General features: G+C 44.3%; 2 protein-coding genes across 2 annotated transcripts; both read left to right on the forward strand.

The window, feature by feature from the left end:
* The first annotated feature begins 2,667 nt into the window (after positions 1-2,667).
* Positions 2,668-44,089, forward strand: LOC115471772 (forkhead box protein E4-like). The gene is given in 5 exon segments (XM_030205594.1): positions 2,668-2,695; positions 3,219-3,356; positions 3,916-4,457; positions 4,460-4,588; positions 43,910-44,089. Coding segments are annotated over 5 exon segments (1,017 nt in total).
* Positions 44,090-56,778: 12,689 nt separating this feature from the next.
* On the forward strand, positions 56,779-59,111 carry LOC115472039 (forkhead box protein D2-like). The gene has a single exon (XM_030206079.1). It carries the CDS (start codon positions 57,191-57,193, stop codon positions 58,295-58,297), a length of 1,107 nt encoding a protein of 368 aa, XP_030061939.1. The 5' UTR covers positions 56,779-57,190; the 3' UTR covers positions 58,298-59,111.
* Positions 59,112-72,089: the final 12,978 nt, after the last annotated feature.

The following is a 72,089-nucleotide window of genomic DNA, read 5'->3' on the forward strand; positions in this document are numbered from 1 at the left end:
TCCCCCAACATACACAGTCTGGTCATTGCACTGACATGCCCTAGAGCAGGGGTCCTCAAATCCAGTCTTTGAGGTCCACAACCAGGGGCATAGCTACATGGGGCCACGGGGGCCTGGGCCCCCATAGATTTGGCCCTGGACCCCCCTGCCGACGACCCTCTCGACCCCCCCTCTTGCTGCCAACCCGCCATCAACACACCGTCGCCGTCTGCTACCTTTGCTGGCGGGGGACCCCAACTCCCGCCAGCCGAGGTCCTCTTCTTCCTTCATTCTGTTTCTGAGTCTGCCCCGTTAGCAAAGGTAGGCGACGGCGGGGGAGGGTTGGCGGTGGGAGGGGGGTCGAGAGGGTCGTCGGCGGGGGGGGGGGGGTCAATGTTGCTGGTGGTGTCGGCGGCGGTGGGGGGGGGGGGGGGTCGGCGGCAGCGGGGTGGCTAAAATGTGCCCCTCACCTCAGGCTCTGGACCCCCCTCCCACCGGTCTGGCTACGCCCCCACAACTCAGCCTGGTTTTCAGGATTTCCACAATAAACATGTATGAGATCTGTTTGCATGCAATGGAAGCAATTAACGCAAACAGATCTCATACATATCCATTGTGGAAATCCTGAAAACCAGACCGGGTTGTGGACCTCAAGGACCCACCGTCTCTCTCATCCTCTACCCTCGGTCTATCTTCAAACTCCTACAGAACACTTGCAGCAACAGCAGTTCACACACACTCCATGCACTCGACCTGGAGCCTTCCCTCTGCTGTGTCCTGCTCCTCTGATACTACTTCCTGTGTCCAGCAGGGTGGAATATGGCAGAAGGATGGCAGAAGGATGGCTCCGGGGCCAGATGCAGACAATGTAGAGTTTGAAGATTGACTGGGGGGAGGGGTAGAGAAAGGGGGGGATGCTGCACTATGGGGAGAAGGAGGGGAAGAAAGAGAGAGGGAGAGATGCTGGACCAGAATTTTGGTACCCTTTGTCACTGGTGAGGGGAGAGAGAAGGTGAAATACTGGATCATGGGTGGGGGTACGGAGTGGAAGGAAAGATACAATACTGGATCAGGACAAGGAGGCATAGATACTGGATTGTGTTCGGGGGGAGGGGAGCACCAATGTGGGGGTCGGGAATGCCAATGCAGAGGGGAGGCACTGATGCAAAACTTGACCACAGGACATGGAACGAACTTCTTATCTCCCTCGAGAAATTCTCTTCTTATTCAGTATTTCACATGCGTCTACAAATGTTTCTATTTCAAAAGTTTCTAACTAGGTCCTAATTTGAGGATTTCTTTTTTTGGAGAATGTTACTTTTCCTCTGAATAATTTTTATACGTCACTTTGGGCTCAACTTTTGTTGGGAAAAGGCGGTTTAGAAATAATATTAGATTAGATTAGTCCCTTGAGAGTAGCCAGACCTTGAGGTGGGCCAGAGTCCAAAGTGGGAGGGCACATTTTGGTTCGCCTCCTTGCACCTCCCCCATCGCCGCAGATGCCGGTCCCCACCCACTGCTACTGCACATACCTGGGCAGGGAGTAGGTGTGTTCGCACTAATCGGATAGCACGGGTACATTACTGTGCGCTACACGGTAAGGATTCCCGGTGGTAATTTAGAGATGGGAGTAACTAGTGAGGTGATTAAATTTGCTGAGGACACAAAGTTATTCAAAGTCGTTAACTCACGACAGGATTGTGAAAAATTACAGAAGGACCTTACGAGACTGGGAGACTGGGCGGCTAAATGGCAGATGACGTTTAATGTGAGCAAGTGCAAGGTGATGCATGTGGGAAAAAAGAACCCGAATTATAGCTACGTCATGCAAGGTTCCACGTTAGGAGTTACGGACCAAGAAAGGGATCTGGGTGTCATCGTCGATAATACACTGAAACCTTCTGCTCAGTGTGCTGCTGCGGCTCGGAAAGCGAATAGAATGAGTATTGTGTTCAATTCTGGTCGCCGCATCTCAAGAAAGATATAGTGGAACTGGAAAAGGTGCAGCGATGGGCGACTAAAATGATAGCGGGGATGGGACGACTTCCCTATGAAGAAAGACTAAGGAGGCTAAGGCTATTCAGCTTGGAGAAGAGACGGCTGAGGGGAGACATGATAGAGGTATATAAAATAATGAGTGGAGTGGAACAGGTGGATGTGAAGCGTCTGTTCACACTTTCCAAAAATACTAGGACTAGGGGGCATGCGATTAAACTACAGTGTAGTAAATTTAAAACAAATCGGAGAAAATGTTTCTTCACCCAACGTGTAATTAAACTCTGGAATTCGTTGCCGGAGAACATGGTGAAGGCGGTTAGCTAAAAGGGGTTAGACGGTTTCCTAAAGGGCAAGTCCATAATCCGCTACTAAATGAAATTGAGAAAAATCCACAATTCCAGGAATAACATGTACTGTATAGAATGTTTGTACGTTTGGGAAGCTCGCCAGGTGCCCTTGGCCTGGATTGGCCGCTGTCGGGGACAGGATGCTGGGCTCGATGGACCCTTGGTCTTTTCCCAGTATGGCATTACTTATGTACTTATGTACCCTGTGAGGTATAAGACAGGTTGTATCAGCTCATGCAGCCCCTGATCCATACTGAGCTCTGGTGACAGCTACAGAGGGAATTCTTTCAGACTGACGTTTATGAACCTGGCAAACCCGTCTTTCTTTTCAAGCATGTGTACCATGACTGGGGAGGCTCAGTATTCAACTAGTAAGGCATCAAATCCTTTGAGAAGTTCTCCAGTTGTACCTGTAGACTCTCCCAAAGGAGTTCACGGAAAAGGAGGGTTGTTGGCAGGGGTGTGCTGGTAAATTTTTAACAACAGGCTCTTTCTCCGGAGGTAGCCAGCTCTGCAGTTGAAAGGGCCGGGGGGGGGGGGGGGGAGCAACACTTGCCTCTCTCTCCTCCCTCCCTTCATGTGGGCACGGCTAGGCATACCTTTGCTGGCAGCCAATAAATGGACTGCCACCACTCCCGTCTTGCTCGAGAAGTCCCAGCCTGCTGCCCAGAGCTGGAAACAAGGAGCGGAGAGCAGCAGTAGTCTATTTACTTGGCTGGCAGGGCTCAGCGTCCCCACCAGCAAAGTAAAATATAATTCAGCAGGGGGCCCAAGCCCACATTTTGGGAGCCAGTTGTTAAAGTAGCCATGGAGGGCCCTACTTTAACAACCGGCTCCCAAAATTCTTAAAAACTTAACAACCGGCTCTTGCGAGCCTGTGAGAGCCTACTCCAGCACACCACTGGTTGTTGGTTAAATCAGAACCCAGAGGAAACACTACCCCTGAAGAAAGGGAAGAGAGAAACACTGGACATGCGAGTGAACATCTCCCAACTTCAGGAGGTAGAAGACGAAAACGCCCTGTTCAGCATGGCAAGCCACAACAAAAATAGTCCAAAATTTAAAAAAAGATCAAATTTGTACTTAAAAATACAAATACATAAAAGAATTAAAAAATGAAAAAGACGACACTTGTGTATAAAAAAAATTTAAACACTTTATAAATTAAAGGATAGCAGGGAGAAAGGGACTCGATCCTTGTAACAAAGTGAGGCAAAAAGCATCAGAGCACTTTGTTACAAGGATCATTTAACGCTACAGCTTTAAAAAGAGACACACATATTTTCTTTATAATTGGATAGAATTAAAAATCAACACACGGTGAGAGGACTCTTGACGCAGGCCTGCATGGCCAAAACACAGGTGTGTCGAGTCCCTTTCTCCCTGCTATCCTTTAATTAATAAAGTGTTTACATTTTTTTATAAACAAGTGTCGTCTTTTTCATTTTTTAATTCTTTTATGTATTTGTATTTTTAAATACAAATTTGATCTTTTTTTAAAATTTGGATTATTTTTGTTTTTGTTAGTCATCTTCGCTGTTTTGCTTTTTTGGTGTTTTTTGCGAAGACTGGTTTCTTCTGTTTTTTGTAGTACAGCATGGCAAGCCACCATACAGCTATATTGCTCTAATTGCCATGGCCATCACCAACTCACCCAACAGGAAGCTTACCGTTGGAGGTATCTACAAATTCATCTTGGAGCAATTTCCTTTTTATGGAAATAACTCCAAATGATGGCAGAACTCCATTCGGCACAATCTCACTCTGAATGATTGCTTTGTGAAGATCACCAGAGAACCAGGATACCCAGGAGAGGGCAACTACTGGACCTTGGGCCCAGCAGCTGAAGATATGTTCGACAACGGCAGCTTTCTGAGGCGCAGAAAAAGATTCAAGAGGACTGATATTACTACATATCCAGGGTATGTGCAAAACTCTAGCGTTTTCACACCAACTCCAACTGGATGACCATCCAATTCCTTTCACTCCAACATGGGCTCTGGAAACAACCATCAGATCTTCTCAGGATCGTCCCACCCAGCCGTGATCCAGCACTATCAGACTCCGGAAGGACTAAGTCAAGGACAACAAAGGATGTTCACTATAGGTAGTTTAATAAGTCAACAGTTAGTGTGATATCACCTTCACCAACATCAGAGTTCAACCACAATTCCTTAAATCTGAATGGTGACCTTGGAAGCAGCTGTTCTGTTGGACGTTCTGACCCATCTCGTTTTCAAGCCCAGTCTGCCAGTCCAGCAGGGGTAGGTTCATTATTAAACAGATGTTCTACTACTGTTTCTTTGGGCTTTGCTTCTTCTTACTATTCTTCTCCTCCTCACTTATCTGCACCACAGACAATCTGCTCTCCCAATACTCCCCAACCATACGAGGCTTCCACTAGGTTATATCTCCAGTCCATGAGATCTACCTCCTCAACGGAGCACATCGAAGAACTGCTGACTCTGTCCAGTTCCCAGTTGAGCGGGATTGGACAATTCAGTGCTAATAATTTCTATATAAGAAAACCACATTTTGCTTCCGGACTCGAGAGATACACGTAAATTGGACCACATTGTAATTAAACAGTTGACGTCCTTTTGCTTTCTAAAGTTGACAGCCTTACCCTTTTTATTGCATTTGAATAAAAGTTTTGGTTTTTCAAGGGTGTAAAGCATTCCATCTCAGAACTGTCTCTGAAATCTCTTTTCACTCACCTTCTCTAGAATTTTCCGCCTTTCTTTTGTTATGTAGTGCAGTTAGATGCATTTTCAAACGTCGCATTGATGAAAAATATGAATAGAGTCTCAGTTTAAAATTTGTGTCTGTACCAGTGCTTTTTTTTTTTTGGTTCTCTCTCTCTCTCTCTTTGGCTTATGTTATAAAGAATGATATTGAAAATAAATGTGTGTAGAGATCAAGTCTACAAGTTAATGTGATTTCCATTGCCATATTGTTTCCAGTAAAGTTGCAGAAAGGCACATAAGCCCACTGGCAGCAAATGAACCATGTCTAATAGAATTCCAGGAGACGCACTGTTTAAGCAGCTTAACTCCCCTGTTTTAAGAGTAACCCTTCCCTCACTGAATTCCCCCCCCCCCCCCCCCAATGCATTCATTGTAACACAGGACCTTTCCTGTGCTTTTCTGAAAAGCTTCTACTCACTGTTCTTTGGATCCTCCGACCATACCTCTTAATAATAGGACGTTTTACCCTGAAACGATATTTACTGTGCTCACCATTTGTTGGGAAATAAACTTGTAGAGTTATTCAAGAAGATCTTGAAAGTAAGGAGGACAACCAGGTCAAGAGATGTTCTACAAAGAGATTCCTAATTGCAGTCAATGCTATAAAGGAACGTCGACTGTGACTTTGGGCCCTGTTTACTAAGCTGCGTTATAGGCGCGTTAGCATTTTTCACACGCGTTAACCATGTACGCTCCTACAATATTCGTATAGGCGCCTACACAGTTACCATGTGCGGTAATTGTAGGCGTGTCAAACAAGCTAACACATCTTAGTAAACAGGGCCCTTTAATTTATAGAATACTAGCGCACGACGGGCATATGTATGCGTGCAATTTAGGCTCCAACATGTATACCGGTCATAGAGCTGGTGTAAAAGCTCGAGCCTAGGTTCCAGAAGAACACACGTAAGTTATAGTGTTCTGTAAATTGCACAAGTGTGTGCCTTGACGGCGCTCTGGGCACACAAGTTAGTCCAATGAAAAGGCATCATCTTATGTTCTTTGTGTTTTGTATTATTTCTATGCAAGGCATAGTGAAGCATCCACCAAAATATATTTTAATTTTTTTATTTGTTAGGATTTATTTACCGCCTTTTTGAGGGAATTCAAATCAAGGCAGTGTACAGTAAGAACAAATTAAACATATGTAATAGACAATTACAGCAGTAACAATATTCAACTAACAATACAAAGTATGGCATAGAGGGGCATAATCGAACGGCGCTGGCCATATAGATGGCCGGCCATCTATATGGCCGGCGCCGTAAAGCGGCGGCTGAACCGTATTATCGAAAAAAGATAGCCGGCTATCTTTTCTTTCGATAATACGGTTGGAGCCGGCCAAATGTCAGCATTTGGGCCGGCTTTAGAGATGGCCGGCATCGGTTTCCAGCGATAATGGACACTAATGCCAGCGATCTCAAACCCGGCCGTGGGAGGAGCCAGCATTCGCAGTGCACTGGTCCCCCTGACATGCCAGGACACCAACCGGGCACCCTAGGGCGCACTGCAGTGGACTTCAAAAATTGCTCCCAGGTGCATACCTCCCTTACCTTGGGTGCTGAGCCCCCCAAATCCCCCCCAAAACCCACTCTCCACAACTCTACACCACTACCATAGCCCTAAGGGGTGAAGGGGGGCACCTACATGTGGGTACAGTGGGTTTTGGGGGGGGGGGTTGGAGGGCTCCCATTTACCACCACAAGTGTAAGAGGTGGGGGGGGGGGGGATGGGCCTGGGTCCACCTGCCTGAAGTGCACTGCACCCACAAAAAACTGCTCCAGCGACCTACATACTGCTGTCAGGGAGCTGGGTATGACATTTGAGGCTGGCATAGATGCTGGCAAAAAAAAATGTTTTTTAATGTTTTTTTTTTTTTTTGCGTGGGAGGGGGTTGGTGACCCCTGGGAGAGTAAGGGGAGGGGATCCCCGATTCCCTCCGGTGGTCATCTGGTCAATTGGAGCACTTAAGAGGCTTGGTCCTAAAAATAAATGGACCAAGTAAAGCCGGCCAAATGCTCGCCAGAGCCGGCCATCTTTTTCCCATTATCGGCCGAAGCCGGCCATCTCATAACCACGCCCCCGCCCCGCCTTCCATACCCTTCCGAAACGCCCCCTTTAACTTTGGCCGGCTCTGCGACGGAAAGCAGTTGGAGCCGGCCAAAATCGGCTTTCCATTATACCGATTTGGCCGGGTTCAGGAGATCGCCGGCCATCTCCCGATTTGTGTCGGAAGATGGCCGGCGATCTCTTTTGAAAATAAGCAGGATAGTATACTACTTAACAAAAAACTAGAGGAAACTCACTCAATAAATGTCAAACAACTGAATTCACAAAATAGAGTGAGGAACACCCTCTGTATAGTCAGACACCATAAAAGAACGGTGGGGGAAAAGACCTCAGATGACTGCGGTGTCCTTACAGATGCCAAATAGTATAAAATCACAGCATCCAAGCCACAGTACACAACTTCTATCATCAGTCATAAAACCCCCCAACCACACCAATAGTCTATTTTTATGGAAAAAAATCCTTAATGGTGCAAAACAATTCCATCAAAAATTGTAGAGTGACATTTGTGCAACCCAATCAAGGGGGAACTAAATGTTGAACTTAGCTTATATAGCAGTCACAAAGTTGAACTTCATGTGTATGGCCGCCCTCATTTCCTGTTTGCGGAAGGGCGGGACCACAGGAACAGCGAACCACAGCCTGTCTGAAGCGGTGTCTGTACTTGGTGGACTTGAGTGTTGCCGGCCGAGCAGGAGGTAAAACTTTTTAAACAGCAGCTGCCACGTACGAAGGGCCGGGGCACTCGCCCACGTCCTCCTTGCACTCGGAGGCCACAGAGACAGAGAGTAGTAACATCTCCTGACTTCAGGCGAGCAGGCTTCTACTGCGGGAGAGTGATGTCAGGAGATGGTTACGAACGCAGGAGCAAATTATTATATTAGACTAGGGGGGCCCTTTTACTAAGCCTCATTGGTGTCTACGTGCACACAGCGTGGGTCAATTTGGAACTATCACCCGGCTACCGCAAGGCCTGGGTGCTAATTCCATTTTTTATGCGCATCCGCTACGTGCGTCCAAAAATATTGTTTTATTTTCAGATGTGTGGTGTCAACTGGATGGTAATCAGCAGTGTATGCACGTTGACGATTACCGCTCGGTTAACACGTGAGACCTTGCTGCCAAATGAATGGCTGGCGCTAAGGTCTCAGACCCAACATGGACATGTTGCCAGTTTTTACTTTGCTGCACGTCCATTTTCGACCCCCCAAAAAGGGGCATTTTTTAAAGGTGCACTGAAAAATGGACCTGCACGTGTCAAACACGCGCCTACACTAGCGCAGGCCATTTTCAGTGCCCCTTAGTAAAAAGGACCCCTAGGTGTGAGCCTTTACATTGGTTCTCTAGCCTTGCAATACAAATGCCCACTAGGGGGGCGATGTAATCAGCTGTACTGTCCTTTAGTGCAGCAGGCTATTCCTGATTTCCCCATACCATTTATTTATTTGTTACATTTGTATCCCACATTTTCCCACCTATTTGCAGGCTCAATGTGGCTTACATAGTACCATAGAGGCGATCGCCAATATCGGCATGAACAAATACAAAGTGAGGTTGTGGTAGAGTAAAGTTCATGCGTGACAGACAGATGGAGGAAGAGTTAAGTTTTATCCCGTACGAGCTTTGGTTTTGTTGTGTTGCAGGGTTGAGGCATTTAAGTGGGATCGTTAGGGTATGCCTTATTGAACAGGTAAGTTTTTAGTAGTTTCTGGAAGTTTAGGTGGTCATATGTTGTTTTCACGGCGCTTGGTAATGCGTTCCATAGTTGTGTGCTTATATAGGAGAAGCCGGATGTAGTAAGATTTTTAAGTGCAGAAAAATCAAAGTAAAAGCACCGCACTAAGGGGTAAGGCAGCAGACATGCAAAATGCATTCAGAAGGCCAAATCCTTAAATTGCTCCTGATGTAAAAACCACACCAAACAAATCCTCAAGTGGTGGTGGTGGTGGGAGTCAAGGAGTAGGTTGGGGTTTTTGGAACGTCTGTGGGGTGTAAGTCATTGGGAGGAGGGGGGCCTGGAGTCCAAGGACTTCCTGGGCCAGTAGGAAATGTTTGTAGTATGGGGGTCAGGGGGTCGAGGTGTTGAGGGGTCCAAAGGTTAAGGGCTTACTAGGCCAAGGGGGATTTTTTAATGGGCTTTTTTTGGTTTCCTTTTCTGTCCGTGAGAGAGCCAGTCACCACCCGTGCACTGACAGACACACCCTTACAAGTCTGGCAGGTGACTTTTTATAGTTTACTTTCTTAAAACTTGGCTAAATGGCAGATCTGGGTGGTTGAAGATCAGTATAATATCCAGAAAACTTTATTGAAGATACCGTGTATAAGACAAATGCCCGACACAGGCCGTGTTTCGCCCAACAATAGGGCTGCGTCAGGGGCTATAATGAACAATAAACATATTAAATTATAAAACACGTCAAATTATAAAACATGAAAATTTCATTAAAAATATATATATGTGTATCTAAAATATATGAGAGAAAAACGAGTGGAAATACAATTTCAAGAGATCAAACCAAGAAAAGAGGTGAAATGCTCCGAAAAACTTTATAATCGGTTTACCTTTTGCTTCTTATGATGGTCATCTGATGATATAATAACAATATGTGCATCGAGTCAGTTGACATTTCAGATTCTTGATTACAAAAATTTTTAATTTTTAATTATTACATGTTTGGTATATATGGTGTGTTTTTAGATTTCTATAATTGTTGTAATGTATTTGCTTTTGAATGTATTTGCTGATGAAGGTTTTTTTAAAAACTGAAACACGGACCGTGTTGGGTCCTCAATAAAGTTTTTCGGAGCATTTCACCTCTTTTCTTGGTTTGATCTCTTGAAATTGTATTTCCACTCGTTTTTCTCTTGTGTTGGACTTTTGTGGAAATTTTTGGACCTTTCATTTCTACGGTATCTAAAATATATAAAAACATCAATAGAAATTATAATGTACATGTAAACCATAGACATGAATTATAAACATGGAGAGTCACTTTTAGTTCAAAAATTAAAAAATATATACAGTAGACATAAAATAATATAATATAATAATAGACATAAACTGTTCATCAAAATATAAGGATGCATGTAAATATGCATAAAATGTATAAATATAACAACCAACAGAACAACACATATATTATAAAATACCAGCAAAAGAAGGGCACGATCATAAAAATGAGTTCATAAAATGAGTTATAAAACCAGTGCTTTTTTTGTGCCGGTACGCAACGGTACGGCGTACCGGCACCTTTTTTTTTGCCCCTCCCACCCCCCCGCGACACTCCGGGCGAGTCCTGCACTTACTTTTTTTTTTTTTTAAGACTCAGAACGCGCGAACGATGCAGCCGGCAGCGATTGAAAGAGGCTGTCTGGGCTGGCGTCTGCGTCGGAGCTTCCCTCACCCTCTGTGAGTCCCGCCTTCGTTGTTACAACTTCCTGTTTCCGCATAGGCGGGACTCGCAGAGGGTGAGGGAAGCTCCGACGCAGACGCCAGCCCAGACAGCCTCTTTCAATCGCTGCCGGCTGCATCGTTCACGCGTTCTGAGTCTTTAAAAAAAAAAAAAAGTAAGGTCAGGACTCGCCGGGAACGTCGCCGGGGGGGGGGGGGGGGCAAAAAAAAAGGTCCAAGAATTGCTGGACATGGGAGAGGAGAGGACAGGGAACGGAGAATTGGTGGTGGACATTGCTGGGAGGGGAGGGGAGGGCAGGGAACGAAGAATTGGTAGTGGACATTGCTGGGAGGGGAGGGCAGGGAACGGAGAATTGGTGGTGGACATTGCTGGGAGGGGAGGGGAGGGAACGGAGAATTGGTGGTGGACATTGCTGGGAGGGGAGGGCAGGGAATGGAGAATTGGTGGTGGACATTGCTGGGGGGAGGGGAGGGCAGGGAACGAAGAATTGGTAGTGGACATTGCTGGGAGGGGAGGGGAGGGAACGGAGAATTGGTGGTGGACATTGCTGGGAGGGGAGGGCAGGGAACGAAGAATTGGTAGTGGACATTGCTGGGAGGGGAGGGGAGGGCAGGGAACGAAGAATTGGTAGTGGACATTGCTGGGAGGGGAGGGAACGGAGAATTGGTGGTGGACATTGCTGGGAGGGGAGGGGAGGGCAGGGAACGAAGAATTAGTAGTGGACATTGCTGGGAGGGGAGGGAACGGAGAATTGGTGGTGGACATTGCTGGGAGGGGAGGGGAGGGCAGGGAACGAAGAATTGGTAGTGGACATTGCTGGGAGGGGAGGGGAGGGAACGGAGAATTGGTGGTGGACATTGCTGGGAGGGGAGGGCAGGGAACAAAGAATTGGTAGTGGACATTGCTGGGAGGGGAGGGGAGGGCAGGGAACGAAGAATTGGTAGTGGACATTGCTGGGAGGGGAGGGGAGGGAACAGAGAATTGGTGGTGGACATTGCTGGGAGGGGAGGGGAGGGAACGGAGAATTGGTGGTGGACATTGCTGGGAGGGGAGGGCAGGGAACAAAGAATTGGTAGTGGACATTGCTGGGAGGGGAGGGCAGGGAACGGAGAATTGGTGGTGGACATTGCTGGGAGGGGAGGGGAGGGAACGGAGAATTGGTGGTGGACATTGCTGGGAGGGGAGGGCAGGGAACAAAGAATTGGTAGTGGACATTGCTGGGAGGGGAGGGGAGGGAACAGAGAATTGGTGGTGGACATTGCTGGGAGGGGAGGGCAGGGAACGGAGAATTGGTGGTGGACATTGCTGGGAGGGGAGGGGAGGGAACGGAGAATTGGTGGTGGACATTGCTGGGAGGGGAGGGAACGGAGAATTGGTGGTGGACATTGCTGGGAGGGGAGGGCAGGGAACGAAGAATTGGTAGTGGACATTGCTGGGAGGGGAGGGGAGGGAATGGAGAATTGGTGGTGGACATTGCTGGGAGGGGAGGGCAGGGAACGAAGAATTGGTAGTGGACATTGCTGGGAGGGGAGGGGAGGGCAGGGAATGAAGAATTGGTAGTGGACATTGCTGGGAGGGGAAGGAACGGAGGATTGGTGGTGGACATTGCTGGGAGGGGAGGGCAGGGAACGAAGAATTGGTAGTGGACATTGCTGGGAGGGGAGGGGAGGGCAGGGAACGAAGAATTGGTAGTGGACATTGCTGGGAGGGGAGGGGAGGGAACGGAGAATTGGTGGTGGACATTGCTGGGAGGGGAGGGCAGGGAACGAAGAATTGGTAGTGGACATTGCTGGGAGGGGAGGGGAGGGCAGGGAACGAAGAATTGGTAGTGGACATTGCTGGGAGGGGAGGGAACGGAGAATTGGTGGTGGACATTGCTGGGAGGGGAGGGGAGGGCAGGGAACGAAGAATTAGTAGTGGACATTGCTGGGAGGGGAGGGAACGGAGAATTGGTGGTGGACATTGCTGGGAGGGGAGGGGAGGGCAGGGAACGAAGAATTGGTAGTGGACATTGCTGGGAGGGGAGGGAACGGAGAATTGGTGGTGGACATTGCTGGGAGGGGAGGGCAGGGAACGGAGAATTGCTGGACATGGCTGGGAGGGGAGGGAACAGAGAATTGCTGGACATTGCTGGGAGGGGAGGGAAAGGAGAATTGCTGGACATGGCTAGGAGGGGAGGGCAGGGAATGGAGAATTGCTGGACATGGCTGGGAGTGGAGGGAACAGAGAATTGCTGGACATTGCTGGGAGGGGAGGGGAGAGAATGGAGAATTGGTGGTGGACATTGCTGGGAGGTGAGGGGAGGGAACGGAGAATTGGTGGTGGACATTGCTGGGAGGGGAGGGCAGGGAATGGAGAATTGCTGGACATGGCTAGGAGGGGAGGGCAGGGAACGGAGAATTGCTGGACATGGCTGGGAGGGGAGGGAACGGAGAATTGCTGGAAGGGGAGGGCAGGGAACAGAGAATTGCTGGACATGGCTAGGAGGGGAGGGAACAGAGAATTGCTGGACATTGCTGGGAGGGGAGGGCAGGGAAGAGAGAATGGTTGGACATGGATGGCAGGAGCCAGAGAAGAATCGCTGGACATGGGAGGGCAGGGGAGAGAGGAGACATGCTGGACATGGATGGAGGGGAGGTAAGATAGGAAGGAGATGCACATGGATGAGATGGCAGGGGAGGAAGGAGAAATGCTGGAAATGGATGGAGAGGAGAGCAGGAGATAGAGGAGACTTGCTGGACATGGATGGATGGAGGGGTTGGCGGTGAGAGAGGCGAAATGCTGTACATGGAAGAATAAAGGAGAAAAGTAAAGAAATAAATGGAAAGGAAGCCCTGGAAACGGAGTTAAGAGAACAGATAGAGAGCAGCAGAATCAGACACTTGGACCAGTATGGATAGAAAACAGTCACCAGACAACAAAGGTAGAAAAAATCATTTTATTTTCATTTTAGTGTTTGGAATTTGTCCAATTTGAGAATTTACATCTGCTGTCTTATTTTGCACTGGGTATACTGGAGCTGTAACATCTTACAGAAATGATTTATAATGAAAAATATCACAAGTTATTGTTTTTCTACTATACCAGTATATTTTCAATGATGTCTGTTTATATGCGCCATGGCTGGTATAAGGGGTGTGGCTAATGTGGGTGTGGCTATCATAGGGGTGGGGCCATATGTGTTGACTCCGCCTATAATGAGTACCGGCACCTTTTTTTCTACAAAAAAAGCACTGTATAAAACCATTGGAAGATCAAAAAACAAGTAATAAATGAAAAAATAAATAGAAAATTAATTAAAAAATTAATTAAAATTTTTTTGTTTTAATGCAAGATAAAATTTTTTTTTAATTTAAACAAAAAATTAATTGAACAAAAAATTAATAATTAAACAAAAAATTCAACAAAAAGTTCAGGACACCTACCTAGTCTGTATCTTTCTTGAATAAGAGCGGCTGAAGGAAGAGGAACAAATATATAATTACAAACGTATGAAAATAATGAAATGACAGCTCAAAAGTAATTTAAAAATGATGATAAAAATAAGCAAAGATATAAATAATGTAGATTGCCAAATAGATATGTAATACTTACTATCAAATAATCTATCAGGACAAGGATATAAGAAATTTTCTTTATAAAAAACCAGCTTGAGCAGCTCGAAATAGCAACTCGAAATAGCCACTCCTCCAATAGTGGAGGAGTGGCCTAGTGGTTAGGTCCTGGGGAACTGAAGAACTGAGTTCGATTCCCGGCACAGGCAGCTCCTTGTGACTCTGGGCAAGTCACTTAACCCTCCATTGCCCGCCGCATTGAGCCTGCCATGAGTGGGAAAGTGGGAAAGTGGGAAAGCGCGGGGTACAAATGTAACAAAATAAAATATCCCTGGATAAAAAAAAAGAACAATAAACAATACAATATGAAAAAATAAATAATGAAAAAAATGATGAGAAAATGAATAAATAAAATAAGAAAAAAAAATAAATCAAATTAAAAAGGAAGAAAAATAAAGGATTCATGATGACAAATATCCATAATGAAAAAATGAAAAAACAATACAAAAAAATAAAGTGAATAATAAATCACAGGTGGTGGATTTTGCAGATCGGTTGCCTTGTTGTTTTCTGAGATCTAAGTGGTTTACAACTGTAAATTAAAATCGAAAGTAGCAAAAGAACGACAATATGTCGATGGGAAAGAGCATAGCATTCAAGTCCAAGACTCTGTTTTGTACCAGCGCATTGAAGGCGCCATAGTGGCCTGCCTTCAAAACTTCACGGGAAATGCAAGACAGAAGCTTCGAGAATTAAAGAGAAAAACCTATTCAAAGGGCTGATGTTGCTTTGTTTTTATACCCTGTTGTTCCTAGATGTATTTTTCTTTTTAACCCGGTTTAAGTGACACCGCATACAGCACAAGCTGTGCAGATCACTCACTCTGTGCAGGCATCTATTTTTCATAGCTGCTGTCTTCAAAAATTTAGGGGAACTGCGGGAGAGAAGCTTCAAGAATTAAAGAGAAAAATCTATTTTGTAAAGATTTTAGCAGTGAGGGTGTATTGCGGCCAGTCAAGAAGAAGTGGGGGAGGACAAGGGGGGGGGGGGGGAGGGAAGAGGGTTCTCTTACAGATACTTCATAAGAACATAGACTATTTCCCAGCGTACCCAAATTTTCCCTGATGTCTCTAAAGAAACTCAGAAGAGACGCCAGCAGTTTCTATTGATGAAACCAGGGGTTTTACAATTAGGGGCTACCTTTTTTTTAAGGTACCCCTGTAAGTGTGTGGTTAACTATCATTCTAACAAATTTGTTTTCTTTGAACCGTGCCAACTAACAGCCTTTATAACAGCTAGGAAAATGTAGTGAGGACAATCTCTCGAATAAGTATTAGTTGGCACTGTGATAGGTTACACCAAGTAAATACTTCTAAAAATTGTTGTTATTAAGAATTCCATTTAGTTTATCTTGAATCTCCAATTGTGGACTTGAGTAAAGTTGGTAGAAATGTTTGTCCTTCAGTTTTTTTCTTCGTCCTCCGATTTGAGAGGAATATGTATTAATGTTTGATGTACCAGAACTTTACTTTTCTGTACAAGTTTAATACTTGAATGTATAATGAAAATCTTATAAAAAAAAAAAAAAATAAAAATAAAATAAAATAAAAAGACTATTTCATCCCATGAAGCAGACCTGTGGTGACAGGACTTGAATCTGAAGTAGAACATTACTGCTGCCACCTTGTGTGCTGATGAAATATTGCACAATAGACTAGAAGTAAGCACTTTTTTACAGTATGAATTTTACAAACTATTTAAAAAGTCCAGTAGTTGGGAAGTGGGATCGGTACTGGACTGACTTCTAGAGTCTGTGCCCCAAAATTGGCAGAGAGAGATGGAGATTAAGCATGCATATCAGGTTCAAAGCATAGACTTTGATTGCAGGTGCTGCATATCTGTACGAGGGAGGGATGGGTAGAAAATACATAAGTACATAAGTATTGCCATACTGAGAAAGACCAAAGGTCCATCGAGCCCAGCATCCTGTTTACAACAGCGGCCAATCCAGGTCACAAATACCCGGCAAGATCCCCAAAATGTACAAAACATTTTATACTGCTTATCCCAGAAATAGTGGATTTTCCCCAAGTCCATTTAATAACGGTCTATGGACTTTTCCTTTAGGAAGCCGTCCAAACCTTTTTTAAACTCCGCTAAGCTAACCGCCTTTACCATATTCTCTGGCAACGAATTCCAGAGTTTAATTACACGTTGAATAAAAAAAAATTTTCTCCTATTCATTTTAAATTTACTACATTGTAGCTTCATCGCATGCCCCCTAGTCCTAGTATTTTTGGAAAGCGTGAACAGTAATCAGTGTGTGTGGGGGGGGGGGGGGGGAGAGGCATTCTTAGGGTAGAAAGCAATGGTATCATAGTATTATGTTCCATGATTGCATCATATAGCTGTCCATTTGAGGTTCGCAATGCAAGTACACAGCTATGGAATGCGTTACCCCTAGCCTTAAAAACCATGGACAATCTAAGTAACTTTCGCAAATCTTTGAAGACACATCTCTTCAATAGAGCCTACAAAAAGAACCCTTAAAGACACAAATCACAACACAACCCACCCAAACAGCTAAATACAACTCCTACACCACCCTATCTAACACCCCTTCTCTATCTTCAAATATCTTCGTCTTACCACCGAATGTATTTAGGATCCTCTCATGACTACCCTGTTTCCCCGAAAGTAAGACATTCCCCGAAAATAAGGCCAAGTAGAGGTTTTCCTGAATTGGTAGATATAAGGCCTCCCCCGAAAGTAAGACCTAGAAAATTTTTGTTTGAAAGCAGGGCCGCCCCCCCCCCCACCCGAGGTTGCCGGGCCCCCCCTCCATCCACCCGGAACTAACCTTAAACGCCTCCTTTCACCTTCGCAGCAAGCAGCAGCAGGGTAGACCTCTCCTTCCTTCCGTGCCCCGCCCTCGCGGACGTTATGTCAGGCGAGGGCAGGACACGGAAGGAAGGAGTGGCCTGCCCTGCTGCTGCTTGCTGCGAAGGTGAAAGGAGGCGTTTAAGGTTAGTTCCACGAGCGACGGAGGGTGGGCGGGCCAACCCCGATCCAACCCCGATGTATCCCCGAAAAATAAGACAGCCCCTGAAAATAAGACCTAGTACATTTTTGGGGGCAAAAATTAATATAAGACAGTGTCTTATTGTCGGGGAAACACGGTATGTCTCAAGAACACTCTGTAAGCCACATTGAGCCTGCAAATAGGAGGGAAAATGTGGGGTACAAATGCAATAAATAAATAAATAAATAAAATAATAAAAGTTGCCGCCTGCCCTGTTTATGAGGCCTGTGTTTAATCAGGAAGAAGTGAAACCTGTGAAAAATGTCAGATTCAAATCAGGCCACCTTGTTGGGCAGGTTGCAGGGACTGTGCAGGTCCTTATCTGCGGACATTTACTATGTTACTGTTTGAAATGGATAAATAAAGGTTACATTTTTTTTCACTGAACTATCTTAACATATTTATTTTTTAGAATTTATTTCGTAGGATTTATTTACTGCCTTTTTGAAAGAATTCACTCAAGGCGGTGTACAGTAAGAATAAATCAAAAGTAATAGACAATTACAGCAGTAAAAATATTCAAATAACAATACAAAGTATGGCGTGGAGGGGCATAATGGAACAGAAACGCCTATCTCCATGGGCGTTAATCTCCGAGAACGGGTCCATGAAGGGGCGGACCGAACCGTATTATCGATAAAAAATAGACGCCCATGTTTTATTCGCCAATGTGTGAGCTGGGCGTTTTTGCTTTTCAGCGATAATGGAAAAGGAAAGTGCCCAGCTCAAAAACGAATAAATCCAAGGCATTTGTTCGTGGGAGGGGCCAGGATTCGTAATGCACTGGTCCCCCTCACATGCCAGGACACCAACCGGGCACCCTAGGGGGCACTTTTACAAAAACAAAAAAACAGGTAAAAGAGCTCCCAGGTGCATAGCACCCTTCCATTGTGTGTTGAGCCCCCCAAATCCCCCTCAAAACCCACTGCCCACAAGTCTACACCATTACTATAGCCCTAAGGGGTGAAGAGGGGCACCTACATGTGGGTACAGTGGGTTTGGGGGGGTTGGACGACTAATAAGCATTAAGCAGCACAATTGTAACAGGTAGGGGGGATGGGCCTGGGTCCACCTGCCTGACGTCCACTGCACCCCCTAACAACTGCTCCAGGGACCTGCATACTGCTGCCTGGGAGGAGGGTATGACATTTGAGGGTGAAAATAAAAAGTTGTGAAACATCATTTTTTTGTGGTGGGAGGGGGTTAGTGACCACTGGGGGAGTCAGGGGAGGTCATCCCCGATTCCCTCTGGGGGTAATCTGGTCATTTAGGGCACTTTTTGGGGCCTTATTCGTGAAAAAACAGGGTCCAGGAAAAGTGCCCTAAATTCTAGCTACAAACGCATCCATTATCGGCGAAGGGCGCCCATCTCTGTTCGGGTGATAACCACACCCCAGTTCCGCCTTTGACACGCCTTCGACACGCCCCCGTCCACTTTGTCCGCATCCGCGACGGAGTACAGTTGAAAGCGTCCCAAATTCGGCTTTTGATTATACCGCGTTATTCGTTTTTGTGAGATAAACGCCCATCTCCCGATTTAGGTCGGAACTTGGGCGTTTTTCTCGTTCGATTATAAGCTGGATAGTATACTACTTACAATGTCAACACAGTACGTAATAGAACATTTTAATAGACAGCATAGAATATAAGCACATTTGGAACATATAGATAGGTAGGAAGAGTTAGAAAGTAAGGTGACTGATTTGAAGAAAGTTGCACGTGAGGTCAGAGAGATGGTTAAATATTATCTCAGTTAGGCTAGGAGTGGATAAACATGTCCTGCTGCAGTATGTGCAGCCTGAGTCAATCCTTGTGTGTGTGAGTGAGACTAACAAGTTAGTTATTTCTTCCGTTAAAGGCTTGGTTGAAGAGCCAAGCTTTCACCTGCTTCCTGAAGTACAGATAGTCTTGTGTTAAGCGGAGCCTTTCAAGCAGTGCATTCCAGAGTGTGGGGGCTACTCCAGAGAAGGGTCGCTTGCGGGTATCACATCATGTAATGTTTTTTGGGGAGGGTGTAGTTAGTGAAAGTCCTTGGGAGGACCTTAGTGTCCTTGGCGGTGTGTAGAGGATCATCCTATTCTTCAGGTACTCGGGGCCATTTCCTTTATGGGCCATGAAGATCAGACAGAGTTTTAAATTTAGCCCTGTATTGTACTGGTAGCCAGTGAAGTTTTTGCAAAAGTGGTGTGATGTCACTTCACTTGCAACCTTCTATTAGTCTTGCTGCAGCATTCTGAATCAATTTGAACTGGTGCAGACCCTTTGTAGAGTGCATTACAGTAATCCAGTCTTGATGTTACCATGGCATGCACAACTGGAATAAGATTTTCCTTTTCGATGTAAGGAAAGAGGCAGCGTAGTTGTCGCAAATAGTAGAAGCAGCTGAAGGTTTGTTTGTATTTCTTAGGGTAGCTTCTAGGCAAAAAGGTCTTTTCTGCAGCCCCTTTTCTATGGGTGTATGTGCTCACCCATTCAAAGCCCAACTCAAAGGAGACAGTGATAGCGCTTGGCACCCTGGGCAGTCACCTTCCTTTCCAAGCCCTTGCGACAGTTCGGATAAAAACATTACATGTATTTAGCAGTGACGTAGTCACAGGTGGGCCTGGGTGGGCCAGGGCCCACCCACTTAGGGCTCAGGACCACCCAACAGTAGCACACGTTTGGTGGTAGCTGGTGGGGATCCCAAGCTCAGCCAGCTGAAGACTTCCCCTTGATGGTAACAAAAACAGTACTCTCCACGATACTGGCACCTGCTCATATTCAGTTTTCTGCACATGCCTGCTGCGGACTGCCAAGGTAGAAAGAAGTGTTTTCCCGCCAGCTGGGGTATTCTCTTGGTGGTGGTGTGTGGGGGGGAAGAACACTTGGTGCCCACCCACTTCTTGCCTAGGCCCACCCAAAATCTGTAGTCTGGCTACGCCCCTGGTATTTAGGTAACTTAACAGGCCACCCACCTTGACCTGACTCTACAATCTATTCGCATTGTTATAGAACACACCTGCTCTGCGCCTAATTCGGGTGTCAGCATTCAGATCAAGTTTTACTTGACGTAACTGCCCACAACTAAATTTAGTCACGCGGATGGGTGCTTGCCGTATTCTATAAAGCACGTGGAATCTGCAACGGAATCTATGCAGGATGTAAAGAACAACACACACACACAAAAAAACTCCAGACCACCCAAAACACAGCAGCCAGACTGATATATGGTAAAACACGATTCGAAAGTGCTAAACCCCTTTGAGAAAAGCTGCATTGGCTCCCAATCAAAGAACGGATTATCTTCAAAATCTGCACATTGGTCCACAAAATCATCTACGGCGTAGTCCCAGGATACATGACAGACCTCATAGATCTACCAACTAGAAACAAACTCGGATCAGCACGATCATACCTAAACCTACATTACCCAAACTGCAAAAGGCTAAAATACAAAACAACTTATGCATCTAGCTTCTCCTACATAAGCACACAATTATGGAATGGACTCCCGTATGCAGTGAAAACAAAACATGACCACCTAAACTTCAGGAAATCATTAAAAACCCACCTCTTCAAAAAAGCATATCCCACCGATCCAACATAAACCCCCACACCCGGCAACACAACATAATCAATGATTGCACTGGACAATTTACTATCCTCTGCCCCTCGACCCCATGACGCCTGATTCACTTCTACCTCATTTGACCACAACACAATCTTGTATTTGTTATCAACCTAAATGGCAAATGCCTCTCGGTACTTTGTAAGCCACATTGAGCCTGCAAATAAGTTGGAAAAATGTGGGATATAAATGTAACAAATAAATAAATAAATAAATATTAGGCGTATTCTATAAAATTTAGGCATACTTTATAGAGTAAGCCTAGGAGTATGTTTTTTCCATGTGGATTCTTTCAGGTGCCATATATTTTTATTTTTTATTTTTGTTACATTTGTACCCCGCGCTTTCCCACTCATGGCAGGCTCAATGCGGCTTACATGGGGCAATGGAGGGTTAAGTGACTTGCCCAGAGTCCCACTAGCAACATTCCATGTAGAAGTCAGCCCTTGCAGATCACCAATGTGGCCGCGCAGGCTTCTGCTTCTGCTTCTGTGAGTCTGACGTCCTGCACGTACGTGCAGGACGTCAGACTCACAGAAACAGAAGCCTGCGCAGGCTTCTACATGGAATATTGCTAGTGGAATAGCAACATTCCATGTAGAATCTCCAATGGTAGCAACATTCCATGTAGAATCTCCAATAGTATCTATTTTATTTTTGTTACATTTGTACCCTTCGCTTTCCCACTCATGGCAGGCTCAATGCGGCTTAAATGGGGCAATGGAGGGTCAAGTGACTTGCCCAGAGTCACAAGGAGCTGCCTGTGTCGGGAATTGAACTCAGTTCCTCAGTTCCCCAGGACCAAAGTCCACCACCCTAACCACTAGGCCACTCCTCCTATGTAACATAGCGCTTAATGTTTGTTTTTTACTGGTCCAAACAGCAAAAAGATCCGACACAGGCCGTGTTTCGGTGCACAGCGCCCGCGTCAGGGATCACGATGGTAGCAAGAGGAATGTGCAGATTAACTCAGCAGAAATATTGGAGGCTACGTGTAACAACGATATATATTCCTCCATACATGTAATAAAATAGTAACGCTCTCCTTCGATATTGGAGTCCATAAAGTTAAACGTGACCCCTGACGCAGGTGCTGTGCTCCGAAACATGGCCCGTGTCGGGTCTTTTTCGAAGACTGTTTTAGAAAGGTGTACGATTAAAGAACTGTGTCCCCATTTTAACTACTACTACTACTTATCATTTCTAAAGCGCTACTAGACGTACGCAGCGCTGTGCTGTTTTTTTGCTGTTTGGTCCTTTGTTTGTACTTTGCTCCCTCTCTCTGGGTGCCATTTAACCCTAAGTGTAACATTTCCACTTTATGTAATTGGAACTTATTATATAAACTGTGTAACCAATGTTACTTTAAGATGCGCATTATGGGGGTAACTTGGAAAGCATTTTTACAAGTGAAAAAGTGTCCATTTAAAAGAGGCGGGTGTTGGCGGCGGCAGGGCAGGGTATAGGAATAGCTGCTGCTGCCGGGTTTGGAACGTCACCGTGACGTGGTAAAATGCCACGAAGGTGCTCCCCGAGATGCCGCTCCTGAAGAGTGCCGCCTGAGGCCCCCGCCTCAGGTGGCCTAATGGTCGGGCCACCCCTGCCTTCAGACATTCACGCATTGACATGTATGCACTGTCACTCTTCATACACATGCATGAGTGGTCTCATTCTTCAGACATACACTCACAGATGTCCATACTCTTCCTCTTTGGATACACATGTAATCCCCTATTAGTTTGGGATTACTAAGGAGAGTAGAAGTCTGTTGAGGGTCACTGGGGGAAGTGACTGGGAGGTCCCTGAGTGGCAGGAAGCCCGGCCCATGGGCGTGTTTATGGAATAAAATGTAGAAAGATAGTGACCATGCTGGGGCGAGTGACAGTTCTGGGAGGAGTTGGGAGGAGATAAAAGAGAAGACTGAGCGCGGGGGGGGGGGGGGGGGGGGGAGGGGGGGAGGTCTTTGGTTTTGCCTCAAGCTGGTGGTTGGGTGGCGGGGATAGTGCTGGGGAGACTTATACGGTCTGTGCCAGAGCCAGTGGTGGGAGGCGGGGCTAGTGGTTGGGAAGCGGGGATAGTGCTGGGAAGACTTATACGGTCTGGGCCAGAGCCGGTGGTTGGGAGGCGGGACTAGTGCTGGGCAGACTTATACGGTCTGTGCCGGGGCTGGTGGTTGGGAGGCGGGACTAGTGCTGGGCAGACTTATACGGTCTGTGCTGGGGCTGGTGGTTGGGCGGCGGGGATAGTGCTGGGCAGACTTATACGGTCTGTGCCAGAGCCGGTGGTGGGAGGCAGGGACAGTGCTGGGCAGACTTATACGGTCTGTGCCAGAGCTGGTGGTGGGAGGCGGGACTGGTAGTTGGGAGGCGAGGATAGTGCTGGGCAGACTTATAGGGTCTGTGCCAGAGCTGGTGGTGGGAGGCGGGGTTGGTGGTTGGGAGGTGGGGATAGTGCTGGGCAGACTTATACGGTCTGTGCCAGAGCTGGTGGTGGGAGGCGGGGTTGGTGGTAGGGAGGCGGGGTTGGTGGTTGGGAGGCGGGGATAGTGCTGGGCAGACTTATACGGTCTGTGCCGGGGCTGGTGGTTGGGCGGCGGGGATAGTGCTGGGCAGACTTATACGATCTGTGCCAGAGCCGGTGGTGAGAGGCAGGGACAGTGCTGGGCAGACTTATACGGTCTGTGCCAGAGCTGGTGGTGGGAGGCGGGACTGGTAGTTGGGAGGCGAGGATAGTGCTGGGCAGACTTATAGGGTCTGTGCCAGAGCTGGTGGTGGGAGGCGGGGTTGGTGGTTGGGAGGCGGGGATAGTGCTGGGCAGACTTATACGGTCTGTGCACTGAAGAGGACAGTACAAATAAAAAAGTAGCACATATGAATTTATCTTCTTGGGCAGACTGGATGGACCGTGCAGGTCTTTTTCTGCCGTCATCTACTATGTTACTATGTTACTAGTGGTCTTTGGGTGCCTGCACGCCCCTGCCAAGTGACCTGGAAGAAGAAGGGGGGATCCTGAAGTGCCAAATTAGAGTTGGGCTCAGATTAAGGAGCAGATATTGCCTCAATTACAATAATAAGTGGAGAAGGAGCCAGAGCTTTGGGTGGATTGGGGAGTTCAGCCCATAAGCAGGGTTCAAGGCAGGAAGAACGGTTTAGCCCTGCAAGGTTCACTCATGGAAGGAGGACAACCATAATGATCTTTGCCTGTGGTAGCGGAGCGATTCCGGTGGAGGAGAAGAATAGCCCCTGAGGAGACATCTGGCAAATAGGATAGGCGTGGACAGGAGTTCTTGTCTGTATGTAAATACGCCTGTCTAAAGAAGCTCCCTGTATATAAACCTGGGAAGAAAGTGGCATATGTGTTCCCCACGGAACGACAGAGGTCTAAGACCAAATTATACGAGAGTTATACTATCGACTGTGTTGAAGATCAACTCAAATTGCTATCTGCCTGTTGCGGAAGTTCCAAGAAAAGTTGAGTTTATTATTAAGCCGTTAGAGTGCTGCGCGGTTCCTGGACTGAAGAGCTGAGGGGAACCCAGAACAGGTAATGTGTCTCCCAAACCCTCAGATCATTATTCCGACCATTGACTGTAAGATTTGGAGTGAGAGAGACAGTAAATTTCTTTTGTGGCCTGGGTCCTAATGTACACACACACCATTCAGTCAGTGCTACCCTCCCCCTCACCAGGAAAGTTCAGGGCTGCCATACGTTCATCCCCCTCCCCCCCCCCCCCCCCCCCCCCCCCCAGATACTCACTGGATTCCACTGGCTCTCTTCACGGCCCCTTTAGTCAAAGTCACAGCACCTGTAGCTCACTCCCGCCTTCCTGTGACTAGAGCAGGCTTCCCATTGGTTGTATCCTACCACAGTTTCTGCATAAAAAGGGGTGAAGGTTGGAGATCCCTAGAGGGCTAAACTCTGAAAAATATCCAGATAACTTAGCAATCCTTCTTGCTTTGATATAGTTAATGTACAAATTCATAGAATCCTGAAAAAAATCCAGGGGGTTGGAAACTCTAGCCTCTTTGGTCTTAAACACAGTTGACAGGCCTCCCCTACACTTTTAGCCCTGTCCAGGGTTGGCTTAACCACTGCACCAAGTGAGGTACTGGCTCAGGGAACTCTGTGACAAAGGGTGCCAAAATCCTCAGCCACTGATGTCACCGCCAGTGAATCCAAAGTATAGAACAGGAAAAGTTCTCTACGATGACAAATCACAGAAGGCAAAAGTAGAGACTAATAGACGATTCACCACTGGAGACGTGAGTCCAACAGTCTTTATTATATCAAAGATAACGACCCGACACAGGCCGTGTTTCGACGCTAAAAAGCGTCTGCATCAGGGGTCAATAAATATACCAAGTAGTGAATGCAAAACGAAGAGTCCTACTTGTATGTGTGTTGTCAGCTCACTGATCACGTAGCACCAAACAGAATATGCTGGATACAAACTATCAGAGCAGATTTATTGACCGCCAGTGAATCACCTGGTCTAAGGTTAAGCCTTCTCCCCCTTCCTTTTTCATTATGGTCTTGTACACTTTACCTTGGTTGTGGCAGTGGTAGCAGCAGGCTTTCGGCCTACCCCTGCGTCTTCTCTTTGTTGCATCTCACGCACAGGAAATTGCATCAGAGGAGGCGGGACACAGTGGAGGGAAGAGCTGCCTGTCATTCATACTGTTGCTGCCAGTAACTAAGGTAAGGTGTATAGGACTGTGTTGAAAGAGGGAGGGAGAGAGAAACTGGACCAGAGGGGTGGGGAGAGATGCTGGACCAAGCGAGCGAGGGGGTGCCAGGGACAGAAGCAATGCGGGGGCGGGAGAGCGCTGAAGCAGTTGGCTTTTTAGGGTGCCATAATTTTAATCAAGCCCTGGCACCAACATTTTGAAGCAGGTAAAGCTAAGTGAGTATGTTTAACCTTGAAACAATTCAAAGACAATTTATGTTGGTGCATTGGATTTGAAAACTGGTCTGTGCCATGTGTTTTTAAAAGTGTGTGTGTCACTTTGCAGTTAGGCTCACATGGCAAATTTTTAATTCACTAATTTTCTGACAGGAAACGATGATCTAGTTGACACTGATAAATCCATAGGCGTAGACTGGGGGGGGGGCGAGGGGGGGCAATGCCCCCCCAAACGATGCGAGGCGCCGCCGCGCCATTAGTTTAAAAAAAAAAAAACACATGCAGGCACGCGCTCCTCTCCGTCTGCTTGGCTTCCCTGCCCTCTCTGTCTGCGTCCCGCCTTCCTCTGACGTCATTTCCTTTCGGGCGGGACGCGTCGCAGACAGAGAGGGCAGGGAAGCCAAGCGGACGGAGAGGAGCGTGTCCGTCTACCCCTCTCTCTTCCTCCCTCCCTCCGGCGCAGGCAGCAGTTTTTTCCAGCATTCCTGGCAGCGGTAGCGATGTACACGCTGCCTCTGGCTCTGCCCCGAAGCCTTCTCTTCAAGTTCCTGTTCCCGCATAGGTGGGAACAGGAACTTGAAGAGAAGGCTTCCGGGGCAGACCGAAGGCAGCGTGTACATTGCTACCGCTGCCAGGAACGCTGAAAAAGCTGAAGACTGTTGCCTGCGCCAGAGGGAGGGAGGAAGAGAGGGGGTAAACGGAGTCACGATCTTGGACCTCGCGGGGGGAGGGGGCAGTAGAAGGAAGATGGATGGTACTGGGAGGGGTGGGGAGCAGAGGGAAGCCTACTGGAAAGAAGACACTGCATAAAACAGAAGACACTGGGATCAAAGCGAATAGAAAAACTAAATGATCAGACAACAAAGGTAAATAAAAGTATTTTATTCATAATTTATTAATTGAAATGTGTCAGCTTTTTGAAATGTGCATCTGTGATATTTTGCCTGTAAATTTAATTTCCTTCCTCCATATTAGCATATTCATTTGCATATGTATATATGCAAATGGTATGCTAATATGCTCCGCCCATTCTTTGCCCCCCCAAATGAAACAGTCAAACTACGCCTATGGATAAATCTAACCAATTACAGTTTCCCCTTCTAGCTAGAGTTATACTGGAAGCCTCTGAAATGTTTCCCATCATTATTATTCTTTCTTTCCACATAAAACTGAACGTTTTAATCAAAACACATACAAAACATGTATTACTTCTTTTCTTAGTTCTTATCCCAAGATTATCAGGACAAAAGTCTTAACATACCCTGAAAATACAAAAGCTCATGAGACTAGAAAAAATGGTTGAAATACAGAACTGGAGAATATGAGGGCAGATAAGAAGGATAAGACCCATCTACTTGCATCAATTGATTTGCTTCTGCAAATGCATTAGACCAGTGGTTCTCTTCTCCTCTCCTCTCCCTCCACTCTCTATCTCGGTTGATAACACCCTCATCGTCCCCGTCTCATCTGCCCGTAACCTCAGAGTCATCTTCGACTCCTCCCTCTCCTTCTCTGCGCATATCCAGCAGATAGCTAAGACCTGTCGCTTCTTCCTCTATAACATTAGCAAAATTCGCCCCTTCCTCTCTGAGCACATCACCCGAACCCTCATCCATTCTCTCATTACCTCTCGCCTTGACTCCTGCAACCTACTCCTCACTGGCCTCCCACTTAGCCATCTATCCCCCCTTCAGTCCGTTCAGAACTCGGCTGCACGTCTTATCTTCCGCCTCGATCGATATACTCATATCACCCCTCTCCTCAAGTCACTTCACTGGCTTCCGATCAGATACCGCATACAGTTCAAGCTTCTCCTACTAACCTACAAATGCACTCGATCTGCAGCCCCTCCTTACCTCTCTACCCTCATCTCCCCTTACGTTCCTACCCGTAACCTCCGCTCTCAAGACAAATCCCTCCTCTCAGTACCCTTCTCCACCACCGCCAACTCCAGGCTCCGCCCTTTCTGCCTCGCCTCACCCCATGCTTGGAATAAACTCCCTGAGCCCATACGCCAAGCCCCCTCCCTGCCCATCTTCAAATCCTTGCTCAAAGCCCACCTCTTCAATGTCGCCTTCGGCACCTAACCATTATACCTCCATTCATGAAATCTAGACTGCCCCAACTTGACATTTCGTCCTTTAGATTGTAAGCTCCTTCGAGCAGGGACTGTCCTTCTTTGTTAATTTGTACAGCGCTGCGTAACCCTAGTAGCGCTCTAGAAATGTTAAGTAGTAGTAGTAGTAGTGGTTCTCAAACCAATCTTTGGTACACCAAGCCAGCCTGGATTTCAGGATATTGAGGATGAACATATAAGAAATAGACACTGACCATCTCTGCACCTTGAATATTGCGTTCAATTCTGGTCGCTGCATCTCAAAAAAGATATAGTGGAATTAGAAAAGGTGCAGAAAAGGGCGATGAAAATGATAAAAGGGGATGGGACGACTTCCCTATCAGTGGCGTAGCCAGAAGGCAATTTTTGGGTGGGCCAACAGGTTGGATGGGTGGGCTCTAGAGTTGCCAACTTTTTTGAAAGAGAATAAACTGCAACCTGATGCACCCATGCTCTGCCCCTACCCCACTCCCCATAACTTCAATGAAGGTTGCAGTGCAGGCTTCAGTGGCTGCAGGCAACTTTGGCAAGATGTACATTCCAAATCCAACATATTATATTCACAACATTGAAAATAAAATATTTTTTTATACCTTTTTGTTGTCTGGTCATTTTTTCTCAAATCATATTGGTCCCAGTTTCTGGTTTCTGCTTCCCTCTGTCTTCTCTTAACTCTCTTGCCAGTGTCTCCTATTTGACATTTCTTCTTTCTTCATGTCCATCATCCATCTCCCATTTCTGTTTTTCTATATTTCCTTGTCCAGTATCTCCCCTGTGTTCATATCCCCTCATCCATCATCATTCCTCTGTGCACCTATGCACCCCATGCCCAGCATAACCCTTCTGTGTTCCTATTCTCCCCCTTGTCTGGTATCTCTCCCCCCCCACCCCGTGTCCATATACCCGCCTCTCCAGCATTTTATCTCTATTCCATATCCTCGTTCCCCCCCCCCCCCCTTGTCAGGCATTACCCCTCTGTGCCCATGTGCCATCTCCATACAGCATCTCACATTTGTGTCCCTGTCCCCATGCTCCCACCTAATGCCCATCATCTCCCGTCTGTATCTGTATACTTCCCTATGTCCCCTTTCTCCCTCCTCCACACCAATGTGTCCCTCTCCTCTCTGATCCCACCCCCCAACCAGCTTCTCTTCCTCTTTCCTTCCCCTTATGCATCTGGCTCTTTCTCCTGCAACCTCTCCCCTTCCTTCCAACCTCCCCTCTGCAAATCCCAAACCTCTCCCCTTCCCTCCAACCTCCCCTCTGCAAATCCCAAACCTCTCCCCTTCCTTCCAACCTCCCCTCTGCAAATCCCAAACCTTTCCCCTTCCTTCCAACCTCCCCTCTGCAAATCCCAAACCTCTCCCCTTCCCTCCAACTTCCCCTCTGCAAATCCAAATCCTCTCCCCTTCCTTCCAACCTCCCCTCTGCAAATCCCAAACCTCTCCCCTTCCTTCCAACCTCCCTTCTGCAAATCCAAAACCTCTCCCCTTCCCTCCAACCTCCCTTCTGCAAATCCAAAACCTCTCTCCCTTCCCTCCAACCCTCCCCCCCCTGGCAAGTCCAGCACCCTTCTGTTCCCTTCAGGCCCCTCCCCTCCCAGCCTCCCCTTACTGGGCCAGTACCCCACTGACTTCCTCCTCACCCTCTCCCACCCCTGCCGCAGCGCTTCATTTAATGCTGTCGGCGCTGCTGTTGCACAGTCTCCCACCCCCGCAGCGGCGCTTATACTTCGCTATGGCGCTGCCTGACATCAACGCTACAGATATGGCACTGACATCTGACGTCCTGCTCCGGGGCCTTCCGCGTCCCGCCTCCGTAAACAGGAAGTTACATCAGCATGGCAGAGGTCCCCCACCAACAAAGGTAGGTGATGGCGGCAGGGGGGGGGGTCCAGGGCGAAATCTGCGGGGGTCCAGGCCCCCGTGGCCCCACACAGATATGCCCCTGCTTCTATCTATTATCAGAAAGCTGTCCAGAGATCTATACCAATGCGAGCTTTCAGATCAGAGGGACATGAATTGATTTGCACTCTTCTGACCACTGACAGGTCAGTTATGACCCATGAACTACATAGCTAAAGGCTCAAACTTAAAATGCCTGAGTGCTGCATCTTTCTGTACTTTCTGCTGAAAGCTGTGAATTCGAGGTCATGCTGCTCTTCCCCTCCTTGACAGAGTTGGTGCCACTGACTCTACAATCCAAGGACACTAAGAATGTATACACAGTTTGAAAGCGAAGATGTGTTGAGGTTACTAGACAAAACAATGATAAGACCTGGGTCTTGGAGAAATTCCTGTGGCAAAATGACAGCTACAATCTCCTGTAAAAGAAACCTTGGACTTGTTATAAGATGCTGTGTTCCATAACATCCAGATAGTGTGTTCCATTCTATGTAAACAATGCAGTAAGATAGAAGTTAGCTGAAGTTGCAAGCCGCATGATTTGGGAGGGAATTGATGCCCAATCCATTGTACAAAAAGGTATATAAGTCATTGTTGTATTGTATTTAGGCAGAGGCTGAGATGATCAACAGTGAGCAGATCTTTACAGTGGTGGTCTCTCTCTCCCTCTCATAACAAATTGCTATTTGTTATTGCCTGTTTGCATTGTTATCTGGATTGGTAAGGAATAAAGAAAGACTTTCCCCTTGGAAGGAACATAGCCTCTGTCTTCTCTGCCACCCCATATCTTGGGGTGGGTGTAAGCAGAAACCCTATTGCCCCACTTGTCCAAATGGTATGTTTCATGTGCTAAGTAGACGGATCAGAGAAAGAATTCCCACATATTACAGCCTTCTCTGAGAGTAGGTGGTTATCAGAGGGGACCATATAACCACAGACTCCACAGGAAATCTACATTTGGTAGCAGAGGATGGTTTGATTAAAGTAAGTGGAAGAGTTTATTATGCTTTACTAATTCCTCTGGAACTGAATTTTGAAGTGTGTTTTTGGCAAATTTAATCTACAGACAGGTGTTACTTACTCTTCCCTCCATATAGCTAATCAATAGAAATAAAAAGAAAACATAGAAAATAAAATAAGATGATACCTTTTTTATTGGACTAACAATACATTTTTGATTAGTTTTCAAAGGTAACCCTTCTTCTTCAGATCAGAAATAAGCAGATGCTTATAAACAACAGTATATATAAGTGAAACACAGAGGCATCCCAGTGACACTGACAGGAAGAGGGTGGGGTGGGTAAGGTGAGAAACATGGGAGCTGGGTGGATGAGAAACAGGGAGAGATGGATGGTAGATAAGAGGGTGAAAAAGCAGTAGAATTTTATGATTTATAATGTGCTATACACGGCTACCATATCACTCTCCATAAAGCTGACAACTCATTCATGTGCTTTTGTCTATATGGCCCCCTACCCTTTGGGATACTTTGTTGCAACATTTGAGGATTGATAAGGACTACTTGACATTTAAAAAATTAGTTAAGGTCTTTTTGTTTATACATGCCTATAGATCTACAGAATGCAACAATGTTTTATTATTATTTCTTATGTTTTATGTATGCTGCATAGGAATGTCGATATGCAGCTTATATATTTTTGTTTAATACATACATAAATAAACTTCTTAGTTCTCTGAAATTCTGTCAGTATGGTTACCAGAGTGTTTCTCTGAAACCCAATGTTATGGTACTTACACAGTTTCCAGTAGACAAGTCCTGCCAATATAAGAGAGTCAAAAGCACACTTATTAGTGATTATCTTAGGGGGTAATAAGCAGCTTGTGAGTCGCTTCCAGCTGCAGGCTGACCTAACTCCAGATAGATATCTGAGCACACCACACGAACTCTCGTCCAAGCTCTCATTACCTCTCGCCTTGACTACTGCAACTTGCTCCTCACCGGCCTCCCACTTAGCCATCTATCCCCCCTTCAATCCGTCCAGAACGCTGCTGCACGTCTTATGTTCCGCCAGAACCGATATACTCACATCACCCCTCTCCTCAAGTCACTTCACTGGCTTCCGATCAGATACGGAATTCAATTCAAGATTCTCCTCCTTACCTACAAATGCACCCGGTCTACTGCTCCTCATTACCTCTCTACCCTCATCTCCCCCTATGTTCCCGCCCATAACCTCCGCTCCCAGGACAAATCCCTCCTGTCAGTTCCCTTCTCCACCACTGCCAACTCCAGGCTCCGCTCATTCTGCCTTGCCTCGCCCTATGCCTGGAACAATCTTCCTCAACCCCTACGCCAAGCCCCCTCCCTACCCATCTTCAAATCTCTGCTTAAAACTCACCTCTTCAATGCTGCTTTCGGCACCTAACCTTCCGTGAATTATAGCATGCCCTATTAGTCGGACTCTACACTTGTCTTTGACTGGACACTTGTCTCTAGATTGTACACCTGTCTTTTAGATTGTAAGCTCCTTGAGCAGGGACTGTCCTTCTATGTTTGAATTGTACAGTGCTGCATAACCCTGGTAGCGCTTTAGAAATGTTAAATAGTAGTAGTAGTAATAGTCAATGTCAGGGCATGCACGGCTCCTGGCACTGAATATCCAGATATGTGTTCTGACCCAGAAGTTAGCCAGGCGCTGGCTGATATTCAGAATGGTTAACTTGGTGCGGGCCCATCAGGAGCAGTAGAGAGAGAGACCCTGGCACTGGGCTCCCCTCGGAGGCCAGGCCTGGGGAATTTGGCCCCCCGCCCCCCCCCCCCTTTCGGTGGCCCTGGGGCTCCTGCAGTAACCGGGCAGTGTGCAGCAATGCCTGGATTAGTGGCAGTTAAGTTCCAGCGCTACAAAAATAGGACATATTTTTGTAGCACCGGAAATGGCGTGCACTAGGGGTGGAAACTACCGTCAGCCTCCTGTGGTAACCCAGTAGTGGTTCTGGATTGGCACGTGGTAGCCCGGCAGTGGTTCTGGATTGGCATGTGGTAAGCCTGAGGTGGTTCTGGATTGGAGTGTGGTAACCCTGTGGTGGTTCTGGATTGGCACATGGTAACCCTGTGGTGGTTCTGAATTGGTGCGTGGTAGCCCAGCAGTGGTTCTGGATTGGCGCATGGTAGCCCGGCAGTGGTTCTGGATTGCCGTGTGGTAAGCCTGAGGTGGTTCTGGATTGGAGTGTGGTAACCCTGCGGTGGTTCTGGATTGGCACATGGTAACCCTGTGGTGGTTCTGAATTGGTGCGTGGTAGCCCAGCAGTGGTTCTGGATTGGAGTGTGGTAACCCTGTGGTGGTTCTGGATTGGCACATGGTAACCCTGTGGTGGTTCTGAATTGGTGCGTGGTAGCCCAGCAGTGGTTCTGGATTGGTGCATGGTAGCCCAGCAGTGGTTCTGGATTGCCGTGTGGTAAGCCTGAGGTGGTTCTGGATTGGAGTGTGGTAACCCTGTGGTGGTTCTGAATTGGTGCGTGGTAGCCCAGCAGTGGTTCTGGATTGGCGCGTGGTAGCCCAGCAGTGGTTCTGGATTGGAGTGTGGTAAGCCTGCGGTGGTTCTGGATTGGCATGTAACACTGCAGTGGTTCTGGATTGGCTCGTAACACTGCGGTGGTTCTGGATTGGCACGTGGTAACTCGGCAGTGGTTCTGGATTGGCACGTGGTAACTTGGCAGTGGTTCTGGATTGGTGTGTGGTAAGCCTGCGGTGGTTCTGGATTGGCTCATGGTAACCCTGCGGTGGTTCTGGATTGGCACGTGGTAAGCCTGCAGTGGTTCTGGATTGGCGCGTGGTAGCCCGACAGTGGTTCTGGATTGCCATGTGGTAAGCCTGAGGTGGTTCTGGATTGGCTCATGGTAACCCTGCGGTGGTTCTGGATTGGCGCATGGTAGCCCAGTGGTGGTTCTGGATTGGGGCATGGTAACCCGGCGGTGGTTCTGGATTGGCGCGTGTTAAGCCTGCAGTGGTTCTGGATTGGCGCGTGGTAGCCCGGCAGTGGTTCTGGATTGCCATGTGGTAAGCCTGAGGTGGTTCTGGATTGGAGTGTGGTAACCCTGCGGTGGTTCTGGATTGGCACATGGTAACCCTGTGGTGGTTCTGAATTGGTGTGTGGTAGCCCAGCAGTGGTTCTGGATTGGCGCATGGTAGCCCGGCAGTGGTTCTGGATTGGAGTGTGGTAAGCCTATGGTGGTTCTGGATTGGCACATGGTAACCCTGCGGTGGGCTTACCACTGCTTAGCAAAAGGGCCCCTAAATGGCTGTAAGTAAGCAGGTTCAGGATTGGTAGTTGCTGGTGATATTATTGAATCTTCATTTGGGAAGAAGAATGTTCTTAGTAGGTGACAGCAGAAAAAGACCTGTATGGTCCATCCAGTCTGCCCAACAAGATAAACTCATATGCGCTACTTTATATGTATACCTGACCTTGATTTGTATCTACCATTTTCAGGGCATTCCAAGTATCCACCACTCTCTCCGCAAAAAAATACTTCCTGACATTTTTCTTGAGTCTGCCCCCCTTCAACCTCATTTCATGTTCTCTAGTTCTACTGCCTTCCCGTCTCCGGAACAGGTTCATTTGCGGATTAATATCTTTCAAATATTTGAACGTTTGTATCATATCACCCCTGTTTCTTCTTTCCTCCAGGGTATACATGTTCAGGTCATCAAGTCTCTGCTCATACGTCTTGTAACGCAAATCCCTTACCATTCTCGTAGCTTTTCTTTGCACCGCTTCAATTCTTTTTACATCCTTCGCAAGGTACGGCCTCCAAAACTGAACACAATACTCTAGGTGGGGCCTCACCAACAAATTGTACAGGGGCATCAACACCTCCTTTCTTCTGCTGGTCACACCTCTCTCTAAACAGCCTAGCAACCTTCTGGCTATGGCCACCGCCTTGTCACACCGTTTTGTCACCTTCAGATCCTCAGTTCTTGTGTTATTAACTAGTATCGTGTTCGTTCCAATTTCCCTTACTTTTTAGTTTTGCAGTTTACCAGAGCTGGGTGAAGAGATGCTAGAGGTTTGGGCCAAAAAGTTAGGCACGTCTTAACTGGGAGACTTTCTTGACTTGATTTTTTGTTTAACTGGGTCAATGATGCTACTACAGAATAAGGTTAGGATGGTCCCATGGTCGTAGTTACAGTAAACTTTGGTATGAAACTTTCTGGGTTTAAATCAAAGTTAATTCATTCACTTTGAGACAGAGCATTACTGATGAAATGTGATTGTACCCTGAACTAGAAATTTATTGGGGGGGAGGGGAGAAGGGGAGCAAATTTTTATTGATTCAGCCTTGCTAGTGAATGTGAAAATTGAAGAGACCCTCTATTCTTTGGTCTGGACAGCAGGCGTTTAGTTAAAGTACAAACAGTCCACAAGGTGGCAGTACCAAGTAAGAATTGAAAATTCTAGCAGCCCATGAAAATCTACATTCGGTGATGGCATTGCTTTCTGCACAGGTGTGTGTGAGTTGGGATCAACAGCACCTAGTTAGCCTTTGAAATGATGGATTTTTATCAACAGCTCCCCAGGGCCCTTTTACTAAGCCAAGTAAGCGTTCTACACATGCCCAATGCGTGCCAAAATGGAGTTACCACCCGGCAACCATATGGCTCTCGCGGTAATTTCATTTTTGGCATGCATCCGATATGTGTCTGAAAAATCATTTTTATTTTTGGACATGTGTATTGGACTCTTGCCAAGGGGCATTTGATGCGCATAGGTCATTACTGCCCGGTTACTACATAAGACTTTACCACCAGGCCAATGGCTGGTGGTAAGGTCTCAGACCGAAAATGGACACGTGGCAATTTTTATTTTGCTGCAACGTCCATTTTCGGCAGAAATAAAAAAGGCATTTTTTGTAGGTTTGCTGAAAAATAATTCTGTGCACGCCCAAAACACCCGTCTACCCTACCGCAAGCCATTTTCAGTGCACCTTAGTAAAATGATCCCCTAGTTAGCCTCTGAAATGATGGATTCTTAATAAGCAGTTCAAATCAGTCTTGAAAGTTGATTTCTTGACAATGTACCATCACCACACGTGTGCGTCTTTGATAACATACAACTTTCAAAAAGGATACATTGAATACTAGGAAAAGTCTGAGAGAAGTTTCTCCAACTCTTGGAACAGAGGTATCACCTGGCTGCAGATCAAACACCAACACTCCAGACAGTATGAGAATACCGGAATGCTTTTATCTTGGAAATTTATAGCTGGTGTAGCTGTATGAAGTATTTAATTGGATTTATGGAAATGGAACTTTATTTCTCCTTCTAAAAGAAAATGGAAAGCAGTGCTTTTGACAATCTGATTTTAAACTTTTTAAGGGCTAGGCTGTTGCCTTTATACATTCTAACAAAAATGGGTCAAAAGGCAAGCGAACATTGTACATAAGTACATAAGCAATGCCATACTGGGAAAAGACCAAGGGTCCATCGAGCCCAGCATCTTGTCCACGACAGCGGCCAATCCAGGCTAAGGGCACCTGGCAAGCTTCCCAAACGTACAAACATTCTATACATGTTATTCCTGGAATTGTGGATTTTTCCCAAGTCCGTTTAGTAGCGGTTTATGGACTTGTCCTTTAGGAAACCGTCCAACCCCTTTTTAAACTCTGCTAAGCTAACCGCCTTCACCACGTTTTCCGGCAATGAATTCCAGAGTTTAATTACACGTTGGGTGATTTGTTTTAAATTTACTACACTGTAGTTTAATCGCATGCCCCCTAGTCCTAGTATTTTTGGAAAGCGTGAACAGACGCTTCACATCCACCTGTTCCACTCCACTCATTATTTTATATACCTCTATCATGTCTCCCCTCAGCCGTCTCTTCTCCAAGCTGAAAAGCCCTAGCCTCCTTAGTCTTTCTTCTTAGGGAAGTCATCCCATCCCCGCTATCATTTTAGTCGCCCTTCGCTGCACCTTTTCCAATTCTACTATATCTTTCTTGAGATGCGGCGACCAGTCATTCTTTTACCTCTTGCTACTTGATCCTGGGTCCTGGCCCAGGCATGGCTGTAGGTACTCATTAATTGACAAGGAAATCAAGGCATATATGATTACAATGGCAGGAAAGTGAACTGAGAGGGGACAGTGAATATCCCTATAAAATTCAGTATTTGGAAACAGCAGGATTTGAACACCTTCCAGTAGTTATTTTGTGCTTCAGAATTACTGCTGCTGACAAGCAGGAGCAAATTGGATTATATTGCCTTAAAAAAATATTCTTAACCTTGAAAAGAAAATGATTTTTCCCGGAGTTTTAGAGCTGCCAAACAAACAGTCCATGTCAGATCAGTCTGCAGGCTTCTTGTTTGCTTACAGGGGAGGAGGAGAGGGGGAAAATTATTTTTCCACACATCTGTAACCTGCGAGATGCAGGCGCTACGCTTAGCCATGGCTTCAGGCCCAGATCATTTACAACAGCCCATAAATTATGTGACAGTGTTAATTTGTGATTGTGTAGTAAATGGACCGAATTTAGCACCTGAGTAATTAGTAGTCCCAGAATTTCTAGAGCCTCCGAAATATTCCAGGATGCTTCTCTGAAATAAGGCAAGGGTTCTCACATCTATCCTGGGGACTCCACAGCCAGTTGAGTTTCATTTTATTTTAGTTACATTTGTACCCTGCGCTTTCCCACTCATGGCAGGCTCAATGCGGCTTACATGGGGCAATGGAGGGTTAAGTGACTTGCCCAGAGTCACAAGGAGCTGCCTGTGCCTGAAGTAGGAATCGAACTCAGTTCCTCAGCACCAAAGTCCACCACTCTAACCACTAGGCCACTCCTCCATTGTTGCTACTATTTGACATTCTACATGGAATGTTCCAACATTCCATGTAGAAGTCGGCCCTTGCAGATCACCAATGTGGCTGCGCAGCCTTCTATATGGAATGTTGCTAGTGGAATAGCAACATTCCATGTAGAATCTCCAATAGTATCTATTTTATTTTTGTTACATTTGTACCCTGCGCTTTCCCACTCATGGCAGGCTCAATGCGGCTTACATGGGGCAATGGAGGGTTAAGTGACTTGCCCAGAGTCACAAGTAGCTGCCTGTGCCTGAAGTGGGAATCCAACTCAGTTCCTCAGGACCAAAGTCCACCACCCTAACCACTAGGCCACTCCTCCACTGTTGCTACTATTTGAGATTCTACATGGAATGTTGCTATTCCATGTAGAAGTCGACCCTTGCAGATCACCAATGTGGCCGCGCAGGCTTCTGCTTCTGTGAGTCTGACATCCTGCACATACGTGCAGGACGTCAGACTCACAGAAACAGAAGCCTGCGCAGCCTTCTACATGGAATGTTGCTAGTGGAATAGCAACATTCCATGTAGAATCTCCAATAGTAGCAACATTCCATGTAGAATCTCCAATAGTATCTATTTTATTTTTGTTACATTTGTACCCTGCGCTTTCCCACTCATGGCAGGCTCAATGCGGCTTACATGGGGCAATGGAGGGTTAAGTGACTTGCCCAGAGTCACAAGGAGCTGCCTGTGTCTGAACTGGGAATCAAACTCAGTTCCACAGTTCCCCAGGACCAAAGTCCACCACCCTAACCACTAGGCCACTCCTCCACTAGCAACATTCCATATAGAAGTCGGCCCTTGCAGATCACCAATGTGGCCACACAGGTTTCTGCTTCTGTGAGTCTGACGTCCTGCACGTACGTGCAGGACGTCAGACTCACAGAAACAGAAGCCTACGCAGCCTTCTACATGGAATGTTGCTAGTGGAATAGCAACATTCCATGTAGAATCTCCAATAGTAGCAACATTCCATGTAGAATCTCCAATAGTATCTATTTTATTTTTGTTACATTTGTACCCTGCGCTTTCCCACTCATGGCAGGCTCAATGCGGCTTACATGGGGCAATGGAGGGTTAAGTGACTTGCCCAGAGTCACAAGGAGCTGCCTGCGCCTGAAGTGGGAATCAAATTCAGTTCCTCAGTTCCCCAGGACCAAAGTCCACCACCCTAACCACTAGGCCACTCCTCCACTGTTGCTAGTATTTGAGATTCTACATGGAATGTTGCTATTCCACTAGCAACATTCCATGTAGAAATCAGCCCTTGCAGATCACCAATGTGGCCGCGCAGGCTTCTGCTTCTGTGAGTCTGACGTCCTGCACGTACATGCAGGACGTCAGACTCACAGAAACAGAAGCCTGCGCAGCCTTTTACATGGAATGTTGCTAGTGGAATAGCAACATTCCATGTAGAATCTCCAATAGTAGCAACATTCCATGTAGAATCTCCAATAGTATCTATTTTATTTTTGTTACATTTGTACCCTGCGCTTTCCCACTCATGGCAGGCTCAATGCGGCTTACATGGGGCAATTGAGGGTTAAGTGACTTGCCCAGAGTCACAAGGAGCTGCCTGTGCCTGAAGTGGGAATCGAACTCAGTTCCTCAGTTCCCCAGGACCAAAGTCCACCACCCTAACCACTAGGCCACTCCTCCAGGATATACACAATGAATATGCATGAGTAAATTAGCATATACTGCGATTCCAATGCATGCAAAAATAACCTCATGAATGTTTGTTGCCAATGTCCTGCAAAACCTAACTGGCTCTCCCCCCCCCCCCCCCCCCCACCCCTGAAATGGCATTGCAGTAAGTGTTTCATTTACTGCTCAGCCATTTCTTTTCCTCAAAAAATGACAGCCTTTTACCCACTGCAGTAAAAGGGGACATCAGTGCACGTCAAAAAACACACGCTGACGCTAGTTTGGGAAGCCCTGAAATAAGCTACTATTTTAATCTGATTGCAAAGGTAAAATATCTTTAGAAATCTATAGCTGTTAATGCACAGCACACCATGTCCCTAAAATGGCAGCTAGGTCACACCTGCATAATTCTTTAAAAGGATCTATTTCTTATAACTCTCAAGCAACAATTTATTATTATGGCTATAGTTGAACCCCCATTATGAAGTGTTTTTGCTGTTGTAATTGCTGCAAAATACTTGTCTATTTTGGTTTTAGAGGTCTATCGGGGCACTAGTTATTTTCCGCAGATACTTCTGATGTTATTACAGTTTCATTTTACAGTGAAATATGGAAAACTGCACCTACCACCGAATTGCAAAGTTTTCTCCAAAATAAATGAATAAGGAAAAAAAAATCTGTCTTTCTGTTTTCATCCCACTTTCAATTAAGAAACTGGCCCCATGTATTTATTTATTTGTTGCATTTGTATCCCACATTTTACCACCTATTTGCAGGCTCAATGTGGCTTACGTAGTACCTTGGTAGCGGACGCCACTTTCGGTATGAGAAATACAGAGTGGTAATTGATTCAAAGTACATGAGTTATAGAGTGAATTAAGTGGTTAAGAAGAGAATTTAAGCGTCCTGGTTTGGTAACAAGTTTCGTTGTGTTGCACGATTCGGGTGTTTAGGTTGGATCGTTATGCTGTGCCTTCTTGAATAAATTGGTTTTTAGTGATTTTCGAAAGATTGCTATGTGATGTATTGATTTCAGGACCTTTGGTAATGCATTCCATAGTTGTGTGCCCATATATGAGAGGCATACGACATTGACCTATATTCCAGTCCCCTGCAGCTTGGGTAGTAAGATCATTGTTCTCGTCTGTCTCTCTCTTCCTTGTACTTTGCTTTCAAATTTCTGCCATGGACTACAGTGTATTTGTTGATGTTGGGTTTGCACTTTTCATGTGTCCTTGGCACCCCTAATTTTTAGAATTTCTTTTTTACTGCTAATTCCAGTGGCGTACCAAGGGGGGGGGGGGGGGCGGTCCGCCCCGGGTGCACGCCGCTGGGGGGTGCCACGGCACGTGCCTGTGGGCTCTGACTTCGCTAACTTTGCTCGTTCGCTCGTTTGCTGCAGCTCACTCTGCCCCGGAACAGGTTACTTCCTGTTCCGGGGCAGAGGGAGCTGCAGCGAACGAGTGAAGTTAGCAAAGTTGGAGCCCACAGGTGCGCGTCGCGGCACCCCCCCCCCCAGCGGCGTGCACCTGGGGGGGAGGTGTCATTTCGCAGGCGGGGGGGGGGGGGCACTGACCCGGGGGGGGCGCATCGGCGATCTGCCCCGGGTGCCATCCAGGCTTGGAACGCCACTGGCTAATTCCAGACTCCGTTCCTTTTATCTCGCTGCACCTCAGGCCTGGAATAGACTTCCCGAGCCTGTACGTCTAGCCCCGTCTTTGGCCGTTTTCAAATCCAGGCGAAAAGCCCACCTCTTCGACGCTGCTTTTGACTCCTAACCACTACTCACTTGCCCTGTACCCTTTTATCCCCACCTCTTTAATTCCCTTACCTCTTAGTTGTTCTGTCTGTTTGTCCTATTTAGATTGTGAGCTCTTTGAGCAGGGACTCTCTTTTCATGTTTGGTGTACAGCGCTGCGTATGCCTTGCAGCGCTATAGAAGTGATAAGTAGTAGTAGTAATGTAGAAGCCTGCCCTTGCAGATCAGCAACGCGGCCACGCAGGCTTCTGCAGAAGTCTGCGTGGCTGCGTTGCTGATCTGCAACGGCAGGCTTCTAGATGGAATGTTGCTAGTGGAGGAGTAGCCTAGTGGTTAGTGCAGTGGAACATGGGATATTGTTACTATTTGAGATTCTGGAATGTTGCTATTACTTGAGATTCTACACGGAATATTGCTACTATTGGAGATTCTGTTGCTACTATTGGAGATTCTACACGGAATATTGCTATTCCACTAGCAACATTCCATTTTTGATTGTGAGCTCTTTGAGCAGGGACTGTCTTTTCATGTATGGTGTACAGCACTGCGTATGCCTTGTAGCGCTATAGAAGTGATAAGTAGTAGTAGTACTTTACCCATATTTCAGGGATGCAGAAAGAGGGTCAGTCTGAGTCCTCAAGCACCACAAACAAGTCAGGTTTTCAGGTTATCCCTAATGAATATCCATACACACAAAATAGGGGTAACTAAATTCCAATATAGTTGTAACACACAATAACTGTACTGTATTCCCACAACTATAGATTATCTTCAAACATTTATTGTATACTGCAAAATTAGTTTAAAAACTATCACTTTAAAAAAAACCCCAAGAACCTAATTTTGCAGTATATGATAAATGTTTGAAGACAATTTATAGTTGTGGGAATGCAGTACAGTTAGGGGCCCTTTTACTAAGTCGCGTAGGTGCCTACGCACGCCCAACACACGTCAATTTTTAGTTACCACTCGGCTACCGCGTGGCCCTTGCGGTAATTCTATTTTTGATGCGCATCTGCTACACACACCGGAAAATGTTTTTATTTTCTGGCACATGGGCGGTAATCAGCATTTTTATACACACAGACCCTTACCGCCTAGTTACTGCGTGAGACCTTACCGCTAGGTCAATGGCTGGCAGTACGGTCTTAGACCCAAAATGGACGCATGGCAATTTTCATTTTGCTGCACGTCCATTTTTGGCAAAAATAAAAAAGGCATTTTTTTACAGTGTGCTGAAAAATGATTCTGCACCTGCCCAAAACACGCGTCTATACCGCCACAGCTCGCCTTTGTAAAAGGCCCCTTAATGAATATACATGAGATAAATCTGTATGCTTCACGCATTGCATCAGATGTACATAATACCTGAAACCATCAAGCTTGAGTTTGCATTGAACAGTGGAAATATCAGGGAAGTCAGTGTGCGTTGTGATGTCAAATATTTTTAAAGCTGCCTGCTCTTGATGCCTGTCATTTTCAGCTGAGTGCAGTTCTTGCCTCGTTTCCTGTAGGGTAAATCTAGCTTTACATGTTTAATGATTTATTTATTGAACAGGTCACATAACAAATGTCATAACTATGTGCAAATTTCCATACCAAGAAGGAAATGAGGTGTCATGAAACGTGTGAACGTTATCACCTTGGTTTTCCGATGGTAACATATTTAAATATCTCTAGTAAAATGTCATATTTTCAGATATGCTACTGCATGATTGTAATGAAGATGCAAGGTCAACACAATTTATGGCATAGACGGATAGGATTAGGGAAACAGATTCAAATCAGATCTGAACTTTTCCCTGGACCAGAGAGAAAACAAGTTCAACCCAGTCTAATGAAATTCCTCCCAGTTCAGACAACCAAATTTCCTGCATCTCAGAATTGTAGGGGGAAGTTGAAACTGGCGAGACCTCACCTGCTTCAACAAAGTCTAAATGCCATGCACTCAGCAGAGAAAACCCGTAGGTAACAAGTCATTTCTTAATATCCAGGACTAAGTACAGAGTGAGGCAAAAAAAAAAAAAAGTAACCCTCTACAGGTTTTTTTTAAATTATTATTTTTGCTGTTTTCTCAGCAACCACTTGGAATTTCAACAAAAAATGTACAACTTTATTTGTTTTTACTATCTCCATTTTTGTAACATAGTAGATGACGGCAGAAAAAGACCTGCATGGTCCATCCAGTCTGCCCAACAAGTTAAACTCATATGTGCTACTTTTTGTGTATACCCTATTTTGATTTGTACCTGTGCTCTTCAGGGCACAGACCGTATAAGTCTGCCCAGCACTATCCCTTCCTCCCAACCACCAGCTCCTGCGACAGACATTATAAGTCTGCCCAGCACTATCCCTGCCTCCCAACCACCAGCTCTGCGACAGACCGTATAAGTCTGCCCAGCAATATCCCTGCCTCCCAACCACCAGCTCTGCGACAGACCGTATAAGTCTGCCCAGCACTATCCCTGCCTCCCAACCACCAGCTCTGTGACAGACCGTATAAGTCTGCCCAGCACTATCCCTGCCTCCCAACCACCAGCTCTGCGACAGACCGTATAAGTCTGCCCAGCAATATCCCTGCCTCCCAACCACCAGCTCCTGCAACAGACCGTATAAGTCTGCCCAGCACTATCCCTGCCTCCCAACCACCAGCTCTGCGACAGACCGTATAAGTCTGCCCAGCAATATCCTCGCCTCCCAACCACCAGCCCCGCCTCCCACCACCGGCTCAGTGTCGAGTGCAATGAGATTTTCTTTAAACGTGGTGAAGTTACAGACTTCTTAGCGTGACCACCCAGCATGTTTCACGTGTTCAACAATGTTTGCACTGTACAACTACCATTATTTAAAAAAGAAACGGGGTGCCAGCTTACTGTTAATGACGTCACAGTGGCATAGACTTTTGTAAACAATAGCTTGAATAATTTGTGTAGTATTTGATAATACGATACTTTGCAGATAATTTCTTTTAAAAGCACTTCGGATCAGAACAGTATAATCACAGGCAAGGTGTCGGTAGCAGACAAAATGAGAATCCGGACACTACGAGTAAGGTTTCGGAGCAAAGGCGATAATGGCTGTGTATCATCTCCAGAACTGGAAGCTCAGCAGCACCATGAAGATAATTTGTTGGCCTAACTGCAGAATTCTGACACATTGTTAACTGTATCATTTGAATGACATTAATTTACTGTGTTTTAGCTCAAACATTTCTAATGCACAAAAATAGTTAGGTAGTAATGCTACAATGTCAGTAACATCAACATAGCTTAAGATAATTAAATGTTGTTTAATAGTATGATGACTAAATAAGTACATACAATTTCTCATTAAAATTCAAAGCTGTTCCTGAGAAAACTGTAGGGGGTTACTTTGTTTTTTTTTTGGGCCTCACTTTTTACATCAACAATAACCTATCAATCTAGTTCACTCCATCACAGTGCACACACACAACAGCTAACCTGCTGGCTCTGACGAAGAAGGGCAACCTTGGAAAGCTAATCAAGAAATGTATTAAGTTATGTCCAATAAAAAAGGTATCATCTTATTTTCTTTTCCATGTTTTATTTTGTTTGATTTCTATTGATTACCTCTAAAAGTGGACTAACACGGCTACCACACCTCTCTAATTAGGACAGAGAAACAGGACAAATAAGGGATAAGGACAAAGGGTAGCAAGATTCCGGAATCCCAAAGAGTAGCAAGCTTCTGTGCAGAGTCCCAAAGAGTAGCAAGATTCCGGAACACAAATAATAGCAAGATTCCGGAATCCCAAAGACTACTACTACTACTTATTTCTATAGTGCTACTAGACTTACGCAGCGCTGTACACTTGAACATGAAGAGACAGTCCCTGCTCGACAGAGCTTACAATCTAATTAGGACAGAAGGGCAACCTTCGAAAGCTAATCAAGAAATGTATTAAGTTATGTCCAATAAAAAAAGGTATCATCTTATTTTCTTTTCCATGTTTTATTTTGTTTGATTTCTATTGATAACCTTTAAGAGCGGACTAACACGGCCACCACACCTCTCTACTTGAGATGGTAGTAGAAAGGCCAAACCTCAGAAAACAGTGGATGCCTCTTGGCTAGGCATTAGCGTTGGATCTCTTTGTGGGCCAATACATAGTCTATGGAAGAAAATGGAGAGGGGTGATAGATAATATTAGAGAGATAATTGGAGGTGGAAATGTTCCAACTTTGAACTGCCCTGGACCCCACAGACTGCACTACTGAATGGTTTTTAGCTGTGCATCAGTCAATCTTGGCACTTGGTACTAGGGAAAAGGAGGCACGAGATAGCGAATCCGAACTGACTGGGTTTAAGCTAGTGATCTGATGAAATCCAGATCAAGAATTGCTTAATTGTTAGCTGAGCTGGAAAATGTGTGACTAAGCAATTGGAATTTAAATTTGTTATTAAAACAGAATGCAAGCTACGACTGTCAGTTCTATTACGAAAGAGGCATTGTCCCAGGGGCTACCTATACTACTCCTCCAAATCATTTCTATACTGATTCACACTATGATTGAGGTATAATGACTAGCTTTTGCGTCACGGTATATATCTGAGTGTATGAAATTTAATGCATGTCGCTGAAGGTCATAGACACTTATCCTCAGAAGCCAAAAGAAACTGAAAACAGCTTTCATGAAAACACGGTCAGATTCCAACTCGCATGGAACCTCAACCAAATAGAATAAATTGTGTTTGAAGTGCAAAAAAAAAAAAAAAAAAAGAGAGATACTTTTATCAAAACATTGACTACGGATTGATTATGTCTCTGATTTGGTCCAACCCATTCCAGGAATTATAGTAGAAAGGCTAAATGTTATTTTATTAAGGGGTGAGCGGGTTTCTGGAAGGTGGCTGGGTCTCTCGCTGTTTTGTAATTACAGTATTTGGCAGGGTAAATGTCTCAGACGAAGCCACCCTCTTACTGTCACCGCAGGAGCCCATTAGCCGGCAGCAAACCTGGGGGCTCCTGACATGTCAGTCACAGCCACCCAGCTCTCCCTTCCCACACTTCGTTTAATGGACACAGCAGCCCCTCTGAGAGCATCCTTGGTTCTTCCAGGTGAACCTTGTTCCTTAAACATCCCGTGTTCAGATACAATGTAACAGAAAAGCATAAAGTCAAGAACCGAAGAATGGACGGACTTTAGGAATCGAGGTGTGATGGAATACCCTGACTGCAAGTTTGTCACTTGGGGGGGGGGGGGGGAGGGGGGGAATTGCATCTGTCCAGAAATCTTGCTTGGGTTGGGTACGAGATTTACGCTCATCAGTGAAAGGGCAAATATTGATACACGAAGGACTATTTTTAAAAGGTCCACTACAATGATTTTAGAAATCTTACGTGTTTTGATTTTTCCCTATTACTTTTGATTTACTTTAAGACATAATTTTTTTTTGCTTTAAAAAAGTTCAGTGCCCTAAAATGGTAATTCTCCTCTCTATCAGTATTTTGGATATTCGTTCCAAATATTTCTGTAACGATTTATTTCGTTTTATTTGGGAAGCTTGCTTTTAACTTCATTTGGGGAATGTGCCTTCTTATCTTGTCAGCCCTCCTGACCGTACTATAGAAGGAAATGATAGATATTTTCAATCGTATTACCTAGATTACATTTGAACTAAAAAACACTTTTTCTTGTCCTCAATCTAATGTTTTAGGTTTTATTTCAAGTTCTTTCTTTCGTTCCCTTTTTCTTCTTCATTTTTAAAAAATAAGAATAAAAAAAAGTTACCTTCTATTTTAGACTCTTCTTCCTGAAGTCCTGGCACTTGGATTTTAAGGCACAGCTTGTTTCAGCCTGAAATCTGTATGGAGGTCCGAAGAAATCTCAGGGCAGGGCCCCGATCGACCCAAATTTCAGGCAGTGTCCTAACAGAAAGGAGCATTCGTAGCCTTTAGAACAACGTCAAAACGAAACAAAGGGAGGAGGTCTAAAATATTTCGTTTGGCTTAATTGCAGCTAAATTATCTGGCAGGTTTTATTAACTCTCCCGCTTTGTGACGTGTCTCCCTCACTTTTGATTCTTGGTTTAATTAGGACGTGACGCATTATTGGTTCTTTAGGCTCCGCTATTGGGATTTAAAAAGTGGGTCAGGAGCCTTTTCTTATTGTATATCTTAATGCTGACACGTTTCTCCCCTTTGCAAGTTCGTTATTGAGCGTTTTCTCTCCGTATTGGAGTCGTTTCTCCCGTGTTCTGCTAGTGAGATTATTACCTGGTATTTTCCATACTTTTCAACCTTTTGCACCACCTTGGAAGGAAGCAGTCAGTGCAAACTGTTGAACAGAAATCAAGCCTCTGCCTTATTTCCCTTTGCATCTTAAATATTACTCCTAATTAACCTTAATCGTTTGAAGTCCGCTGTACATTTCAGAAAGTCTAACATTTAAACGGTAATAAACGTCACACATGTCACCCTACAGTTAGGGTTTGCTACGTTTTAAAATCTTTGCCCTCTTTAAATCTCCGTTTGATTTTGACCCCTGGCTCTGATTTCTGTGGCAGAGCTCGGAAAATAAATGGCGGAGACTGAAGCCTTACAGATTCTCATGACACACGTGTGTGTGTGTGTGTGTGTGTGTGTGTGTGTGTTTTTGTGGGGAGGGGGGAGGGAGGGAAAGGGGGAATTGGTAAAAGCTCCTAAAAGACTGATCGGAAATATTAATAGGAATTTTTTTCAACATCCTGTTTTATTTTTATTTTTTAAAACCTTTTTATTGAAATTTTTTCTTAAAACTTTACAACTTGCAATTTAATGATATAACAGAACCGAAAAACATCCATTGTAACTAGTACAGAATTTCATAAACTGCTTATTTAAAGTCCAGGAGATCTAAAAGGTATCTATAAAGGTGATCTGCAGTTATGTTATAATGGCCTGTTTTATTTAATTCGAAAGGACTTCCGTTTATTCATATTGCTTGCAAAGTGAAATAACTAGTCCCATTGCTAAATTTTATCTAAAGATTTCATGCCCAGATTAGAATCTATCAGGAATGTCCAATCACGGCCACGTTTTCACCTTTCCCATCTAGGAAACACTGCGGGAGGAATCGCTTGGTCATGGAAAGAAATATAGCACCTGAACTCAGAATATGCTGAGCTATGCAATAATGAACGCCCTACAAAATATTATGAAAAGAAACGTGTTAAGACAAATAAGCAGCACCCAATGAAAATAAAATTTTTTCTGACCTGTTCTTGCGAAAGAAAAAAAAACCCCCAAAGAAAACCTTCCCTTATGCAAAAGAAAAGAACGTTTCTACCGAGGAAGGGCTCTGTCCTTTTTGTTTATTTGCAGTGAGAAGGAGGCTCGGCAATTCATATTTCGCAGGAGCACCTTTATATAGCATTCAGTTAAAATGATCTCACATCATAGGTTTGATCCCAAGAAGAAGCAGGGAGCGAAATTGCCAGGACCCCATTTGCGTGTGAACACAGAGCTGATAGAGAGCTCTTGAAACAAGGAGACATTAAAACAATCATTGCAGGACAGCAGATGGAGACTTCCATTTCACCCTCTGAAAATATCTATAATCCAGCCCCCCTCCCCCCTCTCTTTCCTATGCATGCGTGCATACATTAACGCATAATAAATCCTTCTTGCTGTGGAGGGGTTTCCTCCCCCCCCCTCACCCACGAGTTGCCCGTTCTCTCTGCGTTTAGCTCTGGCTCACCATTGTCACGGTAAACAGCAAAAAGAGATTAGCAGAGGATTGTTTCTAATTTAAAAAAAAAATTGTCTGCAAAATGTGCTATTTTCTTTTCTATAAATATTTTGCATTCAATTCAGAATCCCAACAGGAATTTAATTTTTTTTTTTTGCCCCCTCTGGGTGAGGGAAGTAGCATATATTAACCCGGTGGATTGGTCGAGTCAGGGCTTTATCTGGAGAAATCGATGTACTTCAGGGGAGGACCACTTGTGAAAAAAAATATGGTTAAGGACTGACCACTTGTTAAAGGCGCTAATCACAGAGCCTACTAGGCAGAGAGGGCGAAAATGCGAGCGAAAAAAAATTGCGAATCTTCAAAAATGTTGCATTTAAAGGGTGCTCAGTACATACTTCCTGTAGAGTATTTGCAATGACTTTTTTTTTTTTTGTATATAATTTTTTATTAAGTTTTTAATACTTATACAGATATTATCAATACTGCAAAGTATAATACAGCCATTAAACAATAAGCTTTTAAATCAGGAAATCAAGGAAATATTCTCTTTATATAACATGACTTCCTTAGACCTCAATATGGAAGAAAAGGGGGGGGGGTAGGAATATAGTGAAGTTATACATAATATATGCATAAATCATTATAATTTTAATTATGGTTCCATCATTCCTTGCTTCTTTATTACTCTACAGATTTCTTGCTGTCTAGGAAGGTCTGAAGTTGGTTAGGCAAATAATAGACATATTTTGTCTGATTTAGTCTAATAATACATTTACAAGGGTAAGCCAGGAGGAATGAAGCCCCCAATTCCAAAACTTTTGGTCTCATAGAAAGAAATATTTTTCGTCTTTCTTGAGTAGACTTTGTCACGTCCGGATAAAGCCAAATTTTTTGACCAGCAAACAAACGGTCAGTAGATTTAAAATATAAACGCATTATTGCATTTAAGTCCTGCTGAAATACAAATGAAACAATTTAGTGTCCCTCTTTCTGATGACTTTTTATACGTACACAGGAAAGACCTGGAAATACGCCCAATGGACCGGAACACCGGCTCTTTCTCTCTAGTATTGCAGACTGACACGTGTTTTCTGAACTAATAGGCTGAACGTGTGAATACTGATGGACGAGTATTGTAACCTCTGGTGTAATAATGTCCCCGGACATTTCCATAAACAAATATTTCGTTCAGCAGATCCATTTTCGTAACACGTGCTAGAATCACTGGTGTCTCTGCGCCTGGTTAACGTGTCTAATGGGGCTTCTTGATCAGAGGATTCATTTATTCCAGACTTAATAAGCGTTTCCGCATAACAGAGAGCACCTCATTTGTTCCGGTGAATTCATTTTGTAGTACAGAACACTGTGGCGCATTCCTTTCTGCTGGCGATTTCGGGATTTATCTCTGGAGCAGTGTGTCTTAAATCGAAGCGGTTTCTAACAGCAATAATCCTCGCCGCCAGTAGGAGGCAAGTTGCTCCGAGATGCTGAAAGGATTTCCTGAAACAAATCAATACAATACAGAGCAAAATTCTGCACACAGTCCCACTGCCAATCTACTATGATGAGGATTAAATTAATTTAAGCAGACTAATATAATCCGTCAATTAGGGCCCCGATCATTAACGTTTTTTTGTCCTTTTAGCGCCTATGGCAAACGTTGTAGGTGAATTCGACCACAGTGAAAGAAAATCTTTTGAATATTATTATTTTATAGACAATCAGGAAAACGTCACAAGTGCTTCATGTAGTCATACTAGTAAAGGTGAAACATGCTGTCTAGTCTCACAAAGGTAAACCGAAATAAACGGATATACGTATAGATTCAGTTTTCTCTCTCCCTCTCTCATTTTTAAAAAATCCTGGTTAAGTATTTGACGTGTAAAACAGCTTACAAGGTAAGAACAGGCATACAAAGGTAATCATTTAGTTTTACAGCGCTTCTCAAAATATTGGTATACTTGATTTGTTGACTAGGCGTGCAGGCATAAAATACATTTTATACAGATATAAACTATTTGCTTCCCATTGACTGGAGGTGCACGGGACGAATCCACCGAATGGATCTCCTGTCTGAGAGATAGTGTCAAAAGGAGTTGGATGAAAAATTTGTTTTTCCATTGCAGTTGTTATATATACAGTGGATGACTCAGAGAGATATATCGCTGTGCTAATGCTCCTGAGGACGCCGTTGGTGAAACACAGCTCTGTGTAGAGCTGCAAGGAAGGACTTTTTTGTATAAAGAAAACAGCTTTAATTTATGATATAGACTTTTGGAAGAACATGAACACAACTGGAGTGGACTGTGTTAAAGTATGGATTTTAAAAAATGATGGAGAAAAATATTAATAAAGAGTGGATTTTGTTAAAATTATATCTATTCTTATAAGGTTTTGTGATCAAATACATTTTATCAGCATTATTCATATGAAAGGCAAAACTCGAAACACTGCTGCTGCATGATGGTAAAGGATTGCAAAAATCAATCCGTCTGTTAAAAAGAAAAAGATACTGAAATGAAGGGTTGGGGGGGGGGGGGGGGGGGGTCAGCCATTTCTGCACTGGGTAACTTTGCTAAACATGGTGTGAGATCTGTTCATCACTTGTTTTCATGCAGTCATGAACTGAATTCGCTACGAGCCTGGTGTTTGCAAAGTGTTCCTGTATTTTTTTTTTTTAAACATGTTTCTCGCTGCCATCTTAATAGGCAATCGCCACTGTGAAACTTACAAAGATCCCAACCATTGATGCTGTTCCTCTAAAAAAACAGAATAGCCTGTTTGAGACGGAAGTATTATATTTTTTGAAGTGGTTTGCACCGATCTGGGGAAACATTGCTTTGCTAAACTGGCTGTAATTTAAGGACTTTACAGATTTAGCAAACTCTGGGGAGGGCAGCTGAAGGGGATTCTAAGACTGCTGTAGTCTGCCTTGGCTTTCAGCTATCTATGAAATTGATGGGAAGTTCCAACAAACCGCATCTGTCTGGTTTTCTGAAGGAGTTATCAACACACTAGACGTCTGACAGGCTAAATTGGAATTTTTTTTTTATTATTTTTCTTTCATTTTGAAATAGTAGCAATTTTTATTCTCTTTGCTTCTGATGGGATTTCGTCTCCTCCCCCCCTCCGGTAAAATGCAAGATATTCTATGCCTCTGTGCTTCAAAGAGAATAACATCCAGCCTGATCTCTTTCAAAGAGGCTAGCACCTAGGATAAGGCTGCTGAATTTGACTCGGAGTAATCAAATATGCAAGGAAGAAATTTAATATCAGATTATATGTGTGTGGTCGAAATTGCTTGCAGCTGCTAGGGAAATCTTTTATTACAGAATCGTTCGTGTAGGGTGTGCAACTACATTTTACCTAATAAAAGCCGAAATATTTTTGCTCCAGACTTATTGTTTTTTTGCCTGCTTATCGCATTTCCTGCTTCTCATTTTTTTTTGGGGGGGTGGGGATGTGCGAAGAGGGAGTTATTTTGAACAAAACAAGGACAAAATAGATTGAAAGCCTTGAATTATCTAAATTGTTTCCATTAAAACCCCAGACGTATATTATTAGGGTTATATACGAAATGTTCCAGATGTCTTGCTGTTGCTATCTCTCTCACTCCCCCCCCCCCATCTTAACCAATTAAGTGGATCAAATGTGTTATTTGCATTTACAATAACATCCAGACTTGATTTAGGTCTCGCAAGATATTTAGGGATGGTTTACTTTATGGATCTAGTTATCAAAAAGCTGTTTCAGCCCAACGAGTCATTGCAACCCCCTGGAAAGCACTGGTGCAGTTGATTAAAAACCTTTAATGGAATTCAATGGGCCAGTGGTTAGAATTTAAATAATTACATAATAGCTGTTTTTTTTAATTCTTCCGGCAGCTGTTCTGACCCGGTTTGCTAGTATCTTACTGTTTGGAGATTTTGCACCTGTTACTGGAGGAGAGAGGGCTGAGCAGCAGTGAAATAGAATTTATCACTGAAGTCTCTCACACCCTTAACTGTTATTTTTTTAAATTTTATAATAAGTTTATTAAATCATAACAATACACCACAGAAAATGCAACAGAACAAAACACACAATATGGTACAGAGTGCTGAGTTCTAACCCTAAAATTAGTCCTTATTGGATAGAAAAAGGTCTAAAGACTTCCATTTGCGGATAGCTGATTTGTATCCAGACAGGGAGAGAGAATACTGCAGATTGCTCCTATTTTTTATAAAGCAGAATCCAATTCCACCACCACATTTTAAAGTTTTTGGAATTCTACTTTTTCCCTCTGGAATGGAAAGTGATTCCCCCCCCCCCCCCCCATATGATCAATGTTATGGAGTTTTCTTGGTCTCAGACACCTGTAGGAAGTGGACTATTGGTTGATTGTCCAGTTCCTAACAGGGAAAACTTGTTAAATTATCAGCGACAATGGAATCGGACTGAAGCAAGACATCTTGGGGGAAGGAAAACATGTGGAAAAACAGGCCTGCCTCATTTTGTGCATATAAAAAAAAAAAGAATTTGAAAACAGATATTCGATCACCGCTACTATTTCTGGGGTATCTCTCCCCCCCCCCCCCCAGAAATAGTAACGTATTATGAAATCAGTAGTACCTCAAAGTCACTTATTTCATCATTTAAACGGATTTAACCTTTTTTTTCCAGTAGTAGTTTGAGGTGAGTGACATTCAGATACACGTTTTTATTTTCCTGTGCCCAGAGGGCTTACAAGCTTGTTTCCGAGGCAATGGAGGGTTAAGTGACTTTTCCCCAAGTAGCTGTGAGATTTGAACTGTGCTTTCCTGCTTATCAGCCCAGTGCAATGAGCAATATTCATCAAAAAATGCAACGTTTTAATTTCTAAGGGATCCATAATGTAGAGAGAAGAGTGTAAAAAGAAATCGGTAAGAAAATTATATATATATATATATATATATATATATATATATATATATATATATATATATATATATATATATATATATATATATATATATATATATTTTAAAAAAACACAACCCCAGATCAAACCTGTTCCTTCAAGTGGGATTGGATGCCCAGCAAAACACAGTACTGCGAACTTTTCAGGTCTTCAGAGACAGCATCTTAATGCGCTCGTACTCCACCACGGATTTTTTTTGGAAATCGGTGCAGGATCTGTGATTTGATTAAGACAAACTTCACAACCTACGAATGGAGAACAAGTCCATTCTTAACGTTATTCTTTCAACAGAAATTCGGGGAACAGAAACCTAGTAGGAAATAGTAAGGTTTTGGTAATCTCCTCAGAATAGTCTTTCGCTCTGTTGGAGCCTCTGCATCTGCCGGATATTTATTGCATTTGTATCCCACATTTTCCCACCTATTTGCGGGCTCAGTGTGGCTTACAATACATTGTGAATGATGGAAATACAATTTGTTACAGTACAATTATGGGTTACATTGTGAAGAGTTATGGGAAGACATCATTAGGGGCATAGAAACTATGGAATGTAACAGTGGGGAAATGATAGGGCGATCGAACAATAGCAAGAGAGCGTTAGGGTATAACAATTTTATCTGTGGGTAGATTTTTAAGTGTGGAGAAAATATGGGGGAAGAGAATTCAGAAGAGAGTGTATTGATGCATCTCTATTAGTGTGCATGGAGTTAAAATGTTAGTGAAATACGTTTTTAGAAAACTTTACTAGTGCCATTTCAGGAACCTGTAGGATGTGTAAGTAATCCGAAAATCTACAACTCATAAAAACCACAGGTGGATGTCTACAAAGTCTTCCTTACAAGGAGCAGCATCGCTGAGCAGAGAACATTAAATCTACAGCGTACAAAACTGGCATTTCACACAATTTCCTTTGAAAATAAATTGCACAGAATATACAGGTCATGCACATGACCCGAGCTTTGATACACATGCTCAGAAACAGGTACTGAACGTATTGGAGAACAGCAGCTTCGTGCAGTGAGCCTTGCAGCTGAGAAAAAACAAGATTATTCAGAATGTGGTAATCAATAGAAACAGAATAAAAGAAAATAAGATGATACCTTTTTTTATTGGACTAACTTAAAACATTTTTTTTGATTACATCTCTCTTCAGAATGTGGAAAAAAACAGTAGAATATCACCAGACCACATCCCAATTGAGTGGCCCTTTTACAATGCCGCAGTGGCGCTACCATGGCATCGGTGTGTGCCAATTTGGCAGTACCGCCTTTCTGGCACACCATTTTTAAAACCTTTAGCGCTGGGTAATCAGGCAGCATTTACCGCCAGGGTAGCGTGGGAGCCCTTACTGTCTCCGAAATAGTTGGTGGTAAGGTCTCCCCTAGGAAATGACTTTGTGGCCACATGGCCATTTCTGTTTTTTTTTTTTAAAGCCTTTTACCCACTGTGGGTAAGGGGGGGGGGGGCCTCAGTGGCTGGCAAACCCATGCACCAATGCCACTGCAGGATCCTTTTACAGCAGGCTTGGTAAAAAGGACCCCTTAATCGTAAACCTGGCATGTTAAAATCACAGTCGCATCATTTTCTCTGTTCCCGGTTTAAGTTGTGTATAGGTTGTCCCAGTCAGAGAGAGTCACCTGTTGACCACCTTCAAAGCCTAAGCAAGACACTGGGCTGTAAGAGGCCTGTTTTGAAGGGGTGGCATGCTAGTTTCAGCTCAACTATTACACAGTTATTACCATGAAAGAAAATAACGCAGTGTACATATATGTACAAAACAAATTAGACATATAAACAGATGCAAGTAAAATTAGAAATATTATTAGTATACTATAGTGTTTTTTCTGTGCAAAGAAACACACCAGTGATATAATGTTACATGCCATTACTGAAAGCCTGTTTCATTCACCCTCATTTATTTGATGTTGTTCACACGACTTTTAAATTGTGCGCACTTTTATCAAACAAGATCCCTGGGATTCTATATATCGCACCTTAATTTTTCCGCACAGAATAACAATGCGCATAACTTAATTGTTTCACTAGCTGATCAGTGCTGTTAATTGGATGTTAACAAGCAATTATCAGCACTAATTGGACATTAACATTTACGCCTATAACTCGCTAAGCATATTCTGTAATGTAGTGCACATAAATTCTAAACTGCACAGTTGGGTGTGGCTTGGGGCACGGTCTGGGCGTTTCTAAAATTTATGCCCGTTGTTATAGAATACACCCGCTCTGCGTCTAATTTAGGTGCCGGGATTTACACCAAGTAAAGCAAGGCTTAAATGGCTGCGATTAAATTTGATTGCGCGGAAAGGCGCTCGGTGTAATTCGATATACTGCATGGAAATTTAAGCCTATTCTATAAAATGTAGGCATCCCAGGCGTATTTTATTTCCAGGTGGAATGTTTCAGGCGCCATATATAAAATGCAGCCCTATAAGCTTCAAAGGAGCCCTTTCACTAAAGTTTAGCCCAGATGGGCTTCTTAGCATTTAGTGTGTGCTAAGCTTTAGCAAAAGGGCCCCAAAGAATTTGAGCAGCACAGAATGATTGTGTAAATAACTTTCCTTGCTAGCAGTTTTTGAACCGTGCTCCAAAAATGCCTGTTAATACACGTGGCCACTTCTGTTTCGAGCACGTGTGTATGTTTTTCTGTAATATATCATGAAATTCGTTATATATACGTCTTTGGAATGCAATATTCCCGAATGCCGCCGTGAGCTACAAACAGCCGCAGTTTTCACAGGAAAGGGTTTTGCAAGAGTTTTGCCAACCCAAAACACCAAATTAAAAATATAAAAAGAAGAAATCTCCGATACATTTTAGCAATCTCTAAACCGAAGGTAGAATGCTCTTCTTCCTAACTAACTTATGTATTTGAAATCCTGAAACATGCTCTAGCCGTCTGCTCCACTCAAACGCATTTGAAGGCAAGTCAAAAATAATACATACCAGAATAAACATAATTTTAAAAAGCTGTACAATGTATACGTGTGCAAAAATGACAGGTCTATTTTGGAAAAGCCGGTAGGTCCTGAGGATTGCCCCGCATTTCAGACGGATTTCTCGGCAGATGAGCGGACAAGGCTGGGGTGGGTGTAGGGTGGCGACGTCAGAAGCACGTGATCCCGGGCGTGGGATAAAAGCTTATCCTGAGCCCGGCAGAGCCGCAGTGTCGAGTTCCGCTGGGTCTCAACTTGAACTCGCTGCCCCGGTTTCCTGGACTAGGAGGTGGGGGGAGCGCGCACTATCCCAGCTTAACTCCCCCCACCCAATTTCCTCCCAGCCTCCCCCCCCCCCCCGCTAGGGTCACCAGCACCTGAGGCCCATCCTCCAACCCCCCCTCCTGCAAATGAAGATCTGTTTTGCTTAGAGATTTGATTTTCACTTGGGTTTATTTATTTATTTTTTTCTGGCGGCGAGGGACGAGCTTGGGCCGCCTGCAGCGGGACTTTGCCGGAGGAGAGTGGCGGGACGCCGGACCGACCAGCTGAGGGCAAGCTCAGCCCTCTAAGGGGGCACCGGGAGTTGGCACTGGCAGCAACCTGCAGGGACTTTCCCCTTTTAGTTATTTATTTTTATTATTCTGTTTTTACAATGACTTTGGGGACCGAGATGTCTGACCATTCTGTGCTCTCTGAGGACATAGACATTGACGTGGTGGGCGACCTGGGCGCCAAGGAAGGCAAGTGCACCAGCTACCATTTGGACCACGACTCCCAGGGCCACCTGGCCAGGAGTCAGCAAGATGAGGAGGAGGAGGAGGAGGAAGACGAGGAGGATGAGGATGATGATGAGGAGGAAGCCGCCTCCCTGCAGCCCTCCCCGGGCTCTGATCTCCACCATCACCTGGCCCGGGGGCCAGATAAGGGCGGCAAGAGCGCGCTGGTGAAGCCCCCCTACTCCTACATCGCCCTCATCACCATGGCCATCCTGCAGAGCCCCAAGAAACGCCTAACCCTGAGCGAGATCTGCGAGTTCATTAGCGGCCGATTCCCGTACTACCGGGAGAAGTTCCCCGCCTGGCAGAATTCCATTCGCCACAACCTCTCCCTCAACGACTGCTTCGTTAAGATCCCCCGGGAGCCGGGCAACCCGGGCAAGGGCAACTACTGGACTCTGGACCCGGAGTCGGCCGACATGTTCGACAACGGCAGTTTCCTCCGTCGGAGAAAACGCTTCAAGCGGCAGCAGTCGGGCGACCTCCTGCGGGACCCGGCCGCCTTCCTGCCGGGCTTCGGCTACGGACCTTACGGCTACAGCTACGGGCTGCAACTGCAGGGCTACCACCACCAGCACCACCCGGGGGCCAGCTTTCCCTTCCAGCCGGCCCACTGCGCCCTGCCCCCTCCGGCCTCGGTCTTCTCCAGCCCCGGCTTGCACTCGTTCCTGGGGGGCGAGCTGGTCCGCAAGCCCTTCTACCCCCAGCTGGGCTCCAGCCTGCCCATCCTGCAGTCCTTGAAGACGGACAGTCAGCACAGGCCCTCTTTTTCCATTGACAATATCATCGGGGGCTCCGTGCCACCGGCTGCCCCCACCTCACCCTACTCGGCCCAGGCTGGGAGCCAAGCACAGATGCTGGCAATGCTGACCCCTACCCTGGCCCCCCTCCAGAACCATTTAAACTTGACGCACGACAGCATTTTACAGACTGGACCGAACTTTGCAAGTAAAATCACAAATCTTAGCAGCTGTCATTTTTAAAAAAACACAAATACAAACAAACACATTTCTGATCCTGTGTGTTTTAAGGTAGGAATTATTCTACTTCTGAGACTAATTTGGCACCGTCCATGAACACTATTTTTCCTTCTTATCCTTAGGGGAAAAATGCATTCATGAAGTATATTTATAAAAGTGGTTTGTACATATGTAAACGTTAATAATGGACTTAACTGGTAAATGCCACATTTTATAAACGAGTTAGCACGTTAAATGAATATAGAAGGCCCTAAAACTTTAGATTTTTTTTTTCTGGATGATGAGACCTATTTTTTTTTTTATTATTTTTTTTTTTAGCGAGGCCCAAACTTGCCCACAGAAAGGATTTCATCGCTTACATAACCTATCCCCCCTTTTTGCTGCCTCATCCATTTACAAGGCAAGTTTAGACGTATTTACTTGCTTGGTGAAAACGTTCATGACCTGGTCTGATAAACTTCCTGTTTGATCTTTTTTTTTTTTTAATGGAGCACTGTTATAGGTCACCTAAACTCAGGATTGTTAAAAAAAAATACTAATGTTGGTATGCACACTAAAACGCCCGATCAGGAGATCTAATTTCTATTATTTTAAGGCAGTTTTCTTTTCCCAGAATGTGTGCTTTTGTGTATTTTGTAATTATTTGTATATAGAAGATGGAAGATGTACAGCGTACATACCTCTAATTTTCTGTTCAGTGGTTGTGCATCGGTTTAATCTATTTTATTGAGAGAATCTGTGAATAATGTTGATGGCGTATGTGAATCCCCATGGCCCCTCCCACACCTGTCCGCCATGTCATTTCGTGTAAATTAATAAATGCTTGTGAACTCTTAAAAAAAACAACCTGTCTTCTTATGTATTTTCTTAATTGCACTAATTAAACAAGGCCTGTCAAATTTCCAAAAGTTTTTAAATCCAGATTATGCCTTAAATATGAAACATCTAATTGTGGAAATGGATAAAGTTTTATTTTATCTAGGCAAGTAAAGGTTGATAGATGTACAATGAAGTTCCATAATTAATGGTGGGTGTAAAGGTGTAAAGCGCAACATTAAAGTTGTTTAAAGTGTTCTACAGAGAAGTATTAACACTTAATACTTTTTATTCACACACTAGGATGAGATTAAAAGTATAATCGAATGGATAGATCACTTGCGTAGCTACTTTTAAAATGAACAATGAATGGAACTCGAAGGTCAATCAAAAAGTGGAGTCAGTGATTAGGGATCAGATGTCAATACATAGTAATATTTACTGAGGAAAGCTTGGAGAAGAATGTTAATTTTGTTCCCTTAAATATACAATATTGGATGAATTTCGAAACATTATGAATAATGTTCTTACTTTATAAAACGACTGAATATGAAAGCAGGGGGGGGGGGTGATAATTCACCAATAAAAACACATTTTTTAAAAGCATCGATGATTCAGTAAAAGCATTTCTAAAGAGGTAACAATTTCTTATAGAAATAATTATTTACTAAAATAAACAGTTAAAACAAAAATGTTAGCCTACAGAAAAGGTTTACTGCTTTGTGGGTCCCGAAGCGGTATATCAAGGAAAAAATTAGTGGGGAGAGGGACAAAGAAATAACCTTGACATCATTAATCACGGATTCTTTTCCTTGACAATTGCGGAAGACGCGCTCTTGCGGCGCAAATTTAAACAGGGTTGTTTTACAGCTGAATGCAAAGGGTAAAGCATAGCACAATAGCTGATCCAGGCCAAACCAAATATTCATTTAAAGGAACTTAATGGAGCCTGGCCCTAGGGAAACCGTTATATCAGGGTACTGAATTTGTGTGGCTTGCCCCCCCCCCCTCCCTCACAAGTATCTTAATCCGCATAAAACCCTTAGCTGTTTGTTGATGTTATAGCTAAAACCCAAGATCCCCCTCAATGGTTTGCCCAGTGAGTGGTCTCACGTCTCGGACACACACATTTGCTTTTGAAAAGCGATCTTCTCCCAGGCACTTTCATGCTCTCTTTCCTTTTGGGGGGTTCCCTACAAAAGAGCTACAAGACTCGACAAGAGCGGAGAGAGAAAGAAGGCCAATCTGAATCCATTTTCCGGTTTGCCAAGCACATGTTTTGGGAATGAAGGAGCCAGCAAATCCCCTTTATTGGACAGAGCTGTGTGCAAATTGGTAAATTGCTATGTGGGGGTGTTTCTAACGAGCTCATTTTGTTCGGGGTGGCCCTGGTGCCGGAGCCTTTGAAGGGAAGCTGAAAAAACACAGTTATAGTTTCTGTTCAGACCCCTCCTTCAGATCAGCTTTAATCGCTGAGGGTTCTTATAAATAACGTTTGCACGCACAAAAAAAAACCAAAACGTAGGGAAATAAAGAAAGGCAGCTCTGAAAGTTCAGGAAAGGCAGAGAGGGTGCAAGTGAAATGGGATAGAAACTCCCGAGCCACATTTGCATATACATAAATAAAACGGGCAATTGCCATTTCTTATCAAAGTTTAATCGGTTCCTGCGTGCAACTGCGTGCACTGTTAATATATATGTATATTTATTACAAGTGAAAAAAATATGCAAGCGATTCATTATAGTGTCCTACGATTTTCTTACTTCGTGATACTTAACGCAGGAATCTGCGAACTAAAGGTTTATTTTGCACATCATTATACAAGAAAACAGATAAGCAACCCTTGATTAACTTAAAGCTCTTAGTAGAAATCTATATTCAGTGGACAGTGCCATTTTAATGTAATGGTTTCATCTCTGTACTTACCATTTCTGCAGAGAGAAAGTTGAGCTTTTTCCATTCCTACCCTTTAATGAAATCTGTGACCCATGGCAGTGGGTTTTGAGACTGAGCAACTGAGGATATTTTTCCTGGATGTAAAAAAAAAAAAAAAAAAAAAGGAAAGAAATGAATCAGCTGTTTGAATAAATATCTATTCTTCCTAAGGCCCTGCTTTTGGAGAGATTTTCTGTGTTAAATCCCTTTAGAGCTAAACCAAGCTCTACTGGTTTTTGTCCTATTTGTCTATCTTATGATCTCAGTCCTAAGGCCTCATTGGGAAAGCCTTCCTCCCCTTCCTATATGAGATTATGCTCTTGGTAACTAAGGCCGTTGATCGGCAAGAATCCATCTGATTTGCATAGTTGGGCGGATTTAAAGAAAGCTGTGACATTGTACTTCTTCAGGTAATGCTGAAACCCAGGTGGACATGTTATGCATAGATCATAGTATAATTTCTGTAAGTGAGCACAAGACAAGCTAGACCTTTTCAGCTTCAAGTCCCTTTCTCTAGTGCAGTCTGACACACTGAAATCCTTCACCGTATCTCTTTTGGGTGTAGCTGACAGGGTAGTGGAGAGCAAAAACGTTGATTATCTGTCAAGTTAGTAGCCCTCCCCTAGTTCCCCCTTGTACATGTACTTGGGGCGTATTTTGTATCTTTGCAAAAACTTAGAAGAGGTTTTTCTCGGCCTGCTTTCGAAGGGGCCATAGTAACTCCCAAAGTAATTCTTCTCCCTGCTCCTCTTTCTCCATTATATTGCAGCGAGTTCAACGGCCTGCTAATAACACTGCATTACATAAGTTCACATGTTTTTGCTACTATAAACTTGATTATCTAAAATATTCAACAATAGCAATTAACGTAGAAATTAGTGCTTTTTTTTGCTGTAACTGAACGTTTGGTATTAAACGGGGATGAATTATTTTCATTCTTAACGTGCAAAACTTTACTTTTCCACAGCAGTAGGGGATATCTGCAATTTTAATTATAATTGCATTAAATTTGACTTTCACACTTACTTCTTCCCGTCCTTTTAGCAGTGAAGGAAAAGTGGGAAAATAACACTGTGGAAAAAAAGTATGGATTAAAAAAAAATCTGCCCTCTCCATATGAATGAATGAGAAAGTCCCGCGTTTGCCAAAACATACCCTTTACAGAGAACTTCAAACTTTCTGACTCAGAGACGATGAATATTTTTTTTTAATCTGTAGGCTTTCCAAAATAAGGGGTAAATGGGAATGTTGCATTTAATGCACTGATTATTTATTTATTTAGATTTTGCTCACACCTTTTTCAGTAGTAGCTCAAGGTGAGTTCAAATATTCCCTGGTGTTGTAGTAAAACATTTTTTCCCCAGCTCACATATATACACAAACATGAAACTTTCTCATATGTATAGAAATGTTATTTACCTCCCTTTCCGAACTTTTCAGCTTTGTGTTTCTTACATTTCCATTGTTTCTTTTCTAAAGTGTTGACAGAAAAGGGTTTGTGGTAGAATATATCTGACCAACAGGACTTTCCAGGACTCCTCAAATATTTTTCGAATTCAGAACTAATGGTTATTTCTTAGAAGACTTGTTTTGAAAAAGGAAAAGAAGCATACTTTGAACCGACTAGTTTAAGTGCTTTCATTGTTTCCTCAGTTTATATATATATATATATATATATATATATATATATATATATATATATATATAATATAATTTTTTTTGTGGACTCTGAATGGAAGCTACAATGTGCTGCACTCGGGATAAATTTTCTTTGTTTTTAAAAACATTTTTAAGTGCAATAAGCTGATTTCTTTGTAATTATTTAGTTTTTTAAATACATTTTATTGAATTAATGCTTATTTCACACCTCCGTGTATGCAGCCTATCAGCAATACTAATACATTACTTGGATGTTTTGTCATTAATTAGGTTTAAGTACCCATGTTTTCCAAATTTGAGCTGGAGGCAAATAAAATAATTATTTACCTGCCCAAGAGGGATTACTCTCTAAGCTGTATTTGAGGCATTGGAGGGGGGAGTGACTTGCCCAGGTTCAGATGGGGCATCAGTTGGAGAAGCAAGATTTGAGCTTTTCTTTCTTTGGATGATAATAATAACATATATATATATATAAATCTGTACTGAACCTGTGCAGCATACAGTGAGTATTCAGGGTTTACAATCCAGAGTTTTCAGTAAGTGAATATCTTAGGCAACGGGAAACAAAGAAAATGACTTTGCTGAGGGTCACAAATAGTACCAGTGGAAATGGCAGGATTTGAACCCAAGCTTTCCTGGATCTCAGCCAACTTCCTCTCCATTGGGTCCTAGCTTCCTGCTCTAAGCGTATCAACCTATGTTCCTTTTTTTTCCTTGCTCTGTCCCTCCTTGGATATTTATTTTTAAACTGTTTCATTCATTCATGCATGCTAGAGCTGTAACTCCACCTAGGACTTCTGGAATTTGGGAAGGCGCGTGCCCAGGGAATGGACTCGTTTTCCCAAGTGTTACCAGTTCTAAAGGGCATGTCCTACAGTTGATTTGTTCAAAATAAAACTAGTTTCAATGCAAGATCACAAAATAATTATCCCTTTCCTCGTTGTAGCTTTAAATGGTATGAGTTGGGCAGTGATGCTAATTGATAGGTTTGTGTCACTTAAATTTTTCCATTATTAGTGAAAAAATACCCCCGGTTGTTTTATTATTCCAAATGTAGCTGTAATTGTGCTATATTCTTTTCCTGCTGGCTGCTTTGACTATTTTTTTTAGATGGGGGGTGGAATTTTCAGAAGGAATTATTTTCTTGCATGAAATTCAACCTGTAGCTGCAAATGTAATCGAGCATAGGTAGAAATCACTGCGATCAAGGCTGGCTCTTTCCCTAGATTAGCCTAACATTTGGCTTTAATGAATTTATCATCTGTCCCAACGTTCTAAATATTACACGAACACATTTGCTAGTTGATTTTTCCAATCTATCTAGTCGACCTCAGAGGCCTTGAGTATTAGCCAGTCTCCAAACAACTTCAGGGCACTCACATTATACTTTTTTTTTTTCTTGGAGCGGCGCTTGTTTGGTTTGCTATTGCAATGATTGTTTTCCCCCTTTTAAGTGTTGCAGTTTTCAAGTCGACCACCCAAGAGTAAGCGAAATATTGTACGGCATCAGATGTGATGTTTCTGTGACCTTAAGGTACTTTTTAAAACCAATTCTGCTACTAAGTTTTTTTTCTTGGCTTTATTTAAACCCAGGCTCTCAAAGGGTCAACTTCAGTCACCGCTTAATGAAGTTTGTAACTTTATTCAACAGACTAAAACCCTTTGGGTCTTGTTGACAGTGTATTCAGGACTCTGATTAGAGGTTTTTTTTTTGGGGGGGGGAGGGGGAGGGGATCGGGGAGAATTAGGGAGTCTGTCTACAGATAAAGCTTTGCAATGTGTTCAAATGCAGTTTAAGTCCATTGTGAAGGACTGCAAGGCAGGAGCAACGTCTTCAGGGTGGTATCTCAAGCGCTTCAGTCAGTCTGCCTAGTTCATTCCTCTCTTCCGAAGATTTTTGGACTTTTTCGGACCATAGACGTTCCAAGTATGTCAGATATACAAGCGCGCATATCAAATACCGCGCTGGCAAGGTTATTTTGTAATATATATTCGGCACTTTTATTCAGATCTAGACATGAAAGGACGACGTGCTTCTCTTTAATTCCATAACAAGAAACTTCTTGGAAGGTGTTTCATGTTCTGGAATGTTCTTGTCGACGGTGTTTAGGGAAGCGCTGCTTTTGCGTTTACGTGTGGATCTCATAACCTGTAATTGAGGAAGCGGATATGTGAGAACATAACAGGACAGTAAGCAGTGAGTGACAGTGTTGTTTCGGCTGTGCTGTGTTAAATCTGATTTGCTTCCAAGAAAAAAGAAAATTATGCTGGAGATGTACATTTCAAATTTCTATAAACGTCTTACATATATAATTACGAAGTTCTGCCTGGACTTTCAAGCCACATGGGAGTGTTGCAAATCACTTCTGTGTATTATTATTACTCTTATTTTTATTTATTTATTTTTTTTAGAGCTGTACCTTTTATCCAAGGCTCCAGGACGTATCTCAGAAATGGACGACGATGCAGAGTTTGAGGAACAGGGAAGGTCTTTTGGAACTAGGGGCCCTAAAGCAATATTCTGATTGCTAACCTAGGCAATCAAATAAAATAAAAAAAAAACTGAATCCAGTCAAACAGTAAACATGGTTTCATATATGGCTTTCCCTCAACTGGAAACGAAGAAGAGAAGAAAAAGACGGAGTGAAAACAAATATTTGCAGTTTAAGAAAAAAAAAAAACAAAATACGAACAAAAAAAAAAGTTATTACCCTCAGTGAAGCTAATTACTCCACAAATGCAATGGTCCAGGGTCATTCTTTGAAGACATGCAGTACGTTGTTATAACCACATTGTTTAACCTTTGGTCAGCAATAGCTAGGAAGTGAGCGACCCATTTTTCTTTTTGTTACATTTGTACCCCGTGCTTTCCCACTCATGGCAGGCTCAATGCAGCTTACAAGGGGCAATGGAGGGTTAAGTGACTTGCCCAGAGTCACAAGGAGCTGCCTGTGCCTGAAGTGGGAATCAAACTCAGTTCCTCAGGACCAAAGTCCACCACCCTAACCACTAGGCCACTCCTCCACTGTTGCTACTATTTGAGATTCTACATGTAATGTTGCTATTCCACTGGCAACATTCCATGTAGAAGTCGGCCCTTGCAGATCACCAATGTGGCCGCGCAGGCTTCTGTGAGTCTGAGTCTGACGTCCTCCACATACGTGCAGGACGTCAGACTCACAGAAACAGAAGCCTGCGCATGGAATGTTGCTAGTGGAATAGCAACATTCCATGCAGAATCTCCAATAGTAGCAACATTCCACGTAGAATCTCCAATAGTATCTATTTTATTTTTGTTACATTTGTACCCTGCGCTTTCCCACTCATGGCAGGCTCAATGCGGCTTACATGGGGCAATGGAGGGTTAAGTGACTTGCCCAGAGCTTCAAATCTTCCAAACCAAGTTAGAGCTGATGATGATTCTCAATTTATGTATCCAAAAGTGACTGTCCCTGCAAAAACCCTATCAAAATGTCTTTTTTTTTTTTTTTTTTTTGCTAAATTGATTTTACATAATCATTGAAAATTTCATCACTAGGTTTAGGGCTACCTGGAAATTGCTAGAGTTGAAAAAAATGTTTTGACTTGGCATCCGCTGATTGACCATGGGCTAGTGTTGTAGCTCCATGTCTCCAAGCTCCCTCTCAGATTCATATGAGGACACTCTATCCCAACCTAAAGCAAAAAGTTAAAAAACTTGAAAGAAGTTGCCCCCTCTCTTTTTCTCTCCCTTCCTCCTTCCATCTAATTTGTCCTCTTCAAATGATTCTGTATATTCTGCTGATCAGAATTTGAGTGGAAGAGTAGGATTAGTGGTTGAGTTCAAGTCCCCCTACAGCTCCTTGCGACTCTGGGCAAGTCAGTTAACTCTCCAGTGTCCCTTTTACAAAATAAGTACATAATATGTAAACCACATAAAGGTGGTATATCAAGTCCCACCCCCTTTCCCTTATGAGCGACCCATCTGGGCAGTAATTTAAAATAAAGAGTTGCCCCCCAAATTCAACTAATGGTGAACTGTTGTAAAGCTTGTCTACGTGATAACTAGCAAATGACAGCTTACTTTCACCTTTTCTAGGATGTCTGGCCTAAAGGAAAAAGGTACCATATAAAGCCTCGGGACCCCTTTCAGTAAAATAATTTATTTCTATTTACTTATTTTAAGATGGATGTGGTATAAGAAAATTGAACTGATTCTAGAGTGTTGAGCTCAACAATTGTGACTCGTTCGCAAGGACGGCTGGCTTGTCTGGAGCCTGAAATTTTGGGTGGGGGTGGTGTTAAGCTTAACCTGAAGCTGGCTGAGCCACGAAGGTGGACTTTGGGTGAGGCCTTGCTTGCCCAGGCTAGTTGGGGAGTGGCTTAGATGGAGCATGGCTTGGTGTTTGGAAGGAGCTAGTAGTTTTGCACTACTTAGGCCATTGATTGGCCAAATATTTAAAAAAATGCGGTCGGCAGGAAGCAAGATCCAATGGGTTGTGTCCGCTAACTGGCCGGGGTAGAGTTTCAAGGAAGTTTAAAAGGTGGGGCCTCCAATCCTGCTCCTCAGAGGCATCCTGTTACCTATCCCCCCCACCTACGCATGCTGTTGGGTTGACCCTTCTTCTGTTGCAGCTTTGGGAGGGGGGTTACCTGAGCCAGTAGTGTAGCCACAGGTGAGCCTGGGTAGGCCAGGGCCCACCCACTTAGGACTCAGGCCCATCCAACAGTGGCTCATGTTTAGGGGTAGCTGGTGGGGATCCTAAGCTCCACCAGCTGAAGACTTCCTCCTGATGGTAATGAAAATGCTACTGTCTATGATATGACACCTGTACATGCTCAGTTTTCAACGCATGCCTGCTGCAGACTGCCAAGGTGGAAAGAAGCATTTTCCCACCAGCTGAGATATTTTTTGGGTGGTGGTAGTGGTGGGGGGAGAACACTTGGTGCCCACCCACTTCTTGCCTAGGCCCACCCAAAATCTGTTATCTGGCTACGCCCCTGCTGCTAGGAGCACCTTCAAAGGAGGTCCTTTGAAGTAGGCCTTAACATTCACCGGGTGGTCAATGTTAGGCCTATGCTTGGCAGCTTGAGCCTGGAGGTCTAGGCGTGTTCCTTGCTCTACCTGGCATGGTAAGATAAAGGTTTTTTCTTTGTTTTTAGTTAAAGGTTTACTCCAGACTTCTTGCTGGGTATGGCAGGCTGTCCGCATTTGCTATATTTTCAGTGGTTCACTGTTCGGGTCATATTTGTAAATCACCAATAAAGCGAAACTGCGGCCTTGTTACATTACCAATAAATATGTTAATTTCTTAAGAAGAAGTTGCTTGAGTTTATTATGTGTGCTATGGAGGGTGAAAATGTCTTCACATTCTCTGTTAATACTGATTACACAGGTATACATTGAAGTTAAGAACATAAGTATTGCCATACTGGGAAAGACCAAAGGTCCATCAAGCTCAACATCCTGTTTCCAACAGTGGCCAATCCAGGTCACAAGTACCTGACAGAAACCTAAATAGTAGCAACATTCTATGTAGAACCCCAAAGTGTACCAAGATTCTAGAATTCTAAAGAATAACAAGATTCCATGCAGAATTTCAAAGTATAGCAACATTCCATGTAGAACCCCAAAGAGTAGCAAGATTCCATTCAGAATCCCAAGTACATAAGTGTTGCCATACTGGGAAAGACCAAAGGTCCATCAAGCCCAACATCCTGTTTCCAACAGTGGCCAATCCACTTTATCTCCTTTAAAAAGGTCCTTGGTTTAAACGTTAAACAATGAAAAACAAAATGGCTCCAGAACAGAGGCACTGTGTGGACAAGAAGATGATACACAGAGTGGCATGGAGAAGTAGCTTAGTGGTTAGTGCAGCAGACTTTGACCCTGGGGAACTGGGTTCAATTCCCACTTTAGTTTCTGTGTGACTCTGGGTAAGTCAGTTGTCCCAGGTACAAAATAAGTACTTGCGTATGGTACGTAATCTCCTATAACTGTTATATGTAAGCCACATTAAACCAAAACTTATTTTTGGATAATTGTGGGATAGAAACATCCTATATAATAAAACACACCTCCAATGTTCTGAAGCCGAGAAAGTGAAGCCTTGAAGCATTCCTGCAATGTTCCGGAACTACGTATCGTCAATTGAGGAGATGGAGCCTTACACGTAGTTCCAGAACGTTGCAGGAATGCTTCAAGGCTTCACTTTCTCGGCTTCAGAACATTGAAGGTGCGTTTTATTATATAGGATGTGCTCGGTGCTTTTCCGTAGCACATGGGGGGAATTTAATATATGCTGATTAAAGTGGAGGAGTGGCTGGAGGGGGGGGGCAAGGGAAAAAGGACAATCGCTGGGTGGCTGGAGGGGGGGCAGAGAACAGAGGAGACTCGCTGGGTGGCTGGAGGGGGGCAGGGGACAGAGGAGACTCGGTGGGTGGTTGGAGGGGGGGCAGGGGAGAGAAGAGCATTGCCGGGTGGCTGGAGGGGGGACAGAGGAGACACCCTCGCACCCAGCAGTCTCACTCTCTCTCTCTCTGTCACAAACACACTCGCACATTCACTCTCTCTCTCACACACAGTCAATCTCACACATACTCTCTCAAACATACACACTCCGAGGAAAACCTTGCTAGCGCCCGTTTCATTTGTGTCAGAAACGGGCCTGTTTTACTAGTAAATAATAAAATAAAAATATAAACCGCTTTCATTGTAATCACAGAAAGGCAGTATATCAAGTCCCATTCCCTTTCCCATAAGGCCTACCTAGTCTGTCCATCCACACCAACTGTTCAACTCTACAACCCCTTCCTCTCCTCAGGGATTAGAGGCAAAATCTATTGGGCATAATCAGGAGGATAAAACTGCCAGAATCAACATCTTTATTTATTGTATTATTTCCAAATGGTTTTGTGTTTCTCAAGGGTAAATGGGAAAATGTAATCTCTCTTTTTTTTCATTCCTTCCATTCACTCATTTCTTCCTTCCCACCCCACCTCTTCAGCCAGAGAGTCTTCATTCAAAAAGATTTGGTCCAGTCATGAAATATATGTATCAATGTGTAAAGAACAAAGGCATTAATTGCATTGTTAAAAAGGTGGGACTTATATACATATGTGCTTAATCTACTAGCTTCAAGATTGGATGCACTCCTAAATGATGATAAAATCGCTTCCAGGGCCGGCCCAAGGCAAGATGCCGCTCGAGACGGAGCTAACATGCCACTTCCCTGGGCCCAGGCCACACCCCCTGGGTCGAGATGCCACTCCCCACCCAATGCCGAGATACCTCCCCCTTCTGGGCCAAGATACTGCCCCCCTTCCTACCTCCAGCCCGTTCGTAGTTTTTATCTCATCACGTTTCAGACCTGGCAGGGGCAGTGATTCCCATGCACTGCCCTGCCACCGGCACCCGCCTCTTCCCTTTACTGCAGCTGCCTAAGCATCTGATGAAACAGGAAGTTACATCAGAGAGGCGGCTGCAGTAAAGGGAAGAGGTGGGTGCTGGCAGCAGAGCAGCGTATGGGAATCGCTGCCGCTGCTGGGTTTGGAACACGTCGAGGTAAAACGCTGCGAAAGGGGAGATGCTGCTTCCCAAGATGCTGCTCCTGAAGAGTGCCACCTGAGGCCCCTGCCTCAGGTGGCCTAATGGTCAGGCCACTCCTGAGCCCTTCGGTATCACCTTGAGATGGATATAGTCTTCAGGTGCTTTTCTAGGGCAAACAGGCATTTTCTCTCTCTCTCTCTCTTGAGGGAGGCAGCACCTTGGCCTTTCCTTCTTCCCCCCATCCCTCCCGTCTTCCCAGTCCACGTCTGTCCCTTTCCCCTCCTGCCTTTTCTTGCAGCTTTCTTTTCCAATAAACACACCTGCGACAGGGTTTATCTTCCGAAAGTGGAATTTATTATAAAGGCCGCAGCAATACAACGGTTAATTTTCTTTTCAAACTTAACAACTATTTAACCATGTCTATTTAATACAACATCTTCTATCGTAAGCAGTCATCCTATGCTAACTTTTGTATATATATAACCCATGAGCTGTTTCAATCATTCCCATCCTTGGGGGGGGGGGGGGGGGGTCATGCCTAAGCCCCACTACTGTTAAGGCTTCAGCCACTGCCGGCTACAATGTCCGACCCGAGCAGTTCACAAGCATGCCTGAGTCCACAGTCACGTTGCCTCCCAGACTTTCAAAGCCGAGAGGCCTTTTGTGGCTTGTCTTCATCAGCTCAGGATCCTTCTCCTCCATGCAAGAGTAGGGGTCCACCCTTTCAGAGCGTGTTGTTCCCTCACTGTAGAGAGGCCCTTGCAGTGTACCTTAAAACAGTGCTGACTATCCCCCCCCCCCATTTTCTATTGGCTCCCTGGATCTTTTTCTGCCATGTCCTCGTCTCCTCGCTTGTCAAGGGACCTTCCCATCATCCTAGGAATCAATTGCTGTCGCCATCCTTAAGCAGTAACTTCTCGATGGCTTCATGTAAGTCGTTAGTAAATACATCCAACTCTATATTTACTTATTTATTTATTTGTAGCATTTGTATCCCACATTTTCCCACCTATTTGCAGGCTCAATGTGGCTTACATTTTTCCGTAATGGTGATCACTAATTCCGGAAGAGAAATACATATTTAAGGTGAAGGAGACAGAGAGGATTAGGTATACAGATAAAGAAAGTACATTTTCATAATCAGAAATAGAAGGTATTGGATTAACTTCAATCGTGATATATTAACGAACAATCAGGAATATTAAACTTCAATCTTGTTATGTTAGTATGGACAATCGGGAATTACAGAACTATGTTTAGCGAAGATTCGGTGTAAATTTTGTTAACTGGTATTTAGGATGGATTATTGCAGTATGCTTTGTTGAATAGGTTGGTTTTCAATAATTTACGGACATTATTTATGTTGTGTGTTGTTTTTATTGATTTAGGTAATTCGTTCCATATTTGCGTGCTTATATAGGAGAAACTGGATGCATATGTTGGTTTATATTTCACTCCTTTGCAGCTGGGGTAGTGAAGGTTCAGGAACGTGCGTGATGATTTAGTAGAGTTCCTGGTTGGTAGGTCTACAAGGTCTGACATAAATACCGGAACTTCACCGTGTATGATCTTATGAACCAGAGTGCAGACCTTGAATGTAATGCGCTATCTTATCAGATAGGGGAAGACTGTCCGAGTCTCTTCCGGCCAGACGGGGTACACCTATCATCTCATGTGTGATCTCTGTGTAGTGCAGTGACAACATGAATCCAAATGCATCCGTTTGTTTAGCTTCCTTCTTGTTTTTTCCATGGCATGGTGGAACTTCTCCCCTTTCCAAACTCGACGCAGTATGATGTGGGACCAAACCAAATGCGACGATGGACATCTGCTCCCGATGTCCACTATGTCCCATT

Source organism: Microcaecilia unicolor, chromosome 6 (assembly GCF_901765095.1).
Source record: "Microcaecilia unicolor chromosome 6, aMicUni1.1, whole genome shotgun sequence".
Lineage (NCBI taxonomy): Eukaryota > Metazoa > Chordata > Amphibia > Gymnophiona > Siphonopidae > Microcaecilia > Microcaecilia unicolor.

Bases quoted from the DNA above. Each gene is read 5' to 3' on its own strand.
- LOC115472039 (XM_030206079.1), top strand. From the start codon at position 57,191: ATGACTTTGGGGACCGAGATGTCTGACCATTCTGTGCTCTCTGAGGAC.